Below are 72089 nucleotides of genomic sequence, written 5' to 3'. Positions count from 1 at the left end.
CTTCCTTTTGGATTTATTTATCATTCAGTCAGATTGACTGATGAAATTACATGATGCTTTTACATTGCATCATTTCTTTGCAAAGATGTATTGTCTTTTGCTTCTCTGCAATTAATCTGTACTCTAAAGAAAAGGGTTAGGTACAGTTATCCAGACACATATGGTCACTACACATTTTTAAATTTTCACCCATGCTATAAAAATCTCTAACTCATCTAGCATGCTGTTATTGTCATTTAGTCCTAATGAAAAAAAAAATTTTTTAAAGGCAGAATGAGTGGGCCTAATTATGTTCTCACTTGTATAAACTGAGTGCAAGGGAGACTAGAATTAGATTCAAGATGTTATTTTTTTCCAGAAAGACAGAGTGAATAATCTTACAAATTTCATTGACAGTTGCTCTTTCAGTTGGCATTTTCATTACAAAAAACTAATTTTTTTATCCACTCCCAAGGAGTTACCTAAACATATGTGCTACAGATTGTGTTTCAAAACTCTACTCCTTTGACTGAATCACACAATATTTAATGTCATTAATTATGAGCTTTTCTATGAACATTTTACATGAGTACAAAATATATTCAACTCAAAGAAAGGTAGTGGGTTATTTGTGTTATCTGGAGCTGGTTGAATAATTTGCACATCCTTTTTTTTTCACCAGCTTCTGTCTTGCTTTTACATATTGATTTTATGGCCTGTATGATTTGATGGACAGCCAGGAAATTGGTTATAAGCTATATCTTGTTAATAGTTAAGATTCATAATTTAAGCTGAATTTATAGGGATTTTCTGTACCCCAGCTAGATGGTCATAAAGCTTAGAAGCATCTTTTTGGTTCAAGAACTCAGTTTCAGCAATTCAGAAACCGCAGCCTGAGGCTATTTTCAGTATTTGCTTAAAATTCATATCTGTTTCTGCCAATGAACACTAAGATCCAAAGGAACTGAAACACAGCTGATTTAGACTTGTATCAACATTTAAATATATTTATGGAAATTTGCTCAGGTTTTATGCAGTACAAAGTGATCCATCTGACATATACCTGAGTCCTGTCAAGCAGAAACAGACCCAGCAAGACATATTAAGACCACACAGTGACTAAACATCCAGGAACAGCTTGCTTTTTTCTTACATGACTAATGGGCATTGAGATGTGTGCTACCCATCAAGTATTAACTTGGGGAAACAGTGAAGAGCTTCAAATGTTTTTGTACAGAAAAAACAGAGAGGAGAAGACACTTAAGAATAGAACAAAAATGGTGAGCTATGTCCTCAGACTTGAAAGGAAATCTTGGATAAAACTGTGTATAAAGGGATGAGAGTTTGGAGATGGTTGATAAATAACAAGCAGAGGAAGAAAGCCCATTCTGCATACAACTGCTTACCCATCAGTCATGCACCAGGAAAGTTGGTTTGAGTCCAGTTCTCAGTTCAAAACCTTTCTCAGTACCGCTCTCTTCTTCATCCCACTCCACGGATCTTCTCTTGCTAGGTAGTAGCATTCCTGACCTGTGCTGACTTGTGTACATATATTGTAGATATGTCCTATTAGCTCCTGTCAAATGATATTTTGCTTACTTTCCTTTCTTTTCTATTTCAGCTGTGGGGTTGACTGTTTATGCAACTATTTTCATAGGGCTATGGTAGGTGAAGACACTGAGCTAGCACTCATACCAGGTCAAGCACCAGAGAAGCTGTAAGAGGTGCTAGCAGGAATTAGAGTTGGACACAGCCTTCATCTCAGTTTGGAGGCATAGTCAGGGCTGAGCATGGTTTGCAAAAGTGGACAAAAGGCTGAAGGATAACAGGGTTAAATCTTTGCCGACTCTTCCTGACCAGTACATTACCCACCCTAAGAGCAGCTATTACACAAGAGCTAATTATCTAAACATGGTTTAGCAGCACCCTTATATTAGACCTTTCCAGACACACAGACACAGCACACTCACCTGAGAGACAGAGCAATTTGTTAGGAGCTTGCCCATATCAGAGGGACGAGCATTCAATTAGTGAGGGGGTGTATTTCTCCTCTTTGTGCAGTGGCGTCACTCCACAAGCCAGTGTAAAGAGCATCAGGGGTGAGGGCACTACAAACTCATCCGCATTTTGACAATCCCTGATGCTGTTTGGGGTGCCATTCCCTAAAAGAAGTAAGAAAAAAAAAAAAAGTTACTCTGATCATCAGAACTTTTTCACCTCTGTACCGCCAAGGTCTAACTACAACACACAAGTTATGTGGGTTGTATGAAAGATGCACCATATTCAAAGCGTCCATCATTTCCTTCTACTTTGAATACAAATGGCACTGACTGTCTGAGTAAGAAACCTGCAGTAGGTGAAAACACTTTGTCAGTGCTTTGTGGGAGAGCTGAGCCCCTCTCCTTTGGCACAAGAATTCCCAAACACCTAACAAACAATAGCTCACCTGCTGTCATGGGGAAGAGGTGCAAATCCCAAATGGAATTGCTGGAAGCAGCTGTGGTACTCCACTTGTTTTAAATACAATTTATATGAGCATGTAGAAAGGTAAGGACACAGCATAAGCATGGGATTGAAGGTGGAAGAGAACAACTCTTACCCAAATAAGCTTGGCAGTCATGTGGAGGGAGCAAGGACCACAAGAACGAAACAGCTGAGCTATGAAATGGTGTATGCTTCTCCTGAGTTTCAGGTGAAAAACCAGAGACAGGAACAACATATAAAAGACATTGGAACACAACTTCAGGGCTTGGGAGAATCTGGAGCCACTCATTACATCAGCTGGGCCCATACCTACCATACAACATCCATCTAGTTGGAAAATCTAACAGTTTCTATTATTGTGCTAGTTAGGGTAAATTGGGATAACAGGGAAGCCATTACCACTCAGCACATGGTAGTTATCTGAATATTTATGCAGATATCTCTGGTTTCATTGTTTGTCCTGAGCCCTTCATTAATTAGGCTGTTGCTACATTGGTACAAATGATTCAGATCATTTAGTGTGAAAGTAACTATGATTAGTCTCCATCTGACAACATGGAAGAAGTAAAAATATTAACCTGCCATGATCCTAAGATGACTCCAACTGAAGTGGAGGTTTGTTCCTGAGAGCAAAATGAAGCTACTCATTCAGAAATACACTTCGGTGTGCACCTTGCTAGCACCATGCTCTCCTCTCTCATTGACTTCAGTAGGATTCAGACTGCAGCTTATGTGTTTAACTGAGACATCTATCTTTAAAACCTTTTTTTTAAGACCTTAGTTACATGTGAAAGTTGCACTGGTTTGACCTAGGATATGAATTTAATTGATTTAGGTAAATCAGTGCAAACTCTTGTGGGAATATATTAATTTAAGTGTAAAAGAGCAGCTATTAGTTTGTCTTAAATTATCTTAGCTTTAAATTAAATTAGAAGTGGTATTAATCTACTTACCTAATTATTTAACCAAATTCTAATAATGTTGATTTAAAAACTGACTGAAGTTAAACCAGTGCACTTTTCCTGTAGACACAAGACTTTTGACCTTGTTGCTTGAATTATGCAGTCCTCATTCTTGATTAAATTGATTCTGTAGTCATTTCGTAGAGTGAGTGGGGAGAGAAAATTCCCTTGAGTCCCTTAACAATAAAAACTAGTTACTTTTGGTTGACCTATGAAATAGATGTCTTCTTGTGTACTTCTAAAAACATGTTTGCAGTCTGCTCCAGGGATATGCATGTACATATGTTCTTTTAACTGCCAGAGATGCTGTAAAAAACATCAGAGTTTAGGAAATGACAGAATGAGTGGGTGGCAAGAAAGGATCACATAATCCTCCAACAGTCTTCTGGGCAGACACTAATTTCAGGATGTGAATAGCAGCTGTGTCTTTTCACTGCTTATAGTGCATCAAAATTCTTACAAACTTTCAGACTGGGACAGCATGACTGAGAATCTGAAGGGGCTTTAATGCAGGCTCAGGATAGCAACCTCCTTAATGCCTCTTTGCCCTCCTCCTCCCCACCTCAAGCCTTTAAGTAAAGGAATGGTTGAAGAAGTTTCATGCTTCATCTAATTGCCTTTACATCACAATTTTTATAATGATGAAACCAGATTATCTCCTTTGACCATACTGCAAACATATCTTTCAGAGGATACTTGATAATACCTCTCTTATTCCTCAAAACAAAAGGATCTAGATTTTACTGCTAAAGGACCTGGTCTTTTCCTGGGTGCTGACACTGATCAGTACAGAAGCTGTAGCACGTATGTTATACACATTTAGCCAAGTAAAGGGCCAACACTGAAAGTATTTATGAAATTTTCAAGGAGGAGAGAAGCAGTCAGCCCTCCTGAGTATAAATGATCCACAATGTCATATAGTTAAGACTCATCAACATCCAAGGTAGCTGCACACAGGAGAGTACAAGAGGAGGACAGCCAACTAGGGTAGGGATGGCAGTAATGTCACTGATCCTTACACTGCCTGCCTTGCTGCTTTGTTTTGGCATGTATGAAAGGGAAAAAAATCCTAAATCCTATGGCAGGCCTGCCTCAGCAGCACTCATCATAGCAGATTTCTTTGAGTTCAGTAAATATATAGAGAATTACTACATATGCCAAGGTACATGACATTCTTGTAACATTTGCTCAGTCTCTGATGGTCCCTTGCCTTCAAAAAATAAACCTGCTGCCTTACCTGGAGTGCCACAGTGTTCATGTCTTAAATGTCCAGTTAAGAAACCAAAGGAATATGAACAGAGCCCCAGACACGATGGAAATTCAAACCAAAAAAAATTTCCAATCAAGGTGCAATTGGGATTGTACTAGTTCAGGTCTCTAATGCCAATTGTATTAATTGGGAGATTAAGATCCAAGATACTAAATACTGATATGATTCAATTACGCATGGTATAATAGGATGCCATTCAGTCTCTAGGCTATTTTGTTCCCTCCCCATGGGGTTGTCTTGTCTGTTTAGATCATAAATTCTCTGGGACTTGAGCTTGCTACTGCTCCACTGAGCATCTAGCACAATAGTGGTCCTTTCACAGCTGGCCCCTTGGCAATCCAACAGGACTACACTTACTATTACTATTGTTCAGTGGGAATTTTTCCATTAACTTTAACTGGAATTAGATAAGGCTTATAAACCCTTTGAAATACATTACTCATAACATTGAAGTAGAGCTGTGCTTCAGTATATTGTTTCATGGAATGTCAAAGGTCGGAAGCAGGAACAATCCCAGACATTGTTTCAGTTTCGAACTTTTGACATTCTGCAAAACAATCTTTTGGACTGCTTTTCTCAGACTTTCACAACCATCTTCTGACAGAAGATACATGTGAAATTAGGCTGATGCCTCATTTTATTTCAGTCAAGATTTGCCGGCAAGCAAGTATAAGTGGTACACAGAGAATACGTTGGGCTTAGGTCTTCTTTGCCTTTGCACTATTATTGCTTGTGATGACATTTCTTATTGTTACATGTGCTTTGCATATGCTTCATTTGATATAACAAAAGCTAAATGTAAAACCAAGTATGTTTCAGTAGTTCTGAATGCCTAAATATTGTCAAAGGTGGAACAACTCCAGGCATGTGCAACAACAGGCAACTGCACATGTAAAATCTGTGTGCTTTTATACCAAGGATTTGCATACAATTGCAATGTAAAGGTATACCAGCTAATAACATTTAATTGCCATGTACACTATGAGTTATCAACCATACACTTACAATTTTATACAGAAGTGAGGCCATGTCCCCAGTACATTTGACCTCAGCCACACAAGCCCAAATAGATATCAGAAAACTTATTCCAGGTATGATTTTGTATGACTAATCTCAAGTCTAGAAACAGTTGTACTAGGCACCATATAAACCACAAATCAAATTGAAATACTTGCAGTAAAATATTTTTATTGAAATATGGTCTTTTCTCAGCATAAAATCTTCTTATGCAATATTATTATTTGGATGGATATTTTCTTTTTGTAACTGATTTTAAATTAAGATTTTTACCAAAGTGTTTTTCAAGAAAAATTTAAACAAATTCCATCTGTTCATATTACATTTTCTTACCAAAACAAAGCAGTGTTAAACTTAAAGACTATTCAAATTATCTCAGAAGGAGTTTGGACACATTTCTTCATGTAAATATTGACAGAAATCTTGTGAAATTTGGCTCACAATTGAACCAAGAGCAATCAAAGCAGTGTGTAAAATTTTCATTATTACACTTTTTGCATTATTTGCTTCAGAACTGAAAAGGACAGTCCATACTGTTTTCAGTCTGACAAAAATGGGAGAAAAACATTACCATGATTGCTTGAAAACTGGACAAACAAGGCATGCAGAATTTCAGGCCTAGTAAACAGCAGCCTGTCTGTCACCAAAACTCCAGAACACAACCTGGAGTGATGGCAATTCACCACTGCAGGATCTTGAGCTGCAGGAGCATACTGGGCTCTAATTCAGATGTTAAGAGACTTAGGAAATGGAGAACAAAAGGACCATTTTATCTTCCAAAGTCACTGTACTTATAACCCAGCTCTTGCAGATTAATAACAGATTACTCCATAAACAGGACTACTTGCTTCACTAAGAAAACAGAATATAAGATACTAGTCAACCAAAGAAAATAGCTCAGAATATAATGTAAATAAGCTAATTCTGAATTATTATTACTGGGTCACAGTGATTATTGGTCGTTAAACATTTTCAGATATTTTGCTTTCTTATAACTTGTAACATTTTGGTTGTAATGTTCTTTAGGAGATGAAAGACTAAGCTAATATTAAACCAAGATTTTTTAGTATATCTAAAGGTGAAAGAAAACTCCCAAAGTGTTTACCAAACAGGTACTCACCATGAGCTAGGAAATTGGTGGTTCAAATGTCATGGGGAAATAACATGTCAGTGCAAGTTCTTTAGTGATCAATAAAGTATTCTGCATTCAGGCTTCACAGAAAGGTTTCTGAGAACCTTCTCAGACTCCCCTAGGGAGTCAAATAGTCCTTTGACGTATTCGTTGACACCTACTGGGGTAGTTGTCTTTCTAGTTTTGCTATAAAACAGCAATTTGCCACCTCATTATCAGTGTGATTGATGAGAACACCATCTGAAAATCTGTCACATGATGATTGTTGGTTTGACTCCTTCTCTAGATTGATCTCTTTAAAGACATACACTGATGTGCATGACAAAATGTTTTCTGTGGAAAGATGTCAATGACAGGTTTTTTGAAAGAAACTGCAGTTTCTGCAAAAGCAATTGATTCTTCCCTCCCTCCTCCCCATCCCTCTAACTCTCTCTTTTTTCCTCTTCTCTTTGATATTTGTGTTTAAAAAGTAGGACATTAGACAGCATTTGCTTTTAATGGCATTCCAGAGCTGGCTCACTCCACTGGCAAATGTGGTGGCTTTGGCACTAGTGTGTGTGAGACATTTGTAGATCTCTGAATAAAAAGTGCTCTGTAAATCAGAGATATTATCAGTGCACAAATACTAACCCTTACTAAGAGCCCCCTAAACACTACATCACTGCAGTGATTTTGAAAGTTTTCCTAATTTCTCCCTTTCTAGCTACTTGTTGCAGTTTCATCCTCTTTCTGTCACACTTTTATAGCTCTTGTTTGTATAATAGATGAACATCCCACATTTTTGGTTGTTCCTTTTATCCTTTCCAATTAGCTCCACTTTGTAGGGGTTGTCTGTCCTGTTACAGGGAGGTGAGGCTGCACCGTGGTGGGAAGCCAAGCAAGGTTTCCTCTCATTAGCCTAAAGGAAACACACAAGGTAAAATCCCCTATTGCAGTGTCTCCCCAGCTGCTGCGACTGGCAGCGGCTCTGTGAAGTGTGGCTGGACACACATTACTGCCCAATGAAGTGCTGTCCCCATCTGCCATGAAACCGTGGCAGATTTCTACCTAAGCTTCATTTAAGAAAGCATTTCTAATGATAACATTAAGATATGAAACAGCAGGCCATCTTTGTACTCTAGGAACAAGCTGGAGTTCATACTGAAAGCCAAACACAGATTGCAACCGCAGTCTTTTGATGTCGTAGGCTCACTGACAGGCACTGGCACTGGGCTCCAGTTGCATGCACAGTGGCAGCCCATGATTTGGGGGCACTTGAATAGCACTTCCCTGTACTCCCTTGCTGCTGGCGTGAAGGCAAAGAGCATGGGCTAGGGACTGGGCTCTGTGCTCTTCTCCCGATCCAGGTTCTGCCAGGTAATTCAGGTATAGCAAATATTTTATCTCCTGGCTACAATCAAGGGTTCTCTCATGCGCTGGTGTTCACGCAAGTTCCTCAGTCTCATTTAAGACTGGACTGAGACTTTAGATACACAGAGAACCTGAGTAATAATCTAAGAACAAAAAATATTTTGGCCAATCTGAATTTGGAAGCATTTTTCTTTAAGGTTTGTAAAGTATAAACTCATTAACAATACCTCATTTTTTGTTTTTCTGTGTTTTTACTTCTGAAAACATTCTTCCTCTTCTCTCCATCCATTGGCAGATTTCCTTCTTTTCTCTTCTTCACTTTCATTCTGCTACAACCTTTCCAATAGAGAATATCACCATATCATTCACTGACATAAAATTGGCAACTACAACTAAGGTAAATAAAAATTGAATGCAGATGTTAGACTTGAAACCACAGTTGCTCCAGGACCCAGAACATCACCTTAAAATACAAAATCTGGTTTATTATTTTCTTCCTATATACTACAGAATATCCCAGAAAACTGAGATCATTATATAAATCTGCTTCAGCCTATTTTTCATCAAACAGACTTTTGCCTATTTGAGTAGTATACAATTTTTTATTGACTACTGTTTGGGAAAAAGATGCCAATCTGTAAGATATTCAGGGATCTGATCCCTAATGAACAGTGGATGTATTCTAATCCACTGTCCTGAAATGACACTTACACAAACATATCCAACTGTTTATATAAAGATTTGGAGGTAAAGATCATCTTAAAGATCTTTAAAATACATTTTAATTACTGTAGAAAATCAATCTTTTAAAGGATATTTGATGAAGTATTTGAGAGCTTTGTCCTTCAGCATAATTAAAAAATAACAAATTTGCTAGATATTGTTCTTTGCAGAAAAAAGTACTACTTCTCACACCTCCTGCCTCTGCATTTTTCAAATATTAAATAAGGTTCACTGGGGATAGAAGCATTGCAAGACCTACTGTATTCACTAAAATGCTAACTGCTCTGAAGTTGAAACAACTCTGTGTAACACATCCCAATAGCACTACACCGCAGTGCGGTTCTGGGAAAGGGGACTGGTTTAGGTAATTGATGTTTTAGTGGGAATTCAAAGAATCAGACTGCAGTGGGGATTTGGAATTTAGTTAAAGCCTTAAGGAAGACGCCTTGGATAATGAATATGAATAAAGATCCAAGCAATGACCCTCAGCTGACGTTTGTTGCTGTGGTCTCACTGATTTCCACAGAGCTATGACAGTTTACTCAAGTTAACAATGTGGTCCTATGCCATATAGTAAGGCTGACAATGTTGGTAAAGTGAGCACTTGCTACCCCACAGGGGGATTTTTGCTTGTTCTGCATCAGACCAGAGAGCAGAATCCCAGTAACGTGGGCACCCAGGTGCTCCTCTCCTTGGAGGTTGTGTGGGAGGCAGGACTCAACTTTCCTGGGGTGCCACTGGGGCTGAGGGTGGCTGAGAGGGGGAGGGAGGGAGGGAGGGAAAGGATGTGGGAGAAAAGAGAGGTCGGGGAGGGGGGACCCTCGCACAATGTGGCATGACTTCAGGCAATTAAAAGGAAAACGAATGAAATATCTGGCTGAATGCCAGTGAGCTTTTTTTTTTGTTGTTTTTCCCCCTTCTTCGCTGCCAGTAGTCCATGAAAATGGGAAGGTATGTGAGGAATTCCCCACTTTATATTCCAACTCGCATCTATTGTATTTTAGCTCTGCCAGAGCAACACTGTTATTCTCCCATGCAGCCTGGGAAGAGTCAGGCATCTTGTCCGACAAGACTGATGACAGGGCTGAGGCTGACTGAGCAGCAGCCGGGTTTATCAATGCAAACTGAAGGAATCTGCTGATCAGATAGGGAAACAAGAGCTCTGACTTCTGCAGTGAACCACCTTTTGGGGAGATCTCTTTTGTTGCCTCTCTTTGATCTATAGGAAAATAAACAGCCTTTGCTCGCTCATTCTGCTTGCAACAGTAGGAGGCCAGTGATAGCAGATCGATATTGTTGTATGTTAGAAAGCACTCGGAGTTGTTCTACTTTGACTATACTCTTTGAGTCTCATAAAAACCAATTCTTTGGTTTTTGATGTACAGCAAAATCCTCTCCCTGTTGAAGCTAGTGGCAAAAATCCTACAAATGATGGCAGAGACTGGAATTCAATTATAGAGCACTTCCTAATTATATCCAAATATGAAATATACTAATTACCTGAGTCTAGCAAACACCCTTGTGAGGTAGACTAATATTAGTAGCATACACTTGCCAAAAATCATCACTCTGCCAAGCTGGAAAATAAAATGAGAGTCCTCATCATAACAGAGAACTCTACAGAGGCACCAGACCTGCTCTTTGCAGGTGGCCTCCCTGCACTGGGGGAGAGACAGAGTCCTGCAGCAGGTTGCCTCGCAGCAGCCACCAGCATTACCTGCCTCCTTCCTTGAGGCACTGTGAGGGTCCCTGCGCAGCACTGCACCTTGCCGCAGCCCCGTGCTGAGTGGGAGCTGCTGTCCCAGTGCCCAGCGTTACAGCCCACCCGGCTCTGCAGCCCTCAGACTGGCACACAAAGAATCCAGCATGACTTGGAGTGAAAAGATAATGTGTTAAATATAAATACATTTATCCAACAGTTTATAAGCTGCTGTTTGTGTTTTTACTGATATGGTACTTATTTTCCTCTTAAGAGTTTCATACTTGCAACATTTCAAGTAATAGTGGTGATCATAATATTCATTGCCAATGCAGGATGTCCTTTTTATTTTGAGAACATAAAAGACTGCATATTTTTTTTCCCTGTCTTTTAAAGTTTAAGGGTATTTTAACCCAGTGAGTTTTATAATAGGATATGGACATTGTTAAAACCTTCCTTAAAAAATATATTGAATATTTATGCTTTTTATGTGTTAAGAAAAAACACAAACCATTCTTGATTTCCAAATTATTTTTGTAAAAGTGAAGTGTGTTTGAATAAGCACCCAAACCTTGAAAATTGGAATTCTGTACTCAGGAAGTGAGACCTGGTGAAAATATCTTTGAAACTTAGCAAATATTTTTGAATCTTACCAATGGTAGTAAACACAGAGGCTGATCTCACTGCAGATTTGTCTTTTTTTTTTTTTTAATCAAAAGGTTTTTAATATATCAGGGGAAACATGCTGACTAAAGTACAAACTGCAAGAGTATAAATAGTATGCCTAAAATTGCACTGTCTGAATTTGAAAGCATGATGTCCACAATTACATTCCGCCCATTTGTTCTAAAAATATGACAAAAATAAGTTTTTCAGAAAAATAGGCTCCTTCATCTGCAGAACCCTTAGTTGAAAAATAGTAAAAATTTGTGAAATTTAAATTTTTCTTTTCCCCTCAATTTTTTTTAGAATTCTCATTTCTCCTATTTTTTTCTGACCAGCTCTACTAAAATAATAGCAGCTCTCTCCCTCTCTCTGTGTACATTCAAACATACATGCATGTAAATCCTCTTCATAATTTTGTAGCAATTCTGTTAAAACCAAAAGACTTTTGTACTGAAAAGTATGAAGAGGGTGTCCATACACTATATTCCAGTGGATTTCTTGGTTGTCATATGAATACCTTCTTATAGGTTCTCATGCAGCTTGACATAAGGATATAGGGCTTCTTGAACAGATCCATGATTTAATGATTAGCAGCTGCAGCAGAAGGGATTTCTGGCCTAGTTTTGCTTCTATGCATTCAGGGAGACACTGCAAACTTGTTTTATATCACATTACATAGCAACAGAATACAGAAAACCCAAGCACTTCTCTATACGAGCGTGATCAGTTGAGAGGCAATAAGAATTAGAATTAATAACAAGGAAATAACAACTAACAAGGAATGACAACACTGCATATAGTGATGATGCCCTTAAATCATGCATCAAATTCGATTCGAGGCACATAAATGATTTATCTCGTTAATGTAATTGAGCGCAGACTTTCCACTTCTCCAGTTCCCTTTCACGAAGGGCTCCTTGCTCAGAGAACGTTGTCCCATCTCATTTGTCTATGTCTGCAGATGAGGAAATTCACAACTTGTGCTGTTACTTCAAATAGCAATACCTCTGACAGCCCCAGAGCAGAACAGCCCAGGGCCAGATTCCCCTCAGCTTACTTTGGTGCAACATCTGTGTCAGTAGAGATATTGATTGTACTGATATACCAGAAAGGATCGTCTCAAGTTATTGGATTTATCTGGCTTTTGAGACAGGTAAAGAAGGGGTCATCTAGATGAAGATTCTGGTACTCAAAGAACTGAAATATATGCTTACAGTCCAATAGTTGCCTCATACAAATGTTCTCTAAAGACGGAAGTTGCAGCTAATGGTGCTTGCCACAGGGTCTTGACCTTCTCTTTTTTCAGAGCATACCATAAATTTTGTCTGCCCTGGTACTTTAGGCTTCCTTTCTGTGAAAGTAGAGTAGGATTGGGAAAAATGGGCCAGTTCATGTCCAGGTGTCACCCCGACCGGGAGCAACGAAGCAGCCATGATTTGCAGCCAAGCACAGGGACTCAGGTCCAGAAATACAGACATGGCCAAAGCACCCTGGAGGCATGAAAGACTTTCCTCTATTTCCAGAACTGGACTGTAGAAAAGTGTTGATTTATGGGCAGAATATGAGGTTCAATTCACCTTGCTTCACTGGTTTACAGTATACGCTTGTACCTCTGAATCTCTTTCTTACAAGGACTAGAGGAAAACAGATATTTCTGCGTTGGCATTCCTCTTACAACTTAAATTACCAACTTCAGAATTAGATTTAATCTCAAACTCCACTTATTTCTCTCCAATACCTCCAAGGAGAATAAAGATAACTCTGAAGTAGAAGCCTTCACTGCAGCACATTAAGTTGGGAGACAAGAGTCCACGTACAGCATTGGAATGTATTAGTTACCCCACTTTGTCCCAAGTTTATCACGGATGCAACCTATGACTGAAGTCTAAAGAAATGGATTAATTAATTTTGGTTTTGTATCATCAGAAATTATGACAATGACAGAACTTAGCCCTTGAGCTAAGCATTTTTTTTTTCTATATGGAAACATTTAAAAGAAAAAATAAATAATAAAGTGTATACTTCCAAATGTTTTTGTTTGGGGCAATTTTTTTCCCTACTGATGGCATCTTAAGCTGATAAGTTAGCTGACAATTATGAGTCTAATAAATATGTGATTGTAATGGAATATCTTTTTCTTTGCTAACAATACTTAGCCTGAACTAATATCTCTGTACAATTTAATCTATATATCTACATGTGCTATCATCTTCTTGGACTTTTGGACTTTGGCATGTTAATTAGCAGACACAGAAATGTTATCCCAGTTGTTGGGAGTTGTCTGGCACATCTGCTTATCAGCTGGTCCTGTTCTTGAGAAGTTCTTATTGTAAACTTTTGCTGATTCCTTATTTTACATGAAAAAAAAAAAAAAAAGATGCATACCAGTGACTGAATTATTCAACTCATTATAAAAATAAATTCCTATCAATGATAAAAATAAAAGATAACTGCTAACATTGAATTACTAACTAGTCAGTTAAAAACATGAAAAGGGAATAAGGTAAAGAGGAAGAAGAAGCAGAACTTGGAGGCATCATCTTCTAAGATCTGAGCCAATAGGCAGGAATCTATACATCCACAAACCAAAGTAAGAGATCTGCAACCTCGTTTCAAAATTTGAATGACCAACTCCTTCAGCTTCATGAAAAAATATGTCCAAGGGCAGAGATTTCAAAACATCTCTAGGCAACCTGGACAAATATTTGACCACCCTCACATTAAAAAAAGTATTCCTAGAGACAGGAGACTCTGGATTAAATGGTCTGATGATCTGAGGTGTTGAGTATGAATTCTGCAAGACAATCTTGACAGTCATCCATCACAGGAGGGAAGACTGAAAAAAATTTCAAAATCTTTATCTGCCTTTTATTACAATGCAAATGGAAATATAAATCACCTTAAATTCACTGTTTGATATGACCAGCATTTTTACTATTTAAGCAACACAAGCAGTACCTTTTATTTTTCTTTTCTCTTTTTTCTTTTCTTCTCTGAGAGTAAGCATACATCACAGTGTCTTTAGGCCTAGCCTTTGACATTCATATTTGTGTTTGCTATTTTTGGAAAAGTTTGCAAGTCCTCTATGTATGAATAAAGAGATAAGAGCAGAACACAAGTAAAAGCAGAGATAGAATGCATCTTAAAAGGAAAGACCATTACAAAATGTGAGGAGAAAAGAATGAGAAAGTCTCCTGTCTTGCCCTACAGTTAAGAAAAATGTTGTGATGTTGGATTTAAATGGGATGAATAGAGTCATTATACCAAATGATGACATTGGGCACTGGCCCAACAGAATCTTAACATTCTTTCTGACATTCCCAAAATAGACTTTGTCTAATTATAATGTTGTTTATGTCAATTTTTAACATCAAATATTTTTGGAATGTTGCTCTATCTCCAAAGAAAGCTCTAAGCATGTAAATCATAATTTTCAGCCATTATATTAAAGTTAAGAACAAACTCAAATGTTGGGGTAATTGTTAAAAGGCTTTTTGGCTTATTACTGTATGTAAACTGGTGACAGTAACAGTTCATCAGCAACTTTCTGTTTTCAACTCTCACTTTCAGTTTCTAGTGTGCCTAAGGGTTTAATTATACAAGATGCTAAAAGCCCTGATTCTTACATCCTTTTCAGACTCAAGTATGTTGCAAGCAAAGATATGGCCTGAAATCATCAATGTCACATTTGAGCTGCACTAATCTGGGATGCAGGGCTAATAAAAGCAGAGATGATTTGGCAGGGTGTGCTTACTGTGTGCATACATACACTATCTTTTCATAGTGACAATTTCCCATGGCAGTGCTGATATAATTCACACAAATACAGCCTGCAGGGTACTGGAGATTCAATGGCTTCTGATTCAGGCAAGTACATCTGATTCTACATGTTAAAATTTGCCTGTGTGCCATATGTCATGTGAATTAGATTTCATTTTAACAGAGCTAAATACCAGATTAATCTAAAATGTGTCAGTTCACAGAGTGTTAACAGGTCATCTTGAAATACTGCAAGAAGATGTACAGCAACAGTCCCTTTGAACACTAGTGGAGTATCCACACAGACACATACACACACTTATATTTATTTATTTAAATGTTTATTTTTATTTGTAACTATACATATTTATATAAAAAAAAAAGAATCTCCCAGAATCCACTGTTTTTGAAAGCTGAGTCATAGTGGATCACACATGCACAGATGCAGAATTGCAGGAAACAGTACTGTGTAAGTGTATGGAAATTATTATGGAAGAAATGGTTTGGTTCTCAAGCATACAAAAAGTCTTCCTCAGCTGGATATATGAAACCATTTAAATGAGGATGCCTTCTCTGTATTTTCTCCTGAACCTCTAACCCACTGAGTAGCAGTGGTGAATAACAATTCCTTCAATAGCAGGCATCAAAGTATGAATTACACATTGCTATTCTATTGGTGAGATTAATTTATCAAAGGTTTAAAAGCTTTCAGAAGGTGTAAAAAAAAAAAGGACAAGCCCACAACAAAGACATGTCTAGATTACTTTCTTAAAGGCAATTTACAAAACAAGAAAAGATTATGGACCAGTTGAGGATTGGGGTTATCAAATCTACCTTAAAATGGCAGGTTAAAAAACCAGTTTTGTTAAAGAACCATAGTGGATGTCTGATTTGATAAGCATGTTCAAAAGAATATTTATTTTTAAAGATGTAACAGATTATTGATGAAAAAGAAGAGATTTGCCTTCAATTTCAAATTGAGACCAGTCAAATTACAGATTGTATAAGTAAAGCAAAAGGCATTTGCAAAATCTTATACCTGTATCTTTGAAAATAAACCCAACAGGTGCAGACTTCTGTTTACAGCAAACAGGCACTTTAATATTAGCTTCTAAAAGTTAGGCCTGGGATGCTTGGATTTGGATTACCAGATCTTCACTTCTGTGTTTTCATTCAATGGGATTATATAGATTGAATCTCAGCTTGGTTTTGAGAATAATTTCCAGGGTTAAGTAGCTGAATACAAACAGCAATGCACTGCAAAAGTCCCACACCTTCACTAACAAAATTTACTGGTCAGAATGTACCAGTGGAAAGGGGACACTTGCTATTCTTTTTTCTAAAAATTATAATTGTAAGGAAATACAGTTCTACAATTCCACCAAATGTGTATTCAAGGTGGAAATATGTTCATTTTGTATTTGATATGCTCTTAAAAGATCAGTAATCCATATTTATACATCATAAATCATGTAAGATTTCTGTACATTTATGCTTATGTGAATCTATTTTGACTCTTTGGAGCTTTATGCATATTATACTGCAATTTGGGTTGGATTTCTGGATTTTGGGTCCTCAACCTGTCAGACTTGGGTTGGATACTGAAAACCTCAGGATAAAACCTGATTCAATGTATTACACCCACCAGCAGGAAGTCAGGATTTGCTCTGAATTCAGAGCATGTTGTAAACTTTGACAAGGAACTTTTTGGACTAGGACTGTGAAAGTTAATAGACTGGCTGGATCACAAACCTATGCAAAGCACGGAACATGTGCTGGATGGTATCACAACATTATCAAGTGTTCTTCTAAACATTCTTCCTGGTTTTGTGTTAATAGCTGCCTCTGCACTATGAGGTTCTGACAGCCTTATTGATTGCATCTCATACCTAGTCAAACTGATGATCAAAACAGTTAGAAAAGATCTGATGGAAAGTTAATTCTAAAAAGATAGAACTGACTTTAGGTTAAACAACATGCAACACGCCTATCACCTCCAGGTCATATTCTAGGGATTTTTTTCTGTCCAGTGATAGTTAACAAATTATCTAGGTGTACTTTCAGAGCTACGTCTGCACTTTTTTTTTTTTTTCCAATTTTCCTCCTTAGCTTTATTAGACTAATAGTTGTACATGCTAAAAAACCCATAAGTGTTAACATTTAATCAGAAACATCAAGAACTAGCACTTTTTCCTCTTGTCTCCAGGAAAAATACATTGATTTTTTCAACTGATTCCTAACCTTGCCATTTTTCCTGGTACTACCAGAGGAATATTGCTTCTCCCCCTCCCTCTTACTTCAAGTTAGAATGACTAAGAATTAAACTTGTGAGTGCTAAATAATGCTGAACTAAGACAGTTTACATCTAGGTTACAGGACTCAAAATACTTTTTTTTTCTGTTCTGCCCTTTGTTTAGCCTCTTTGATTTATTAACGGAGGCTTCTTTTTGATCTGGCTTTACCTTGTCAGTCCTTCATGTCCCACCCATGGACTTTTTATTTCTTTTTCATCCAGTGATGCTGGCAAAGAACTCTTAAAAAAAAGACAGAGGGAGGGATTTGCGATTGTCATATAAAACCTGTGTTACTCAGTTTTCAATATCTCATTGAACTTCTCACAGCTTTGATATTTTAAGTAGGTATCACAACAAAGGGAAAAGAAGTGACTGGAAAGGTAATGCAGTGTATTAGGCCTGTTAATGGCCCTGAAAGTCCCAAGAAAACTTGCTGAAAGAAGGATCCTTTCCCATGAGTACTATTTAATTTCTCTGAGAGGGTTTTCCTGGTGAATTAAAACTCTAAAGTGCACATTTAAGCAGTGCAACTACTATCGTAGTCTGTGCTATGTGCACAGTGACATTCACTTTTATTTTAAAAATTCTTTTGTTAAGAAGTCTATAGTAGACAAATTTCTGGGGAATCTGTTTCTTCTTTTGCTCTGCTGCTAACATACTTGGGAAAGAGAAAACTGGAATGTAGACCCAAGTTTTTCCCACAAGGACAGAGAAAGATAAAAAAACTGATAAGAATATTGTATTAAATAATTCCTCTTAGAAGTTGTAAGTAATGACTCTGCTCCAACACTTCAAATTATTAAGTGTGACAGTACAAAGCAGATTAAACATGTATTTAGAAGAATTTAACAGAGCAACATACAGGAGTCTAACAAGCAGAAGGAGTCAGCTGGCTTTGACATTGTCATCTGGAATCATGGGAGACCCCAAGTCTGATCTATCTTCTGCCATGTTTCTTTGTATAATATAGGCAAATCAATTAGTATCTTAGTTACCTGTCCATAACATGGTTGATATCATCCTGGATTCCCTTGAAAACAGCCAGAAGGTCCTGAGTATTACAGACACAAAAAGCCTTCCCCCGCCCATGCTTTGCCTAGAGGTGAGGCTGGCACTAGCAGGGATGCAAATGCTGCACCTTTGCCCCGGTCTGCACCAGGACAGCTTCTTGTCGCACAGTCATCTTGTGTGAGCCTCCTTCCTGGCCCAGCCTGGGAGGGATCAGTTCAGCCAGATAGCTGTGCTGTGTTACAACACCTTGGCTCTGAGGTGGAGTTTGGCTTGTCTGGCTCAGCAGCAAGTTTCAGGCCGGAGACTGTATCTTGATGGGTTTGGGAGGGGAAGCCAAGGCTCATTATTACTGTCCTCTCCAGGTGCCGCATTGTATTAACAGGTTTACATCTCTACCATGTCTCATTCACTCTTTTCCCCAAAAGTGATGAGGTTCCTCCTTTCCCATCAGCAAACTGGGCAAACACCTCCATTATTTGCAGAGTGGATTGAGCCAGCTGTTGCTATCCAAACCAGAAAAGTTACCGGTACTTTAGTGGATGTTTCCATCTCTGCTTTTAATATGATCTTTAATGTAATGTAACCTTTAATCATAATCTACAATCTTGAATCTGTTTTGTCTGTTGGACTGTCTGATCAACTATCACCATTAATTAGTGGTAGCCTCTCAAAATCATTCTTTTATAGCAAGAGGGCAATATGGGCTCTGTGATATGATCAGAATTGCTCCCATGCCTGGTTCACTGTGGAGACATGGTACTATAGATGAAAAGGTGGTATATCCTGTCAGTACAAGGGAGTTTGGGGAGTCTCTGAGAATGGCAAGACAGAGAGATAGTGTGGGCTCTATGGCTGTGTGCTGGTACATGCAAAAGACTGTAGACAGAATGCTCCAAAAAGATAGCTGGTCACATGTGGGAAATGGGACAGGCATTCCTGTGTTTTCACACCCTGCCTCCAGCAAGGAGGGGTAGAGTGGGCCTCAGGGAAAGCTCACAAAGAGTAGTGATGCAAGAAGCCTTGTCGCAGTCACTGGGAAGCTGTGGCTAAGTGTGCTATTGATTTATGCTGCAAAAATTTGCAGTTAGTTTTAATATTACTTTATTTTGTACGACTTTCAACTGCAGCCCAAATACTTTGTGGCTGTGACACTTAGCTAAATTAACTGGTCACACAGGCTCCCTTAAAAACTAACCCCTTTAGTATCAGGTCACTAATACAAAACATTGGACTCGATGGACAAAATTTTCATATTACACCTGCCATCTTTCAAAGCAAGCCACAGAAAGGAAAACATCTCACAGTATATCTAAAGAAACATCAGCTGCAGTTTTAAACCTCCTATAAGCATCTTCCTGTGGCCACAGTACACAGTATGGAGCAAGAACATGTTCTTGAAACTCCTCTTAAGACTTTGCTAATCATTAGGTCTTCCAAGTAATGGAGTCAAAGCTTTTCTTCAATGAGCCTTCTAAAATCAGTAGCAGACTTTTCAAACAAATGCTCCAAAGCTTATGATGTTAATTGAAAGCTCTTGTTGAGCTTATGCAGTCAGATTCCACATATACAGGGTTTCTTCTGATAGATTTATGATTCAAAAGACTGTCTACATTATAAAGGCGTTTGGACCCCTCTTTCATTTTCAAGAAAACTATCTTGCCTCCCATTTCTCTTCATCTGATTTTGACATGGGAGGTTCAGTTAAAAAGTATTTTCCTGATCTAAATGTTCACATGGCCTAGAAACAAGATGCTACTCTTGCCTTTCCTACGACAAGGGGATGGTGCATCCAGGCCCAAAAGTCAGAATTAGTTGAGTGGCTCCTATGCTATGTGCAAGAAAGGGAATTATCATGACCAGCATGGAGCAGCCACTGAAATTTCTGTAAAGAGCATTGCTGGAAATAGTACTTCTATGAATCTTTTCAGTGCTGGATTTCTTCAGAAAAATAAACAGAAATAACCAATTTCAGGTTCACCCATAATCAGTAAATTATCTAGGCAATGCAGTAAAAATGTGGAGCCCTGTGGAATATTTTTCTGTTACACCATCTTTGGACTCTGTCAGCAATAACCACAATACACAGAGACACTGAACAACTTCAAATGTTTTGATCCCATTGGAATCAGTGGGAATGGAAATTTTAGAAAAGGGCCACTTTCTTGCAGGATCAGGCCTTAAACCACACAATCCAAACTGTTCTGATGTTTGCACATCTGAAATAATAAAGACTTTATATGACACCAACCCTACTTTATTGAATGGCGACAGTCACTTTCTTAATTATTTTCAATTTCTGGTCCCCTATTCAACAGCACAATAATGGTTGGACTGAACTGCAGAGCAATTTATACATTACATTTACAACATTAGTGGTTATTGACTCAAGAATGTAAATTAAACTGTTATACATAGATTAAACTTGCAGAATCTAGTTTCTAGAAATGAAAGAAAGGTGGCATTGCCCCTTCCAACATAGAAAAAACCAACAAACTTAATTTCATGACAGAATTCTATTATATTCTGGACAAATTTAGTTTAGAACATCCATAGAAGAATATAGAAGGAAAAATCTTGATCCAGAATGCAGTTTTACATCTAAATAATTTGGTCCATTTAACTACCACTGAACAGGAGAGTTTTGTAGAACTGAGCTTTAAATTGTAGCAACCAAAACCAGAAAAATACAAGATTCATTTTGACAAAGAATAAGGGCAAAATGGATCAGCTATTGATCATCCTCGAACTGTGGGTTGGCTTTCCCCACTGTGGCCAACTCGCATCTCCCTTTGTGTGATTGGCTTTTGAAATTACATGTTTCCACAATTGCTTAAATCTCTTTATTTCATGATCTCTCACATTAAAGATCCTTCAAATGTGACCTACACATTGAGTTGTTTCAATTAGAGATGACCCTTGCTTTAACTTTTCAAAAATTGCTTGTTTCTTGAGGCCAGGCTACAGAATGGGGCATAATAGAGGGTTTCCAGTGGTAACTGGAGAGCGGAGCCCTGCAAAGGCCCGAGCCCCAGCTCGGTGCTGTGTGAGCCGCGGCCCTGCGGCACCTGGCTGCGCTCGGTGTGACAAACAGCCCTGCCATTATTCATCCATGGAAATGGTATGCTAAAACACAATGCCCTGAAAAACTAACTGCAACAAAGCCCTCAAAGTAAGGCAACTTCATTTCCCTGTGCCTATCAGCTAATGCTTGAGATAGAAACTAACGACTGATTTCTCAGGTAATGCCACAAGGAGAAACAGGCTTTTTTTCTGTTTGAAAAGAGGTTTTCTGGCAGTAGCAATGACTAGAATAATTTTTGTATTTTTCTACTATTTTTCTAACTGATCCTTTCATTTGAAAATACCAATGCCGAGTCATATCATCAAATCTGATAAATTAAGAGTTTATTATTAAACTTTACTTTAACCTGAGTTAATATTTCTGTAGGTTTCATTTTCTGTTGCATGTTGTGATTCTTCTAGGTCTTATCTACTACCTATAGGAGGACTGGTAACATCTTTGAAGTCACTCTCCTCAATAAAATTTAAAACAAACAAACAAACAAACAAACAAAAAAAAAAAAAAAAAACCAAACAAAAACCCCAACAGTACTGGAAACCTCAGAAGTTACTGTTCTAATGGCTGCAGTTTAAGTATTAGAATCTGAAACAAACTCCTGACAGAAAAGATCAGTTGGGAAGTTTTTTATTTATTTTAACAACTCAGCTCCTCCACTCAGATATGCTGTAAAGCACAAGAAGTTAATTTCTGGCACAGACTCTAACAAAGACTAAGAAGCCACAGCAGAACTCTACAAGATTTTTGATGGCATTATGCTTTTCAATAATGTTGGTCCGGATTTTTCCAGGTCTTTTTTTTTTCCTGTTGATAAAGAGGAACCAGAGTATCAGTTGTCAGTGAAAAAATGAAACAATTTAATCTTTGCACTTTTTTTTTTAAAATTAAAAAATTTCCAAGAAAGCATTAAGCTTTTGTAAATGCAGAAACATTTTGTCTTCCATGCAATTTTTCTTTTTAAAAAAAGAATATCTGCTTCTGGTGGATGAAAATTATTTTATCATTCTTTATAACAGTCACAGTCCCACTTTCATTTTTTTGATTTTTGTTTTTTAACGATCACATATATTTTGTATTGCACTTGAAGAAGGTGCAATGCAGTTTATGTAAATGATAGCTGCCAGATAGGAAAATTTGTTTTGTGCAATATGGCAGTCTTTGGATAAAGGTCCACGTCAAAGCTTTGTCCTTCTATTTTGGAATCTCTGTTGACTTCCTGATACAGATCCTCATCATACTTTACAGTAATGAGTAAATACTAAAAAAATAAAGCAAATAAGTGATTATGAAGTATTACTTTTAGAAATTATGCTCCTATGACAATTTTCAGTTTTTCTATGGCAGATCCCTGTCCTTGTATATACTCATTATTCCCATGTTTCATGAAAACTGCATTTGCAAGTTACTAATAAAACATCCACCAAGAATACTCAGTATTTGTAATTTCACTCTTAAATATTGACTGGATACATGTGTTAAATAGTACGTTTTCTTGTCCTTATTAGGAGATTTTTTTGGGGGGGGTGGGTATACCTGTTACACCTAGAAATTATTTATGGTTCGTTGTTTGAAACTCAAGGATCTGGCAATATTTAATTATAATTTGCTGCTCTGCTAGATACACCTGTTTTGTTCAAATGCAGCTATGGATAGTAAATTCTAAATCTACCAAATTAAACTCAGCTAGGAAATAAATATTTGTAGATTTTTTTAACATTACCTTCAAGAATATTTTAAGAATTTTTCCAAGTTGTATCTGAAATAGTCAACAAGGATACATTTTACTGCCTGGTCTCCTAAATACCAAGGGGCACACTCATGTTCCCGATTCAAGACAAACAGGTCTGTATTAAGAACTGAATTTAACAGGGAATCACATTTGCATGTATAGGCAAGAGTCCTGTGGCCATCTTAACCTGGGAATAATAGAAGAGGGCAATTGTGAATGGTTTAGCAGGTCCTTGAGGACCTCTCTCCGGTTACAGGTTGTAACAGAAGATTTATTTTGCTGCCCCTGTTAGTGAGTTGATCTAGTCTGCCTTACACAATTGTTTATTCCCAAATAAGATATTTCAATCCTGTGGTCTTCAGAGTGCCCATTGCAAGCGCTAATTAGTGATCGTTTAAAGTACTTAGGTAATGTTAACTCCAGCACACAAGAGATGCTCTTGAGTCTGACCCCTGCTCATTCCATTTCTTTTTGGAGCTTTGAAGACAATTGATTTTTGAAGACTGCAGCCTTCCCTTAAAATCAGGAACTAAAAGATTGGGGACCTAATCTTGATTCAACCATTCATGCCATCTTTAAAGACGTTTACTTTTTTCCCTCTGGATGTCAATTAATAGATTTTAAAGTCAGTGAATTAACCCAATGTGAAAGAGTTTAGAGCACAATTGCATGTGGGCAGAAAATGCTAATTATAAGTAATCAGGCAAAAAAAAAAAAACAAAACCAAAACCCAACCAAGGAGTGCACCTTAAATAGCTGATGGGAACAGGCTAAAAAAAAAAAAAAAAAAAAAAAAAAGACAGGGAATTTTTAAAGCTAGTTTGAAAGTAGTATGTAGAGTTACATAGAGAAGAACACCAGTCAAAACAACAGATATGAAAGGTAACTTAGAACTGACTTTTGCACACACTGGGTCAAACACAAGCTGTAGTTTCCCTTCATGAGAAAAAAACACCCTGTGAAATAGTTCAAGGTATACTGGATGAAAAAAATGTCTGAGTTGTCCATAAAGATAACTGGAGACCAGTACGGTAAAGGAACTTCTCACTGGCATCTTTTGGCAACATCTCCTTGCAGTGGGTGCAGTAATATTCACAGTTGTTGTACAAACATCTTTACAGAATTTTAGTTATTATCTCTAACTGTACCTGCACCAGTGAAGCTGTGTTTGGGTTAACAACAGTGGTGTGACCCCATATACCATCAGCAGCATTTTTATTAAGTCTAATTCTTCTCAGAGCTAGTTTCGATGATCTGGTCCAGACATACTTCAAGACAAGGAACCCCATGAAATTTCCTGAAAAATGACCGTGCTCCAAACTTACTGATTTTCATTACAATTTCCTGTTAAAAATTATGCAATTTAGGATTAATTGCTGGACAGCTATTGGGACAAAATTATGCCTTACACAAATAGGAAAGGAGCCTCAAAGATTTTCTTGAAGACTGAGCTCTGGTTAGAAGATACTGAGCATCTCCAAAAAAAGGGTGGTCATGAAATGCCCTTGAGGTAGACCTGCAAGACCAAATGGGAAGAGATCCTTTTTGAAGAAAAGCACCGGATCCTGCTTGGGAATGGTGGAGCCTCCCATCATTTGTCTAACTCTCAGTTTTTGACAGTGGCTTTAGCACTGCAGCCATGAGTAGAGTACACTTTCTGACAGCTCCTCCCAAAGATCTCTGTGTCAGAAGGTGTGCCATAGTCCAGATTTCTGAAAGATACTTGAAATTTGAAGTTAAGAAGCAAATAGAGGTGAAAATACAAAAAGCCTGTCCAGTTTCAAGTTAGAGAAGTGATTTTCCAAATCAAAGAAACCATGCAGTACGATCACAGGACGTTGTTCAACTCTTTCACCATGACTAGGCCATTTTCATATACTGAACTGAAGGAAATTCTGATGGGAATGTGTCATACATAGAAAACACAGACCAACAACTTCTTCCAACCCATCAAAACTGGATGATATTGAGACTCTGCTCTCATGCTTTGGGGGCAGGGATTTCTGAATATGAAATTGTTTTACTTCATTGTCAAGAAGTAAAACAATTTGTTAATAGTATTTTTACCTCAATTATCAGTATATTTCAATATTAGTAGGACACCAGCATAATGAACCAAAGTTCAAATTTAGTAATAATTTCATTTTAACATTTATAACAAGCTCTTAAACAGCTTCTTTCCTTTTAATTTCAGAGAATATATACTATTAAAAAAAGGACTCTCTCCTTGTGAAGGAATTAGCAGAGTAACACTTGAAAGAAAAACTTATACATCCTAAATCAAATAAATATGCAGGGGTATTCTGACATTAATAAAACAATCACTGTTGTTTGTATTGGTTAAGCATGGCAGGAAAATAGAAGCTTTCAACTTTTAGCTCCAAAATGTAATTTAAGTATTTCTTTTGTGCAGCATGCCACTGTTTCATTAATATGTATGTTTGACAGCAGGTTTGAATGCACTTTCTTCTTTTCATCACTGGTGTAGCTTTGTTTTCTCCAAAGGTCTATACTTCTTCTTTCAGTCATTTTAAATAGAAGAGAGGGATGTGTTAAATTTCCTTTCTCTGAGTACTAAATGTTTTGTCAGTGCATTCTAGACTAAAATAAAGGTGGTGAGGTATTTTGATAGAAAGGAGACTATTGGGTAAACAGGGATGCTACTGTAGAAAGAGGGCAGAAGGCTGGCACTCAGTAATAGTTGGGAGCAGATAAATGGTAAACAGCTGAAATACACCTATGTTCCTGCTAATCTGAGTTCATCAAAGGTGATAGAGAGTTTTGCCTTTAAAATAATAGACAAAACCTGACTCAATGGGAGCAGGACCAGCCTAGTATCTGCACTGCAACAAACCTAGCAAACGACTGGATACCTCTAATATCACAGAGTCAAATACACAGATCTTGGTAAGTCATTACCAAGCATGAAATTACTTTAAAATTGCTACATAATGCCTTTTCTAAACTTTATGTGATGAGGAACTGTAAAAAAAAAAAAAAAAATTAAAATTACCGAGTTTAAACTGGGAAAGAAACTCACCTATGGCTAAGTTTGTATATTGGAAAGGATTCAGATAGCCCATTAAATACTCCAATGGTTATTTACAATAGGATTAATTTCATTCACATCAGAGAATACCTATTATGTTTCTTTAGTTTATGCTTAAGCAGCTGTCCAATTAAAAGGAATCGATCTTCTACAAAGCTTGTATCTGAACATAGCACTGCCCACTGTGCAATAACTCCTTTGTATTTGAGATCTAATATGCCATGCAGCTATGATCCACAGAGGGGTTTTGGGGTTTTTTTTAATCCTCCAATTCTTTAAGAAATTATCTTATCACTCCACCATAATCGAGCATTCCTTCTTGGTTCTACAGGTCAGTGAAAGGGTTAAAAATTCTCTATCTCTATCTTGATCTTTGCTGAAATGGTGTATGGGAATGAAATGGTTGCCAATTTGTTTGCCATGCATTCTGACTGTACGGGAGTTCTTTTTTGCCTGACAGGCAGGTAAGATCAAAGTGGTGCAGGACAAAAGGGGCTCAGCAGTGATTTGTCAGGGGACGAAAGGCAGTCCTGTCTGGGAAAGTGGCTGTAGCCCAGAACGAGCCTTCAGATCACTAACACACTAAAGAAATCATGGCATGAGAAAAAGTACAGCAAAAAAGGTTCAAAGGTCAGTTTTATTTGGTTTGGATTATTGGTGCCTCCTTTTAAACCGAAGAGCAAGAAGGGGAAAAAAGAACAGGCTAATAACCTTTGTTATTGTCTAGGAAAAAAACTCTTTTGTACACATTGCTTGGGGATTGTCTGTAATTAAAATGCTGTTGTTAGACCCAGGACCTGATCCTGCAAAGTTTTACTCGTGTGAGTAATTCTCCATTGCATGAATAGTCCTGTGCGGTTGCTCACGTGAATAAAGATTACTTTAATGAAAAAGAGTTTGCAAGTTCAGGCTTTACATTTAGTTAAGGGTTGCAGGTGTGTCTGTGTGTGTTTGTGTCTGTGTGGCTGCTTAGAAGTGGGTGTCCTTCTTTCTAAGCAGAGATTAGGTTTTAATGAGTGACCTGAAGAAAAATATATACTTGAAAATTCAAAACTCAAGTCAAAAGCAAACAAACAAATCTCTATAACTGTTCGCATTTCCCTCCATAAAATTTGGGTGACTCTGAAACTCACTGTTCTCTTTTAATCCAGATGTATGTCTGACAGTTACTTCACTGATTTATGTCAGAGGAGCTCTGTGAATCTCCATCTGCTGCAGATAACTTGAAGCAATTATTATCTTTCAAATGATATTGAGCAAAGAATGTCTTGGTTTAAGTTATAAAAAGATAGTATTATTCCATAACTGGTGGAGGATGATGGTGATGTCGGTTGTGTCCAGCTCATTTGGGAAATGGCAATCTTCTTTAGTGGAGGAGGGGGCCGCTGCACAGCTGGAGGAGAGGACACTTGCTGTGACACACACCCTGCCAACAGGCAGCAGAGAAGAGAGCAGGGAAAGGCGTGGGCTGATCAACCCTCCTTTTCTCAGAATAGCCAAATAATTGAGTCTGAGGTGGTAACACAGAATGAGAGTAGGTGCAAGCTGTGCAGGGCATCATTTTCACCCTCCTACATGACAGAAGGCAAAGGCAACCAGTGAGCAAAGGAGGCTATTCCTTTTGTACTTGCTTTTTCTCTTACCCAGGAATGAGCGTATTTTGGACAGTTAATGGCTAATCTAGATTGGGTTGGATAGTAGACTGAAATTGACATGTACATTTTCAGTTCCACGAGGGGAAATGGTACAACAGGTGAATAAGTCTCTAAACTTTTCCTGCTTGACACTGGAATTTCTTCCAGTGCAGAGTAGGGAAAGAGCCAAATGGTCAGAGTCAAAAGAAAAGGGAATTTTTGTGATCAGGTGCAATATTTTGCAAGCATTTGTTATCCCTGGATCAGCTGTGCATAAAAGCCATGGTGGAGAGGGTGGGGAAGTAGAAGTGGAACTGTGCTTCTTTTAGCAATATCCAAATTATCTGAAGACGTATCTCTGAAAAGTATTCCAGAGTTCCTCTATTGAGGTGTGATAGAGAGGCCAGTTTTTAGGGAACAACATTACACTTTGATGTAGCTGGAGCACAACTTCAGGTAACATCCTTCATATATGAATAAACAAGATGCTTCTGAGACAAAGAGGTAATGGTGCCCTGGACCTCACATAAGGGCTCTAACTTCATGTTAGAATTCACCCATGTTCATAACCTTGAGACCAGAGTCTTACAGCTTCCTGGGCTATCAAACTGTTCTGGGATCATTCTTTACAATGTGTGTCTGACTTCCTTTCAAGTCCTGCAGCTCTGGGAACTGAAGAGAATCTATTGAAAAAAAATCCAGCAGTAGTTTGGAAGTATATGTCTGCTAAAGACCTGAAGACAGAAAAAGGAGAGGTTGTGAGTAGCATTGCACTCTCTTGGGAACATGTCCTGTTGAGAAATTCTGCAAAGGCTGGTGCTTCTTGGAGGATCTGCTTATGGTGGATAATTTCAAAATATTTCAGTAAGATTCTCTGCTTTCCTGAAAAAGTTTCATGCCCTTCTGTTGCAGAAATTCCTGATGCATCTTGGCTTTCTGTGGTTAATTATTAAAATCAGAGGACAAGTGTATTTCAGAGAAGAAAACAAACCTGACAGTTTCCAGAGGCCCATGGGGGTTCCAGTAGTATTATGCAGATTGTCCTGCAGTTTTGGATTGTGAAATGATCCTAGTTAGATCCTCATTGTAGTCTTAAAGTAAGAGCCATCAACCCAGAAAAGGAGGAATTGGACTGAAGTAGATTCATCTGAAACAGAGGCTGATTTTCTCCACTTTGCAGGTTGCATCTGTGATCAAGTTAGAGTCTTGGAGGCCTCTGAGCCAAAACCAAAATCAGAAATGGCTGAAGGAATTGATTTAGACTCAATTTCCTGTGCACGGTTTGTGAGAGAAGATACGGGAACCTCTGGAAATTTTTACTTTTATTTTTTGAGATAGATTATTAAGGCAAATAACTGGATTGCCTAGGAGAGTTTGATGGCAGCAAAGAATACCCTTTGGAGAAAGCAGTTCTCAGACATCAAGATATAAATAGGTACTTACCCAGCCTTCTGTAATTCACTAAAGAACCAATTCTGCAAAATACATCAATATGTTTAAAATGAGCCAAAGGAAAAATTCCACCTAAAAAGGCTTCAATAAAGATATCTAAGATGTCATATCTATGGGATGCAACTCACCTATGCTGGGAGTATTTAGATATGATGAAAAAAAAGAATCACCTGTGCTTACTAGTCAGGCATCCCAACTAGAGGAGAGAGAAGACTGGATTTAATTTCCCAGTGAGAAAAATCTCTGGAAGAAAAGGATGAAGTGGGGTGAAATATGGCAATAAGGGTTAGAGACTGATAAAACAATATTGGCCATTAGACCCTAGTTCCACTATTCTGAGTTTATAAGCTTATGTTACTTAACTTCTAAGGAAAGGGAGACAGATGCCAAAGTAGTAATGAGAAAAATATTCATTACAGATTCACCCGTGACTTTCAGCATATGTAGAATTTGGCTGTGGATGTTGGTGATACCAAGATTCCCCATACCTGATGCTTACACGACCACTTCTGTGCAGCCGTTAGCCCAGACACCACCGAAATCTGGTATCTAAGCAGTGGTATCCAAGACTGAGTTACAGCATTCAGCATTGCTGCAGTTGTGCAGTGTAAAGATCAGGAAGGAAGATGGCCCTGACCTCTTTTATTGATCACAATATATCCCTTTGCCATCAAAAAGCTCTCTCCAGTGGGAAAATATTTTATTTGGGCTATTAATTGCTCATTTAAACCAGAGGCTGCAAGTAGTGTGGAGGGGATTCTGTGACTTTGTGACACCAGCTGTGTCACATGCAGTCCTCAGTCCACTTCTGTGTTGTCACCAATCACAAATTATGTCTACACCTTCCTTCTAAGATTCTTCAGGAACATCTTTTATTTCTTTTGGTTAACATGTTGCTAATTTGGGTCATCACTTCTATGAAATTTTTCCAAGGACAGAAGAAGGAGTAGAAGTCTGTCTCAGATTAGAAAGTGCACTAAGATAACATACTATTAAATTATTAAACCTCCCTCTTTATGTTACAGGTGAAAAATATACCTTCAGATCTAGCAGCTCTTACAGCCTTACCCACTTGTCAAATTGGGTTGAAACGGGAGACCCAAATTGTCTTGATCTATTCAATACTTTCTTAGATGCACTGTCTTAGATATAGGATGTCTAGAGCATGCTACTAATCACTTGATTAATAGCCTAAGTAATGAAACTACTATGAAAAAGAATTTCTTAAAGGCTGCAGAAAAGAAGAATGCCAGGGGAACTGAGGCCACATCTGCTACATGGAGTGACCAGTGCCAGGACAGGACCCAGGTGCCGGAGCACGCTGACTTGCAGGAGAGCAGGTGGCAAAGGGGAGAGGGCAGACAGGAGTGAGGCAGCAGGGGCTGCAGGAGAGGCCAGCAAAGAGGGTTTGATACCCAGACATCAAGCACCCCAGGGAGGGATGCTGAAGTGTTATGCAAAAGGGAACTCGGTGTGGTAGCATCTCAAATGGCAGCTGTACTGCTAGGCCCAGCTACTTCTCAGGAAAAATATTGCACGCTTTACCTTGAAATGTCGATGTTAAAGTGCTCATATAAAAAGTCCAAATTTCCTAAAGGCAGACAGAGGGATGTAGCAGTAAAAAGAGATTAATTCCTCCTCCTTGTTCACACTGCTGGTCAGGAGGATCTAAGTAATAGGATGTCTGCTTCCATAAAATAGGAAAACAAGGAAAGGTCATACATGTCTTTTCTCAGCAGCAAATTTCCTCCGGGGAGTTCCAAATCTAGCAAGAGAGACCTGCAGCCCTTCCCGAGAGATGGAGTCTGTGGGAAGGGTCTATATCTAAACAGTATCAAGTGGAGGTCACTTTTCTGCTAGCTTGAGTAAGCCACAGAGTCTGGTTTCCCATTCTCCTCAACTGCAGACCTCCTGAGTGACCACAGCAGAGACCTGGAGGGGAGCAAAATAACCCTGACTCCAGCCCAGGCCTCTCAGGACTCCTCAGGACTGCTCCAGGTGACCCCTGTGTTCTGAGTGCCTCCTACCTGCCTAACACAGATGGGATAGAGATGTTGCAGCCAGTGTCTGAAATTCTGTGACCAAAGAGGCCGTAGTGACGTTGGGTCTAGAGATAAACTGATGTATTTACAACTGTACTTAGGACTCTCTGGTGTTACCTACTGCTCTATTTTATTTTCCATCCAGGCCCTGATAGATAGATGAGGGGAGTACCAGAGGGAAAGATCCTTTTAATTTGTTCCTTCTTCGCACTACACATTTTCCTCTCACCTTTACTGTGTGGGATGTCAATGTGTGTTTGTGCACACGTGTGTGTGAGGAATACAAATTGGATCGTTCCTCTATGCACTGGTGACAAATGCCAGGTACTTCCATCTCTTCCCTGGAGTCAAAAGAAGGAATTCCACTGAAATTCATCTAGGGTACTAATTTTAATTTGTGTTTCTGTTTAGATTTGAAAACTGCATAATCTTTCCTCACATGTACTTCTCTGTCTAGTTGGCCCTCTTTCTTATCCCTTGGTCTAGGTGGAACTTCAAAATATTTTGCATTATGACCACCTTAGGACAATGTATAATCATGAATGGGATTTCCTGGGAAAACCCCAGCCATATGATGTAAACCTTGATCTGAAGTAGTTGTCCCTAAAACCAGAAAAGTTATTAATCTTCAGTTTGGAGTGGATAATTCCTGGCACTAGATTTTTTCTTCCAGGGACATATGTTCATGCACGTGGCATGTCCCTAAGGCAGGTACTTTCAGTTTTAATCCCTGATGCTTGGGCAGCCCCATGCACAGACCTAGGCCTGACCCCTATGCCTGTCATCTGATTTTGCAAAGTGTTGATCCAACCACGGCTTGGAGAAAGAGAGATCTTTTATCTTCAGGTAACCCAATCCCAAAGATTTGCAGGGCTGAGTGAGATCATAACAAGCCTCTGATTGTGAGAGAAACTGGGGGATGAATTCTAAAAGTAGTAAGAGATTTATGTGAATAGCAGGTCCTTCGGGCACGAAGAACAATTACATCATGGATATGGGCCAGATGCTTCTCTCAGGTACACCACACTTCTCTGTAAATCTAAATAAATGTTTTGAAGACAATTTCAAAACACATACTGAGTGACCAAAAGAGGAGCAAAGCTTTTTTCCAAGAGCTCAGGTTATTAAGTGATAAATGAGATATCAAAGGTGTGAAGCAGGTATGCAAATCTGGGTCCCAAGTTATCAATAAATTACATTTGTATTGTTTTTACATTCCCTTTCTCCTCAACATCCCCATATCCATTGTGTTTAGTTATTTTCATGGCTGCAGTTTACAGTTCTGTATTGGTCTGAATATCCCTATTGTAGCACGGTTTGAGCCTGCCACAAATCTTTACAAGCCACGTGACCGTCATCTAAACTTCACTGTCGCACATATTTTGGTAGTGTAACATTTCTTCTACTGTTTCTTTTGTTTCTTGTATTGAAAAGGAGTAAGCAACACAGGGAAGAAAAAGACATAAAAATTTTGTTTAATGTTGCTGCATTCATTGTTTTGAATATTTTAATTCAGTAAACCATTAAGAGATTATCTAAGAACAAGGGAAAATAATTTTTCTAGTAACAAGATTGGGCCTGATCCAAATTCACTGGTGTTAAAGAAAAGGCTCTTAGTAAATTCCATGGACTCTGAATGAAGGATTAATCCCTCGATCCTCAGCCAAAGAAACTCTTGCCAGCTTTGGTAGAAATTTCTTGGAGTAAGGAATTTAGGCATTTGCATCTTGATATTAATATTAATAACAATAACAATAATAATAATAACAACAACAACAAATTAACATATACATATACCAGATAAGTTAGCAGATCTCAGTGATCTCAGTAAATCACACATGATTTTAACCTAAATACAGAAGTTTTAAAACTTTAAATTAATTTATTGTTTGAAGTGCAATATAACAGTAGCTCACATAATAGGTATAGAATGAACAAAATCATTCTAAATGTCAAGATCTCATATTGTTTGTCCATAAGCCATAAAAAATTACTGGAAACATGAAAAACATTTAATAGGGGTGGATAAAGGGAGAAATGTTGATATGTCTGTTATGTGCTTAACATTTCCTCTGGAGAATTATTTCTATTTTCATTTGAAATTTTCTAAATCTTATTTTCTCCATCTGAAAAAAGCAGCCTGAACCTCGGAAGCTATGAATTTACTCCCCGGAACTTTCCTCCTCCACTCTCCCTTCATCCTGCTTTCTGGGAGTTATTAGTGTACAATACAATAAACAGTATTGCCTACACATATAGAATAGGGTAATGTGATGCTGTGTGGTCTGGAAAGTCATTTAAACAAGATTATATTGTTCACAGGGTGCAGAATAGCCCCACTAGGAAACCACAAAGAAAACAAAATATAGCTGAATAAAATCAATTGAATTTTATAACCCCTTCCCAATATCAGCAGGTGTGAGCGAACTGCATCGGGCAGGCCAGTTATGTTCAGAAAATGACATTAGCACATTGCAAACAAACACCTAATAATCACCCGGGCTGTGTTTTCTTTGAGACCTTCCCACGGTCCACATTGGAGCTAGGATGGAGTTTTAATTGGAGAAGGAAGGCGATTTTTTTCCTGCTGGGGGCTCCACCCACTGCCTCGGTATTTATTGCTCTACAAATTGTAACTTCCTTCTCGTTAGAGTAACGGGCCGGTTGTAAATCAGCGCCGGGGGCCGCAGGAGCGAGGGGCAGGCGCGGTGGCTGCAGTTGGATCGCGTAGTAAAATCAGATCCTGATCCACAGCAGCATTAAAGACGAATCGTTGCAAAATGTGTGTGTGTAAAATTTATTACAGGTTACAGTTAGTCTTTTTAAGGGGGGGAGGCTTTGAAAACTTTGCCTTTTTTTTTTTTTTTTTCTCTCACTGCTTACTTTTATAGAATACTTCAATAGAAATATGCGTTGTTTTATCACAAAGATCTTAGACGTACATATCCGAAAATACGGTCCTTCTCCGAGGGTAATCAATTAAGAATACAAGTGCTTTGTGTGCTTACAGCATGCACACTGTAAGGGTAAAAACATCTGTCTCAAATAGTCACTTTTACTCAGTGCCTTGCCAGGGGAAATGCTGGTTTGGAGGCTTAACTGAAAGAAGGCTTTAAAATATCCCGTTAGCAAGATCAGGCATCAAGAATAATAGATACCTAACACGTTCCATTCAAAATCACACATTTCTAAGCAAATTAATAGATAATTATCTGTTGTAATTCTAATTAATGTAATTGTAATACGGTCTAGAGCCTATTCTCCCCTCCACATTAAGTAACAGACCCAAACTGCTCTCTGATTATTACTTTGGGGCTACAAGGAGCTTTGGGGCATAATTAAAAATATTTCCAGAAAGAATCGGTAGACCACATCTGACGTCCCACCCCCTGTTAGAATTGGACCACATCAAAGGGACCCTTTTTGTTTTCAAAAATGGTCACCAGACAACTTAAAATATACAAGAGTGGGCTTATGTTTTATTGTATAGATGTCTGACTAGAGCAAAACGACTTAAGGTTGCTTGCTATTCAGTGTTGTACCAAGTGAGACAAGGTAGCTACAGCCTTTTGATATTTCCGTGGAGGTCGCATTCATTTCATTTGAAAGGGAACCATTAATGATAGACCTCTAAGTGTTCCCCTCCCTAATAAGTAAGAATACACATCGCTTGGGAAGCCTGGCTGTGTCAGATGCCCAGGGCGGAAAGATTTGTAGATGATGGTGCTAATTATGAAAATGTGATCAAGATGGAAGCAATTTGAGCAGAAGTCATTAACGTGTTACTCTTCCACCCACTAGTCTTTTGGGTTTATTATTGCGGTGGGGGGCGGGAGGAGGATCTTGCGGGATTATTTTTTTCAGAGCACTAATGAAAAATGTCCTGCAAGTCTAAAACTGCAAAATGTCAGCCGCACATGTACAGGGCGATGCATTAGGCTCGGTACGAGCCCTGAGATTTACTCGGAGGAGATCACTATAATTACAGAAAGTAATTACGTTTTATCTCCTTCTCACGGTGCCGGTGAAAGCATCTTTCAGGAAACCCAGGGCATGTTAAGAGTTATTTTTCTTCTATCACTTTTGTCTTGTAGCTCGTCAGAGGCTGCAAGTCCGTGGCACCCGATTTGGGGTGCATCCCCAGAGGAAGGGTTTTCAGAGGGTCCGTGTTTTAGGAGGGACTGAAGGATTTGCCCCTCAAGCAACGATCCCCTCCCCCCCGCCCCGCATACACTCCAAGATTGGGGTCCTGCATGCTTATGTCTTCATATTTTTTACGTGGACACGGTGCTTTAATTACTTTAATTTCCAATGGTTCACTTTTAGTAAATATACTGGAACTACATGACTGCCTGGAAGTGGCATTGCAGAAGAACACCAATAAAGAATTAATTGTACAAACATTTATCATCCCCAGATCAAACTCTCCTTGTGAGGCTAAGGCTTAACTTGTGGAGAAGAAAAGGGGGAGGAAGGGGTGGTAATGGCGGAGGGGTGCTTGTGGGTTTTTTATGTGTTTCCTTTTATTCCAGACGACTATATAATGAAAAGCCTTTTAGCCCTGGAGAACTACTAAATATTAAGCGCAGCTTAAAATAGGAAGTAGCTTTAGAGATCGTTTCGTCCTTCTGCCATTCCTTTTAGGAAAAGGTCGTATCCTTTCCCTTATTTTCCCACTAGTAAAAGCTTCCTTCCTTTAAAGATATTTAACGTGTAAAAAAATCGTCTTGCTGTACATAGGAATGTCTTTTAAAAATATTTTATAGACCTCTTCTTGTTCACCGATTCTGGGGGAAAAAATAATACATTGATCAAGGTCAAACGCTTGAATTCTGACGTGACTCACTTCAAAGGTGTATTTGTGTGCCCTTCGAGCACATTAATACTAATTATCTCTCAAACACTTCCCCAAAACTCCTACTGCCTGTTTCAGATGCAAATCTAATTAACGAGCTGCCTTTGAGTAGCACACAGGGACAGCGTAATTCACGGAGCTGTTGAACCTTTTGCCGCCTTTTATATTTATTTATAGGTAGCTCCATCATATTTTGAAAGCGTAGGCAGTTGTGTGAAGCTACATGGTAGCGAGTGCAGATCTGCTATAGCTAATGAGCCTTACCAGGCACCAGAGTTAAGAAAAAGGATTAGCTCCAATTTCTTGAAAATGCATTCAGGGACGCGTATCATAACACTCACCGGGCCCTACTCTGTCTAAGTTAATTTAGAAATTACTAAATCTTGAAAGACCTAGCTAAATAATGCGTATTATTTGTAACCGTGAACTGATTGATTTAGTAATAACTGTTTGCTTTCGACACCGGTGACGAAGGTGGGGGGGAGGCTGAAGCAGCCTTGCTGCCGGAGCGAAAGCCATTCAAAAGTGCTCGCCACCTTCCAGCCTCCCAAGAAAACAGGGCCCGCACCCCCTTTCTTACGCCTCTGCGCTGAACACGCGCACTTTCATAAGCCACTTCCCGGAGATGTTTGCTTCGAGCATCAGCCCCCCCAATCCCTCCCCCCCTCTCCCGGCTGCCGCGGGCTGAGCTGGGGGTGGTGGTACCCGGCGGAGGGTCCGCGGCTGCACCGCGCCTCTCCGCGGGGCGGGCGGCGGCCGCAGCCGGCCCCCCATGCGGGGGTGTGCGGGTGTGCGGCGTGGCGCGGCGAGATGCTGTGTAATTTTATCCACGCTGCACTCTGGGAGTTCACACGAGACTGATACCTTTTGCCTCCTCTGCTTTGTATCAATTGGTCGCAGATCAGGCTATTGTTGCAGGAAGCTGCTTTTATTTCTATGCTCCGTCGATCAACTATTTTCCCCACAGTCTCTTGCTGAAATTCAGCGGGTGTCTTTCTCCCTCTCTCTCTCCTTCTGCCTCTCTGTCTCTCATGCATGCCGTCTGTCTATCTGGAAACCCAAGGAGAAGGCTGATCACGGCAGCTCCATCTAATACAAACAGCTGGGACTCTTCGGTGGCCTTTGCTGATGTCTATTGATTTAAGTAAATCTGAGACAGATAAAAGGGCCAGATCGAGGCTGATAAAAACTTGCCAATGCTTCACGGCTCGAAACAGTGTGTGCTCTGCAACTTTGGAGTGCTTCTAGCAAGACGACTTTAATGGGACCCCTGGTGTCATTCGCTCCAAGCCTCGATCTCCCCAGCAGACTAAGCGCTGCGGCCATCATGCCACAATGGTTATAATTTGGATCTTGTTCCTGAGTTTGTTGCAGGAGCCGTGGTCCCCAGGGCGGGCCACGGGGGTGCCCGGGGCCGCCGAAGCCTCCCCGAGAGCCCCCCGGCCGCGCCGGGATGCGGGGGGCCGCGGCGGCGTCTACGAGCACCTCGGGGGAGCGCCCAGGCGCAGGAAACTCTACTGTGCCACCAAATACCATCTTCAGATCCACCCCAACGGCAAGATCAACGGCACCCTAGAGAAAAACAGCGTCTTCAGTGAGTACCGGACACACCTTTCCCCATCTCGCTTCCCCTGGTCCGGGCTGTGTGTGTGTGTGGGGGGGGGGGGGGGGGGGGGGTGAATCTCTCGGCCGGACCAATTACCTCCTCCAGCATCAACGGGCCGGCGACGGCGGTGCTGGGCCGGGGGCGAAGCCGCTCCCGCCTCTCCTCCTGCCCGGGGCTCCTCGGCAGGGACCGGGGGCACCCCCGGCTGCCGGAGCTCTCGCCCCCTCCCCTCGTCGGGTTCGGCGTTTCGGGAGCCGGCCCCGCTGGACCCCGCAATTCCCTTTCCGCGCCCTCGCACCCTCCGGCTCCCGCTCCTTCCCCGGGGGCTGGCGGGCTTGACGGGGCAGTCCCCTCTGCCCCTGGCCCGGGACTGCCGAGCGGGACCTGTGAGGTGTGGATACCCAGCCGGCGGCGAAGGGGGGCTCAGTCCACCCAGGACAGAACGGGACCCCCCAGATCCGTAATTCCTCCTCCCCGATGGGGACCGGGAACCTGCCCTGCGCAGCCCGCCCGACCTGTCACTTGCCCTCGTTCCGCCGGGGGCTTCCCACGCCAGCTCTGCCCCAGCCCGGGCCGTGGGCACAGACTCTCAGTGCCCTCCTCGACGGGCTGCAGGCTGCCCTTGCCTCCCTTGTCCCTCCCCAGCTTGTCTCCCGCGGGGGGCTTGAGCTTCCACGGGCTAAATCACATCTGTCCCCTTTGACATGTGCCGGGAATCAGAGGTAATTAAGATGAAACGGGATATGTCGGGAGTGAGGGGGTTTGTGCGAGGGCGGCAGAAGGGAGGAGAGCGGGGATCAGCGTTGCCGGCTGTCCCGGGGGGGAGCCCCGGGCGCCCCCGCACCCAGCCCGGCCTCCGCCCAGGCCCCACCACCCCAGGAAGTGTAAATCCCGGCTGGTGATGGCACACAAAGATAGGGAGACCTCGGGGATCTGTCTGAAGTCCATAAAGGAAAACCACTATTTCCTAGAGGAAAACCCCCTTGTTATCAAAGCCTGGAGGAGGCAGCGAATCAGCAGCGAATTGGTGCCTGATTCAAAACAGCTGTACCAAATCCACCCAACCCTCTCAGACATGGCCAGGCCAGCAATCCAGCTCTACAAAGGGGACAGGCCCCTGGCTTTGCTTTACCATTGCCAAAAGGCAGCAATAGGTTTGGCTTCAGGGGTCACCTCTTGCCTCCAAACACTCATAGAAAGTACTGAGCCATTGGGCCACGACTGGACAACTGAGAGCAGGGTTTGAGTGAGCCAGCTAGAGAGCCCTGAACGTACAACTCCTCCTGAGCCACTTGTGCCTCCATCAGCATCATGCCACCTCTGGCTGGACATGGACATTTTGGCAGGTATTGTGCCAGCCTTGCCTGTGACACTCTTCTTGTGTTTGAGACCCCATCTTTGATGGCCTGAAAATCTCCTCCCTTTTAATTTGGCTCAGACAGTCATATTGTCCTTGTCTGGAGGGCTACACTGACCTCTTAAATGACAAGTTCCTTTCATGATTATATACATGGCTCTAAAATGCAGCCGACCCACTTTGCTTTACCCTCTGGAGACCTCAGCAAAGGCTTTGTCCTGAAATGGACAGCTTTGTGACTGGTTTCAATGAGTCAAGAGCTCTCGTGTTCCTAAGCATTAAAGAGGATTTAAACTTTTTTTATATACATATAGGATTAAGTGAACCTCTAGTTCAGTGTCAGATCTTTTTCATTTTTGAAAGAGTTCAATCTCAATCAGTCACCTAGGGATTTACTGTCAAGCTTGTCTCAAATAATTCCTGCAATATCATTGGTTTATATTGTTTAAAATAATAGTCTTGTCTCATTCACATGATTGCACTATGATTTTGGTGTGAGCTAGTGATAGCTGTGAATTCATACTCTTCAGGTAAGCAGTCATTCAAAAGTATCTCAGAAAATTACACATGATGGTGAGCAACAACATATCTCATAATTGTTTCTGTTTCTAGGTATTCTTGAAATAACTGCTGTTGATGTTGGAATCGTTGCCATCAAGGGCTTGTTCTCTGGCAGGTACCTGGCCATGAACAAAAGGGGCAGGCTTTATGCATCAGTAAGTTTTACTTAAGACTGGCATGTGTAATTTCCTACGGGGAGAAGAGGTCCAGCGGGGAGTACTGATTTCTTATAAATAAAGTTTTATAGAGAAAAGAGTAATGTTATAACATATTTATGTCTGGAGTTGTTACAGACAACCTATTGGTATATTTTTAAAAGTGGAAATAAGCTGTGTTCTTACTTTCTTATTGCATGCATAGGCAAAGGCAGAAGAATGTGTTTGGCATGGGTATTTCATATGGCCAAAGTTATGGGCTGAATGTCCATCTCTATTCAAAATTATCCATATTTATATTTGATGTGGATGTTGGACATTGGCATAGGATATACATCTCAGACAAAGAGCATCCAGAAGCAGATGAGCATCTCTGTTAAAGTAGTCTGCTGATGGGAGTTTCTTTGAACAGAGAATTTGGTTGGGCAGTGAAAGAATGTACAGGTACTAAAGGCAGAGCTATAATAAGGAAAGGAAGTATGAGAAGGTACAAGAAGATAAAAGTGAAAATAAACACCTTATTGTACTCCTTTGACCTCATTTTTTTGTCCTGATCTTTGAGGTAAAATCGGGGCTCTACTGATATCAGTGGGAGTCTTTCCTTTTCAGCTCAGCCAATATTTCTCCTCAGTGAATAAAATACTTTAGCTTAGACTTCTTCACATTCAGGGACATACTAAGGCGTAATTGTCAACATGTATACTATACACATTATCTACCTACTTGAATTTCTTCCATTGTCTTTGATTACATCCCTAGCAATCTTGTGATCTCTTACTGTGTAACAGCCATACTGTGCAGTTTCTCCAGCAATCCAGTGGTATGGAAACAGATTTGAAGAGAGTAAAGTATGGCTATGTGAAATTTGCTTCCTCCAACTAGTCATTATACATAATTCAGTTGGTTTGAACAGCATAATATAACTTCAAGCAATATGAGCTTTTTCATGTGAATTCAGCTGAGGTAACACAATCAACTCAGTCACCTCCCTGGTTTAATGTGTTTTACTCCACCTTTTCAAGAGTGTTCTAATAGTGTTTCCGACCCAGCTTCTGTAATGTGTCTCGTGATACACACTGATTAAAGGGCCAGTGTCTAAAAATGATGGGGTTTTGCTGGTGCAGAGAAGGAGATGACAAACAGTTTTGGCAAAGCAAAATGCAGCTGAAGTGGAATAAGGTCATACTAGCTCTGCTGTGCCAGGGCTAAGGCTGGCCACTCCAATGCTTCCAGTTAATATTCTGGTTAAAATGGACATATTTTTCAATGGAACTCCTCCATTAGCTCAGGGCCAGGATCTGTCCCAAAGTAATTAATGGGAAGGATGAATTTTCAAGTTCTTTCTCATCTTTCCCTCTTTCTTGTTCAAAATAGTTATTCCTCCAGATTAATTAAATTGATTTAAAATAAGACTAAGCAAATTCTGAGCAAAAAACTCCTCTTCTAGAGTGGAGAAAAGCCTGGAGTAGGATAGCCCAGAGAATCCTTTTCTCCTGGACTTCCCTTTCTAGTTTGAGGAACATCAGACCACCTTGAAGTTTGTTCAGCTGTCACATGCCAAGGAATATTCATCCATGAAAGGTTTCTGTACAACTAGAAAAGGTAATTTTTGCTGTTCCATCTCAAATTTGAGAGAGATTGTTTCAGACTTGTGCTTCAGAGCTGGAGGGATAACCCAGGAAAGACTATTCCACTCCAGCTTTTTTCACAGAAGCAGCAAGGGGTGAGGGCTCAGCTTAGGAGAAATTTCCTGGCTTTGCCTAGAAAAAAACAGACGAAGGACTTTACTGATATTACTGTTCCAGGAACCTGTGCAAGGCCCCTGTTTCAAATAAGACTGACTTCTTTGGGGATAATTATACAGGGAGCATTTTATGAAACAGTATTTGAATCACTCTATTATCCCTTGGTTTACAAATCAGAATGAATATGTTGAGTCTGCAGCATTCCTGTGTCCTTAGCAGATTGTGATAACACTCTAGGTTTATCCTCTGTGATAAACCCTCTGCAACCAGAATGGAGGCAGACAGCAGGACAAATCTACCTACATATGGTAGTTGCGTGGGCTCCAGCACCACAGCATATGAAAACCTTGTCCTTGCAAGGAAGAGCACTTCCGTTTTACAGCTGTGAAGCTGAGACATGTGGAGTCTTTTAAAATCTTATTAAATGCCTATCAGCATTTCTGGTGAGTGAACAGCATTAAAAACATGTTGTTAATGTAGCCTATGGCTTTTCTGGCCCCAGTCTGGCTACCTGTGCCCTTTTCATGTCCTTCAGAGAGGTGATACAAAATAAAAAACCTCTGTAAAGACTACAGTAATAGTTCCCCTCTGCCTCTGTGCCCAACATACGTTAGATACAGAAGTCTCAATCACACAGGTACGGCAATGATTCTGTAGTTAAGAAAATATGTACAGTGTGGGAGGTCCTGGTTCTACTGCTTCCACCGAGGAGGAAGTAGTTCCTTGTGCAAGGATTTTGCAGTTTTCACTCAGTTGAGGACCAAATGAAAAGGCGCAGATTTTGATAGATCATGTAAAATGTGAGCACTGAGGATGGGTGTGTATTCTGCCTCACAGTTTGTGATAAAGGAGCAGCCGAGTGTTTTGGAGGAACACACTGGTGGACAGGGTGTACTTTAATTTTGTTATGCTGAAGCAAACAAAGAAGCTTCGTAAAGATGTTGTTTACTGCTCAAATATCCATAACAAACTGGATATAACAGACTGCAGGTGTATCTAACTACTAATACACCAATGAAAGAGACACTTTTTACATTAAACCATACGTTTTTCTCTTTTTAATAGATGTCAAAGGTTGATAAGCAGCAACTAAATAATTTGTCCTGTTCACAGGTGTATTTAGATCCATAAGCACAAAAAAATTAAATTTACCGCTGAACAATCAGAAAAGCTATTAATTTCTATTTACATACAATTTTTTGTTGTGAAATTGTTTTCTGGCCTCTTTCTGTCTCTGATCTAAGGAGTATGCTCACACTGCTGACAGGCAGCACCTTGTTGCACAGCAGATCATGCTCAGCACTTCTCTTCTGTTCACCTTTTGTAGCACCAGTCTGAGTTTTTCTTACCACAAGTGTTGCTACCCTTATCCTAAAATTGCGTGGAGTCTTGCTTAAGACTTTAGTCCAATCTTACTGAGATAGAAGAGAGCTATTACCCATATAGTCTTTCTTGAACTTTGTGGTTTGCTTTACAGGAAAATTATAACACAGAATGTGAGTTTGTGGAGAGGATCCATGAGTTGGGTTATAACACCTACGCATCCCGTCTCTACCGGACTGTACCCAACAGAGCTGGCACCAAGCGCAAAGCCAGTGCAGAGAGACTCTGGTATGTCTCAATCAATGGGAAAGGACGACCCAGAAGGGGCTTTAAAACTCGCAGGACACAGAAATCATCTCTCTTTCTGCCTAGAGTATTGGATAACAAAGACCATGAAATGGTCCGACTGTTTCACACAAATGTGAAATATCGAGAGAGTCTCCTGAAGACCCCAAGCAAGAACCAGCGAAGAAGGAGAGGACGCTGATGGGGGTGGTATGGGGGCTGGAACTGATTGAGAGTCTTCAAAACACTACTAAAAAAACTAACAGATGTGATTGTATGACAGGCATTAACACGGACATTTTTTATACACTGTGTAATATAATTGAAAGTCACTTCCCTTACTTTTAGCTATTGTAGAATTATTATCTGTGGTAAAAGAGATGTGAGATAAACTAAGGCACATTCAAATGTAAATTAGTTGGATGTAATAATTTTGTGAATGACTTTCACATTTTCTGTTCTAAAAATAATAATTTTCATTACTAGTATTTTCATTCTAATTTCACATAGGCTATTACCTCAGTGACTGTCCTCCCAGAGCATATTTTACACTTACCAATTTTGTGTCCACAGAGAAGGTATAGCACTTTCATGGCTCTTTTGGCAGTTCCTCATAAAAGGCTATATTCCTATTTTTATGGAATACAGGAGTTAGAAAACTGGTTTATTTTTTAACTTACATATATTTATTTTTATTTTATGATCAGCCAGTATCAATTATATTTTTTCCAAGACTGTCCAAGAAAAGTAAATTTGTAAACTACTTCAAATATTTCAACAGTCCTACACATTACTAGATTATTCTTGAATTTGTTTAATTAAAAGCCCAAGACACATGACCTTGTCATTCAAATAAATGAATGTTGATAAAATAGCATTTTCATCAGGCAAGCTTTAGAAATATATACCTGTTTACTAACTAATGAATCATCTCCTTAAATAGGACCCAAATATGATGTGAAAGCTGAATTTGTGATGTGGATTGAACTTGCAATATAGGAAAATTCAGCACTGGGGATGAAAATCTTTATCAGGTACTTCTGTTTAGCTAAATTTTCTACAGGAAGCCTTAGTTATAGGTTAAATATGTTTTAACTGTTTTGGGGGAAAAAAAACCAGTCACTTTGAGCATACAAATACTGTAGTGACTTGCTAATTTAAGGTGGCTGTTATGTTCTGATTTTCCTTTCTTGTCAAATGCTTGTTATTTCCACAGGGTAGTCCTAAACTGAAAGCTGCAAATCCAGGATGGGGGTTAACAATCTTGAGTTTTGATTCAATCCATATAAAAGTATGTTTCTATAAATTTTTCTACTCTGATTCTGAAAATTAATTTTTACAAAGTTGAGGGGAGTTCGCATCACAAGTTTAATTATGAACAAGGGGTTAGGCTTTAAAAATTTCTCTTGACGTCTAGGAGATGATGGAGTAGTACAATGATTTAGATGTGCTTGACAAGCACAAATAATGATCATTTCATTGAGATTTGGCCTTGTGCTCTTCACTTCCTAGAATTAGACCCTGATACAACACAGCTGGAGAAAAGAGAGACTGCACAGAAATAAACATTTAATCTGAATTTAACAAAAGATTTCTAAGTTAAATATGACATTACATAGAAACATACAGGTGCCAATCCCATTCCTGGTCACCTTGACGCAAAGGTCTTCTTGTAGTCTACCTACTGAATAACAATATGATAATTTAAAACTAGGTGGTGAAAACTGTCTATCATTAAGGTGTGAATTCTGAGAGAAAAGTAAAATGAGTCCATAGAATGAGTTTACTAAGCCTAGTAGTTACAGGTTTATCACTGCTTACATCCCTATAAAGGTAAAAACAGAAAGATGTCTTTATACCAAAAAGAATGTTTCATTCCTTCCACCTTTGAATCTTTTCTGTATTATTCTAACAAAGAAGGAAACTATGTTTGAATAAGAAAGTCAAAATTCTTTGATCTCTGCTTTTCTTTATACTGAAATAATGTAAAAATACACTTACATGATGTACATTAAATAATGCAATGCGGTGCACACATAATAGACCTAGGTTTAAAAAAAGGTACAGAAAACCATGAGCCATGTTTTTGCTTTTACAAAATAACTGAAAGTAGTGATGGGATCTTTACAGAAGTAATCAGGCAGTATCATGTCAGGAGCTTGAAAAAGCTGAGCAAAGAAACACGGAGACTAAAAAAAAACCAACCAAACAAACAAACAGAAGAATTCAGATTTTCTGTTTTGTTTACTCTCCTGTGAAGCCCATAAGGTCCAAACTACTGCAGAATTCAAGGTGTCTTTTGAAAGTTAGTTGTATCAGTGAAGAAAATGAAGTTTTGCATCCTGGGCATGAGGGGTGTTTTGGGGACATGTTGACTATGCCAGCTACCCTGTCTCAGCTCTATATTTCCCTTCAGGCTACTGGTGGGGGCTGAACAATTTGTCTGGGTAGGAAAGAGAGGAGGTAGGGAGTCCTCACAGCTCTCAAGCTTCAAGAACAAAATGCAAGGGAAGAAAAGTGTCAGTAAGCCCAACTGGCAGGGAAAGATCATCTACAGCTGAAAATGAAAACAGCCAGTTTTCCCCATGACTAATTTCTGGTCATATTTATTTTGGCCTCTTTCAGATCTAATTCACCTCAACTTGTTAGAAAAACAATATCCATTCTCAGCTTTCTCTCCCCTAAAAATTGTTGTTGTAATGCTAATGACTAATGACTGCATTAAGTATTTTTGATACAGTCCCGATTGTCTAAGAAAGTGGACAAACTCTTGTTTCCCATGACACAAAGATGGCATCTTCACACCAGCTCCAAGTCCATTTTCTATCAAACAGTCAGTTTTCACTCTGTTTTTCTCAAGGGCAAACGCTTGTGCTGACTGTATCCCTTGTTTTTCTGTCTCTGTTTTCATCAAATTTTCCTCTCATTCTGTTCTCCTAATTCTCTCTTACAGCTGGTCAAACTACCTGCCCTAATGCAACAGCAGGTAATTGCTATAGGTGATATATTACTAATAATTGCTATAGGTGATATAGGAATATCACTAATTGCAAAAAACCTACTTACTCCTGTCTTTGTTTTGAGGTATACTGCATGGTTGTTGTAGGAGTATTGTTTTAACCACCTTCCCGTAGGAAATTGCCATGAAGTTTAGCTTAACACATGAACTATATCCTTATTTCGGTTTCAGTTTTCATCCCAACAAAGTCTAAAATACTAAGACTGAAAAAAAAAAAAAAAGAGGGGGAGACAAAAGAAAAAAATATTAACTGATTGGATGCAATGGCATTTTAACTACTGTAGGTAAGTGATGATTTTCACGTCAACCTAAAACAATTTTAGTGACATTCTTAGAATTTTTCTTTGCTCAGTCTCATTGCCGCAATTCAAAGGAGATGGCTTTGGGATTCATCTTTTTTTTTTATCTTTTAAGAAATATTAATGTTCTTGTTGAAATACTTTTCATTACAGACATTCATTACTTAATATTCTTTTAGCAACCTTGAATTCCACAGTTCCCAGATATTGACAGGCTGAAATGCTATTCATGATAATTATCCCAGTTGTATCCCGTATCCCATTTTATTTATTTGGACCACAACCTTATGGGATAACTTACAAGAGGCAGTAGATTTGAGTTACTGTTACTTTCTCCTTAGGATTATGAAGTCATGATGTGTCTGGTCTTTCAAAAGTTTCTTGAGTGATTTTATACCTTTCCATTGTACAGGCTATTATCAGGGGTTTTTTTGTTTTGTTTTGTTTTGTTTTGTTTTGTTTTGTTTTGTTTTGTTTTGTTTTGTGTTGTTGTTGTTGTTGTTGTTGTTTTTTGGGTTTTTTTTGAGGAAGATGTAAACTTTACCCATTTTGGAGTGTAGAGTTTCTGCAAACTTCACATACTCCAGGACTTCCCTGTCATCCTTAAATTCATCACAAAACAGAGATCATAGAAAGGGCCATTCAGGGAAGCCAGACCTAGTAAAGAACTTATCTGCTGCAGCCTTTTGATTATATACTAGGTGAATTTTCAAATGTTTTGTGGTTCAGAGTTAATTCCAGGGCCACCGTCAGTGTTCTGTGGTTACATGTGCATTAACACGTAGTGCAGACCCACAGCAACAGATCTGCAGAGGAAAACCTTTGGTGCCAAGTACCCAGTGTCCACACTACTCACATTTTGGGAGTGGGTGGGAGGGTTACTTTGGATAACTTCCAGTCTGGCTCTATGGATTGGAAACCCTCTGGCAGGTGAAGCACTCTGAGATGGTCTTTGGGTTGAGTGTCACCAAGAAGGAATCTACTTCATGCACTCAGCAAATGTTGACATAACTCCAACTAGCAGGAGACCATGCTCAAAAGCATTCTCCTGATTTGAATCGAATGCCGGTGTAGAGGCACACTGTGTGAGATCCACCTATTCACACCCTGTAACTGTTTTATTTTGGGGCAGAAACCAGCTCCTGAGACCATGACTTCAACTTTATCCATTCTGGGTGGCAAGTTAGTTACCAGAGCACAGAACTATTGTTGTTCTCATCCTGGAGCCAGGAGAAGATGGTCACTGTGTATTAATTGCCTATTCACGGGCAACCTGCTCTAGGTGGCCCTGTTTGAGGAGAGGGGATGGACTAGATGCTTTCCAGAGGCCCCATACAACCTCAGCCTTTCTGTGATTCAGTTATTAGTTGTAGTTAATTCAAACTGATTATAAGCTTGCCCTCACCTTTGGATAGTTAGATTCATGCTGTGCATTTCAGAGTCTAGTTCTCTACCCTAAACCCTCAGATTTCTCTCCATTCACAAACTTCACCTGAAACCAAGTGTGTTGTTCAGTTTTGGACCAGTTATTCTCTAGTCCATTTTAACAGTCTGGTGTACTATCTGTTTTTTCCCTTAAAATCACTTATTGCACATTCAGTATAGTCATTCAGTTGCCAGATACAAACAAAAGTAGAGCAGCTGGTGTACATACTTCCAAAAGCTATGTTTTCAGTTTGCTGTTCTGCATCAGCTCTTTCCTAAACACCAAAAGGTACATTCTCTTAATCTCCTTAATCTCCTTCCCATCACAGAAGTCTTTCTCTTGGTGCCATTTCTAGCACTGTATAGACTAATTTCTTTCCAGTTTTGCACCTTTTAAAAAATAATTCTTGTTCTGTAGAAATTGTACAAATTATACAAATAATTGTTACTCTCCCAGTCCTTCATACATTATTTGAACTCGACTTGAATGTCACTATCTTTCATGGGCATGAGGCAGAGAATACAGTGCATCAGTGGGTTTTGGCAGACAGTTTTCATTCACTTGCTTCCAGACAGAAGACATGCAGCCTGATCCATGACTTCTTGATATGTATCTGGAGCAGATTTTAATTTTTTTTTTAATACTTGCTTTAGTCCATCAATAGCTCTTACATTCCAAGATATTCAAAATTTCATGTAAAATATTCTCGTCTTTGGTGATTATGTCAGTAATTATGTGATTGTTCACAAAAAAAACAACAGTTGTGCACGAAACATTAATAGCTGCCCCATGTCGAATAACTAAGTTGCAAAGTATGAAATTTTTTCACAGTTTACTCACATATTTTTCCCCATTTTCTCAGCATAGATTTCCCCTCTCTTTGAGGGTCATTACTCTGCCATCCTGAGATTATATTTTAGTAATTTTTTTATATTTCTGACTGTTTCACCACTTGCTATAGGTCTGATATTCGCTTCTACAAATCCTGCCACTGTTACCCATTTGCTTCAGTAAGAATAGCAGTGCACCTCATTTGTATTTGGAAACTGTTTCACACTTACACCCTCAGAATTTAGAAGAGAGACTGGTGACATTTCTCAAGGTAATCTTATTTAATTACAAAAAATGTATAAAATCTGTTTTCCTCAGTCACAACAAGCATGAAATAATGCTAGAGGGGATTTTTTGTTCATACTTTTTAATAGCAGCACCTAGCCCCAAACCCCTTCTGTTTCGAGTCCTTTTGTGAGCTCCTGGATTTCCTGTTTTACTTCCTCATGTTTCCTCTTTCTTCTCTGCTTTTCTTTGCAGATGTACAACCCTCTGCAAAACAATAGGCAAAGAAATCCTTTTGACCACACGTGCCTTTGCTTTGGGTAGTTGCATGGACCCAGTTTTGGAATAGGGCTGGTATTAGTTCAACTATTCAGTCGACAAAGCTTAACTGTTTCTTATAATTGTCTGAATCGAGGATGTGGTTACTCCCCCAGCTTTCAGAAGGTTTAGTCCCATCCAGAACAGTTCAGGCTGAAAAAAATCAAGACAACAAAGCTGTTATAACACATTGGTATTCATCATCATATGTTTGATTCGCAGCTTCATCAGTAAATATGAGCTCAGAGAAGCAGGCAAATATATATATTTAAAGTTGTAGCCAGGCAAGGCAATATATGAGACATCACAAAACAATGCCATTGAAAAGTCTCTTTGAGTTACATAGAAAATCCCCCCTAAGCACCCTGCAACCACTGTGCACTGACATCCGGAATCTCCTTCTCAGACCTAAACAATAGACTCAGTAAATAAAGCTGTTAACGATGACAATGAAAACTTTGAATTTCAGTGTTTATTTGTATTTGACATAAAGCATTAAATTCTTCATATTTATATGTACATGTATTGCATTATTTATATGGGATTTTCCTCAGAAAAATGTATGATCAATTACATTAAAAATGAGGAATCCCTTCTCTGACCTCAAAAACTGAGGGAACGCAATAAAAGAGAGTGGTTTATAACATACCTCTCTGAAAACATATTAAGACAAATTAACCCAAACCTTCCTAAGTTTAGTCATCATGAAATTACTGAATGTCATATACATACAGCAAGTACAATTACATCTTTGAGCCCAAAGCAAACAAGATTCTACATATTTTTATACTCTTGGAACTGAAATATTTCAAACTGAATTACCAGTAATGTGCTGAAAGCCTTGTAAAAAGAGGCATTCAATTAGGACAACCATTTATGCATTATTTATGTGCAGAATTGTTTTCTAAGAACCAAACGTTTGCAAGGAGATCAGCATGCCACTCTGTCAAAAAGATCTTGATAGGAGCTGCTGTGATCTGTCTTATCAAAACAATAATCTGTGCACAGAAGGACCTTACTGACAGTTCTTCTTTTTCTCCTTTTGGAATGCAAACTATTTTTATTGGTAATAAATATAGCATCTTTCTACTGGTCACAAAAAAAGTGTCTTATACCACCAGTAAAATACACCAACAAAGCAAACAAGTGAAACAACAGATGTTGGGATGAAATGCATTAACTCCCACTACTTCAAATGCATCTTGTTAGAATATGCTTCATGATAGCAATCATTTATCATTTGCATAATGTAAGCTATACCTGATAAGATTTACGAACGACCTAACAACAAGCTCTTCAGACAGAGCAAGATTGCTCTTGCTCTTGCTCCTCTTGAGCAAGAGACAGATGCTGGGGTTTGGGCTTCAAGCTTTACCACAGTGGCACAAGCACAAGACACAGGTGAGAATGTCCATGTGGTGGTCTGGGGTAAAACAGGGTCCATCTTCATAATTTACTTTGTTTTCATTACTCTAGGATACAAGCACTCATGACCCTCCTGTGTCACAACATGGAATAGGGTTGCAATCACCTCCAGTCTTGCCAGTCTCTATTTTCTCTGTTGGGAGGTAAGGCACAGGGGAGGGATGCTAACATGTCTAAAATAGGAGATTGCAGAGTGTCTGCTGATGAATCAGATCCTGACAGATATTACTGCATCTTCTAGATCTTAAGAAGTGGATGTGATATTTCTTCTATCACCCCTTGGCTGCTTCTGGTGTTCTTAGCATGTCATCACAGCTGTATAAATCTTTGGGGACTGAAGGACTATTATTTTTCCTTTGTTCTGGTAATGGCATTTTAAAAACTGATCATGAATTCCTAGCTGTTGCTATAGACATTTTTCCAAACACTTGGTTTGTCCACAGAAAATCTTAGATGTAAATGTAGAGATGTGCAATGTGAAGAAAGTTCACTCCTTTGTGTTTGTTTTTCACATTCTTTATTTGCTGGTGTATAGGCTAAGGTGTCACCTGTAATGGGAAATGGATGTTCTCACCCACGTCTGTGTCATGGTCACAACCCAGAGAGACAGACTGACCCAGGGATGGAAACATTTGCAGCTGCAGATGTTGATTTACACATTCTGTGGCCATTAAGATGAGAGCAACAAGAAGTGATCAGCTTCTAAAATATAAAAAAGAGATCTGAAAACATTACATGGATAAAAGCAGACACATAAGTAACTTGGTGTAAAAAATTTTACTTTAATTTGACATATTTTTCTCTAATTTGAGGCCAAATTTAATTCTTGTCTATATTCAGGGAAGCTGTTGGGCAGAATATACACCAAAGAATTCACTCTGTCGGAACAAATCTGTATCATGAAGTTCAGCTTTTCAGCTATAATTGCTTGGTTCGACTCCAGCACAGGCCAGTTGCCACTACAGGTGGTGGAACTTACCCTGTTACTCTCAGGGGACTTGAATCTTTTTCCACTTGATGTTACAATACTGTGAAAGTTTGAACAAGATTTGGGAGTACTCTGAGCCTTTCATAAATGTGTGCAGTAAACAGGTGAGAGGCATATTTGAATAAAATGTTTATTTGTAAGTGAAAGGCGCTTTGCTTTTTGGATGTACTGTTCCTCAGATGAGAGCACAGCCCATAACCATGGTATTGGGAAGGTTTATTTCAGTGGCATGAATTAGCAAAGCAGAAGGAGAAAGAGAGAATGTATAAATCCCTAGGGAAATTTGGGAAACTTGTACCCCTGTGAGAACTAAAGAACATAATAAAACTGAATAGCTTGGATAAGGTAGCAGTTCTTCAGTTCATGTATCTGCTTCCTCTTCTATTAAAGAAGTTTTGTGTTCTTCCTGGACTTTCAGTGGTAAAATGCTTTGCATAGGGAGAAAATGTATTGAACTGATTGATTTCTTTTCTTTTTTTTTTTTTTTTTTTTTTTTTTTTTAAGCTATCTTAAACAGTGCCTTTGAAGTTTGCAGCGGTGCTCAAGTTCAAATGTCTCCTGTTTCCTTTCAGAAGGTTTGAAGGATTTAGGAAGGTGAACAAGCAGATCTATAATTAAAGAACAGTTGATGTTAACTGTCCTCCTTTGTTAGCATTCTCGGGCCACCTCCAAATTTAGATGGTTAAAGAGAACTGTCCCGTTTTAGTTCTACAATAGTTTAGATGCCACTGTTGCATAGCAGGAGAGAAGCCTTTCTGAAATCCAGGGTATATCCTCTTTCTGACCACAAAAACAAGCTCATGGGCTTCACTTTACATATTAAAGAAAATGCTACGCTTTCCTACAGTAACAATCCTAAACACTAGTATCTTTATTGCAGTCTGAAATGTCTGGATTTGAGGAACAGTGATTTGTCTATGAGGAAAATTTAGAGACATCCTGATGTTAATGCCAAAGTCAGTATGAAGCACAGGGCAGAGGGGCTGGCTGCAGAGCACCTGAAGGACCCAGCCCCGGTGAGATGTATAGCTCTACTGACTTGGAAGTATCTCTGGCACCAGCGGTTTGGTTTTGCAAATTTTTATCCTGGAGCAAAGGAAAATAGTTCTGATGCTAGTGTAAAAATATCATAGGATCTCACACTAAGACCTTTTTGAATGGAATGCCTTTTACATTTGGAAATAACCTTTTTTTGGAAGTACTTCATGTAAGTTTGATTATACTGTCTGATAATATATGTGATGATCAGCCACAAAAGATAATTTGTTTTAAATCAATTTTTATCTTTTGAAATTATTCCTTATTTGGATTTTGGAGGGAGAAATGGGTTTATTCATAAAGTATGACCAGAATTCAGTGTCTTTAGATACTTCATTAAAGAGGGCTCCCCAGAAAATTGACAGTAGATCAAAGCTAGTCTGAAAGAAGTCTGCTGGCAGTCTCTGAGATAGTGGCACTAGAAGGTAGGTGACACACATTACTCGGCACAGCATAGTTATTGTATAATTGTACATGCTTGGTTTACAGTGCAGACATTGGAGTCTCACAGGCATGTGTTGCTCAGACCATGAAACCAACTGAAAATTATTCTTAAATCCTTAGACATTTTTTCATGGCAACATGGGTCTAAAACTACAGCAGCAGAAACTGAGTTTATTTGTGGCCCATAGTCTGTCTGCTCCTAGGATCTGTTAGCCATATTCAGTAGTGCATATGGAAAGAAAACCCTCAGGATCGGATTAACCCTTTCTTTCTTCAGTCCTGAATGAAGAGCACATTGTGTTTCCAGTGTTTTACTGCAAATTAATTAAAAAATAGCTAGGAAATTGAGGTTCTCTAAAATCTTCCCAGAGAGGGACCAGGATTGTAAAACAAAGCACTTCAGAATTGAATTTTTGGTTTTCTTTTTTTTTAAAAAAAACACCCTAAATTTCCTGACCTGAAATTTCCTGACCTAAATGGAACAGGGTGATCCCACATATTTTTTGCCTTTTCTTAGAGAACTCAACCTAATATTAAGTTTCCCCTTATCTCTGCATTGCACAGATCAAATTCACTCTCTTGTTTATATCATCCCTTTCTGCTGTCTACTTCTCTAAGTATTTTACCAGCTTTAGTAAAAACTTGCACCTAAGCCTTCTCCCATGCAACTTCCTTTCCCATGGGCCCATATTTTTCCCTCTGTTCAATACTTCTGTATATGTTTTCAGAGAAGGCAATCCTTTCTTTACTTTTTCTCTCCTCTGCTCTACATAGATAGAATATTTACATAAAAGAAGTAAGAACAACCTCCTCTCAGAAAACCTGAAAGCACACAAGCAGCCTGGTGATCCAAGCCCAGAATGGTCTCAGAGAAGCCCAACTGCTCTTCAGAAAGAGCATACTGAGCAAGAAGAAAGCCCCAGGTGCTCCAGCACACCTCTCAGAGTTTGGGGTGGGGGCCATAGGTTCATGACTTCCCTACATCTGTGCCCAAGAAAGGCAGCTGCTGACCATACTCTGGCCAGAGTCAACTCCTTGCTTGTTAATCCCAATGAAAGATGTGAATACCTTTGCTTAAGGTGTCTGCTCAAAGGGCTGCAGTAAGCTCCACAAATCAATTGTTTCTGAACTGTGCTCTGTAGGCAAGTATAAAGCTTCAGCTGCTGGAAAGAGGGGTAACAGTGCTTGAACTCAGGGCCTAGGTTTTATTTTGTAGCTATTTAGGTTTGTGACTATGCAGAGATATTTTGGGTAGAGCAATAAGCAGTTGGAATTTTATCAGGTTTAATAGCAGGTTGAATATCTCCTGTTGGGAAGAGAAGAAGGAGCTCAACCTTACTTTCTTCTAATACTTTTCCCTAAAGGATGAGGCTGGACTCTTGACTCATAGCTCAATACAAGGTAAGATTAATTTAATACTGCTTAATACTACTTTTCGGTTTATGTTCTAGCAGATGTTGGTTTCTCTAACAAGAACAAAAACTACTAAAGCTTTTCTGATATGAAAATCTATATAAAAAGCCTCATGATTTTTACAGTGGCACTGTCTCATGACACAAGCCAAATATTCCATTCAACTTGTTTTCCACAGAAAACTTACATTTATACCAAAAAAGCTCTTATCTGCACTTCTATATTTTTGTGTAGATTTCCCATGTTATCTACAATGAAATGAAAACCTCTGAATTTATGGAACAATAAGATTCTTATAAAACAAATAAACCCTTATAAGATAATACAATTTATAAAGCCTACGTGTAAACTATTCTGGTGTTTGAATATTGGAACAAGAGTCTAATTTTGGAGAATTAGAATTAATTAATTGGAAAATTAGAATTAATTTTGAGAATTAGAAAGGTAGGCGAGAGTTTGCTTTCTTGGTAAATTTTGGAACAACTCTATCTTACAGGCCATGTAGAAAAACATGTATGGTTAACAAAGGAATAAATATTTTTTTTTTTTAGAAAATAATAAAGTATTTGGTCAAAAAGCTGCAGAAAGACTGAAGGACACTTTGTGCTTATTTTTCATGTAACCTTGATAAAGCAGAATCAAAAAGGATACATGGACAGATCAAAATACAAAGAGAGATAAGAAAAACACTTCTACATCTCGAGCTGTTGTTGTGGTGCTGCTTCCTCCAAGAGATTGAAAAGAAGTGGGGGCAGGGGGAAAGAAGAAATAGAATCAGTTTAGAAAACTGCCCTGGAGAACCTTGCCAGGTGAGGTGAAGGCCTGTGGGTTTTTATTCTACACGCACTTGCAGGAATAAAGCACTTAATATGAGACAAACCAGATGCATATTTTCACACCAATGACACCACTGCCCGCAGATGCGATATGTCAAGTTCATTTATTTCTGAAATGTTCCTACTTTCTATTTGACTAGACTATGATGGCAAATCAGTAGTATATTTAACAGTTGTAAAACTGTGTACTCAACTTTGATGGCATATGTATATTTGTACTTGGAAACCCCATGAGAGAAGTTCACATTATGCAAGGAAACAAGAGGAGACTTGTGTGTGAGCCTGACTGGAGAGGGTTACCAATCACTTGCCCGTTGTGGCAGCTGTGGGCACAAGCCCCAAGTGCAGTCCTGCAGATGGTAGAGGGATCATGAGCTGGTACAGCTCTGCACAGGCTTCACATGTGCTGGTGGGGAAGCAAAATAAGTGAAATGCCAAGCCAGGAAACAGGCTGCTATCATCCTCACTGAGTATCATGACTTTGCAAGAGTCAGTGTAGTAGAAACTAGTATTACATTTCAGGAACTTGGCTCAACTCTCCAACCCTGTTATATTTGAGCTACTGTTCAACCTTGGTGCTAGTGAAAAGCAGCATTTTCAATTAATTCGACATTTCAGAGAGGAAGGGTGGCCAGTTTTCTTGCTCCTGCAAAGTTATAAACCTGCCCAAAGTTCCAGGAATCTTATGGCTCTGTAAGATCTCCTTCTTGCTTTCAACAAAAATATTCAAAGTTAAAGGTAGGTCTTTCCTTTTTTGAATGTTTTTGTGCAAACTTTTATATAACTTCAGTACAGTTATGAAAGGGGAAATGGTTTTGGGCCAGCTGAATTAATTGAAAATTGATTTAATGGGTCCAATTACTGAATTTGAGTTACCAAGGTTTTGAATAACTGAGATACTTTTCAATGTAAGCAATAAATACCAGGGATAGAACTGTATTATAGGAAACCGAGACTATGACTGAGCTTTGGATAATCAAGATTCTAGTTTGTATCATGTGTACTTTGGCAGCAGCTGATTCCTATAGGAATAAAAAAATAAGAACATGTGCAAACTGCAGTATGACACTACCACTGTGACCTCGTCGACAACTTCAAGGTCATCATTAGGAGAGTCTTCAGCTTTTTTTGCCTGGTTCCATGTGAGTTGTTAAGATTTATTACAATCACTGCAAGAGAACACCTGCTAAATGTCAAAAAATACCTGGGAAACATTAAGTGTTTTGCTAAGGCAAAACTATACCTTTTACACAGCTTTCAGGAATCCAGCTTGATGGAATACGGTCTAGTCTTCATTGATTTCTTTATGCTCTAGAGCAGAAACATAGCCACAAGTAACATTCAGAAACATATTTGTCTTCCAGACAAATCTACCTGTGTTTATAAGCGATCCATGCCTTGCTTCCTGGTATTCCTGATATATATCTGAATAAGGACCAGACCCTTAGCTGAAGGCAGCTGGCATTGCCTTACTGGCTTTGGTGAAGCTGTGAAGAGTCACCAGATGAGCACTTAATCAGGTGACTAAGCACTGTCTAAATGCATTATGAAAAATTAAATTTGACTTGTGAAACTTATGCTAAACAAACAACTTAACATTCAAATTTCTAGAGGGTTTTGCTAAAGTTTTCCATGTGTCTCCTTTGGCTGCATTGCAGTGTTCTTCTCCTACCTCACCATTTTATTTTCAGCTCAGCGATTCTCCCTTTTTTTTTTTTTTTTCTTTTTTTTTTTTCTTAGAGCAATGAAACTCTGTCTGCTATTCAAGACTAATATATGGCCCCTGAGTGAAGGCAAGGCTGTGATTCAAATCAAGAGTTCTGTTGACATTATAATCCTTAGGAGCACAGCTGGAGCATTTCATGAACGGTAGCAAAGACCTTCCATTGATTTACTGCCTTGGTATTCAAACAGGAGTCCATGTTCTGTGTTGTTAGCTGCAACATACAAAAAATAACTCAGTGAACTTCTAATTAAGGCATTTAGCTTCTTGCTTATCTTGTAAGAAAACATTTGTACTATATATGAGATGTTGCTGCTTTTATGGATTCTCCCCTATTTTTATAGCAGGAGGGCTTCAGGCCCTAAGAAGGTCCTGAGGGCTATAAATGGGATAAACACCAAAGTTGCTCTCTGACCCTTCCAAGCAGAAGACAAAGCAGTGTGGGATGGCAGGAATTTTCTTGCAGCTTTCCCAAGCTCTGCACCTTTTCTTTTTGTTCCAGTTTTACATAAACATTTCCTAGCCATAATCATCCCCCAGGCACAAAAAAAAAAAAAAAAAAAAAAAAAAAAAATCATCCAAGTTCTCGTGAGAGCTGCAAAGGGGATCCACAGCTCTGCTTCTGGGCAGCAGATAAAGCCTTCCCTTTCTGCAGTGCTAGTCCCCAGCCACAGTATGCATGAGAGCAATTTCGAAGCCGTGCTCTTTCTCGTCTCGCCCTTCGTTCCCAGGGAGAGAGCAACCATGCTGCCAGCCCCCACTGACCTGAAGATGAGAGTTCCCTAGATTGTTTCCAGTTTGCACTGCTAGCCCTGATGAACAAATAGCACTTACAGTATTTTTGGGGTGGTGACTCACAAGAAAGTCATGAATGCCCCCTTAAGAAGCTGTCAAAAGCCCCTTGGTAAGAAGTGTTTTGTTTTTCCTGTTTTCGTTGTCCAGGCTGCCTGTGGATATTTCCACAAGTCTCCAATGTAGTTTTCTCAATTCATTGTCCAAGCACCAAGTTGTACCCTAAAAGGCAACAGAGCAGAGAGGCACACCCTGGTGTGACACCATTCCTGTTTCTCACACCTCATAGCAATGGCCAGCACATATGGCCCCTCTACTCATTGCAGAGGGTACCAAGGTGCCAGCCAGGACCAAAGCCAGTGAAGCTCCTAAATGCCTTTCACTTGCTTATTTGCCTACTAATTTCAGCGGTACTTCGGGCAGCTAAACACCTTGGAAATTCAAGGGTTTAGGGATGAAATATTTTGGCAGATCTGGTATGAAGTGCATCAGTCATTTTTTTTTTTTTACCTTCAGAAACTTTGTTGGTCCTCTCAAAAATAACATGAAGTAGTCAGGGGTTGTTATTGCAGATACTTGTATCTCCAAGAGCTATGAAGTTTAATGACTTGATCAAGACCAAAGAAAAGCTGGTGTTGAAGTATGTTCTGGATTCAAAAAAGGGCTCAGAACAGCTGTAAGATCTGGAGTTGTGAGTGGTATTTTTGGACTGAAAGACAGCTGTGAAAAGGAAAAAATGACATATGTCCATTTTTTTTTTTTTTTTTATCTGAACAAGTGGCAGGAGACACAGTGCTTTAATAGAAGGTGTTGCTTGCTTACCTTTTTTCATCTTGAACATTTATACTCTTCAGGTGCCTTCATTGTGGTTCAAGCTGTAGTAGTGTCTGAGCTTCCAATACTCCTCTTACTGGGTCAGAGCTCTGCTAAAGCCACCCTGTGCCAGGAGGACAGTAGTCAAGACCTGCCCTGATGTCTGTTGGTACATCTAGAGCTTAGTGACACAAAGCTTGCTTACCCCTTCACAGGGCCCATCGTTGTTTTCTTTCATCTATGTTGTTAGGGCTAGGTTCTCTAAGAGGTGTATCATGGCAATTTGACAACACAATGAAATTGCTTTCCCATGAGCAAGGCTGGCTCTCAGCTCAACAGCAATATCTCCATCAAGGTGATCCCCTAAACATAAGATCCCAACACCTTCTCAAAAGTGGGCCATTAGAAACACTAAACAAGTCAAAGAAAAGTTCAAGCCAAAAACTTTTGAGCCTGGAAATCTCACAGGATGAAGCAGATCAAACCTCTCCTGAATCACTTTCAGCTTTACAGGTTAGTGAAACAGGTCTGAACGCCGTGAAATGTGCAGCCATGGGGACCAGGCTCTTATGCCAGAGTTACTTGCAAGTAGATTAACTGCTGCTTCCCAGGGTGACCCCACATCCTGGGAGAAGCTGGAAAAGTGTCTGGAGATACTGTAAGAACAAAATTCTCTGTGTTTGTGGGCTTTGGGAATAATTTTATTCCCTGATAATTTGTTATGAACTGGGTAGAGAGAGTGGCTCAGAACAGAAAGGCTGGATTGCTTTCTTCATTATTTAAGGGTGCAGTATCTGCTGAAATGGGGTTCCGATATTTTGATGAGCCTTTTGGGTACAATAAAACCAAACAGAATAATAGGTGATTTATGGCTGTTGGTTTGTTGATCTATATTTGCAGCAGAGCCATTCACTGAAAACCTCTCTCAAGAACTGTTCAGTATATTACTTTTGAAAATATTTAACTGTGATTTCTCTCACTGGTATGAAGAGGGAGAGTATCTCACTTTCAGAACAACAAAAAGCATTCTAGTTCATGCATGGTTAAAGACTAAGTGCAAGTCCTGCAGGAGTATGTAGACAAACCAGCCATGAAATATTTCTGTTATTGCTATTTCAAAAGTATTTCTTAATGTTATCAAACAAATAAAATATTCCATAATATTCTTTTCTCTTGGATCCAGATTCTAACTTAGTGAAAATCAGTGGGAAAAAAAACACCCCACTGACTTAAACAGGGCAGGATCCGACATTAGTAAAATAATGTCATGTAAAATAATGAGAGTGTAAGGTTTATGACTGCTTATTTGGTGAGGCTGGGGTTATCCAATGGGAGAAATACTACCAAAGTCCAGTGAGATATGGTTACCATACAGGAATCCCAGGAGATTCTGTTACCACACAGGAATCCCATGAGACAGTATTATCAAGAAGGAATCTGTAGTATTCAGTTCACCACAAGGCAGTAATATTAGATTTTTAGAATTAAATCCTGTGGTATCCTGTTTTATAAGAGTTGGCACAGAAAGAACAGAGGAAAATGCAATGGAAGAAAGATGTCTCACTGGAACCTGACCTGGAAGCCCTAATTGTTACACCAAATTCTAGCAGAAATAAAATGTCATGATCCTGAGATATTTTTACTAAACATGATATCAATCACTTATTAGTGAAACATTTTTATTTATTTAATTTCATTTTATTTAATTAATCAAATAGAGATTTGATCACTCAAATGCCAATGCGTGAATACCATTGTGACTGTTTTTTGATTGGCATAAATAACTTTTGGACTTTTTATTTATGATGGGTTTTACTTTTACCATCTGTCATACTACTTTTTGTGCCGTATGGCTATTTTACATCAGCACTAACCAAGGTAATGAACTGTTCAGATCAGTGTCTTACAGTGCATGTTTGTGTGATGCCTCATACAATGATGTTTGCAGCATTTCAACAATACAGAAATGTAAGAGAATTAATAAAACAGCATTTGTTTTCCTTGGCATCTTTTTTCTTGTAGTACCAGTAACACTGGCATACTTGGCAAGAATTGGTTGGATATTTGTTTCAAGAAGACCTAACCTAATTTCAGCCTTTCTCTGGAGATTGGCCACTACACCTCTAAGTTTTGAGAATCTTTTTCCAGGGGTGGAGAGTGTTCTCAGAGAGCTGCTGTCAAGCTGCCCCAAAGAGGAAACTAAGGCTCGCTGTTTCCATTTGTTCGCAACAGGTAAGTCTGAATGCTCATCTTCTTTTAAATGCAATATTTTGCCTGCTGTATCGTGGTACACTTTTATCAGTATTTAATCAGATAAACTCTGATCAAGGACAAAAGTCCCCTTAACATGAGAAGAGTTTAGTATAAAGAAACAGATCAATCCTGTGTTTAGCCTGAATAAAGGCTGAGTATGCAGTATGCATTAAATTTAGGACCTAACACCAAGTTCCATGTGTACTTTAATTCATCAACATTTCTAAATAGATTATTTCAGAGACATGTCTCTAAAGCTGTGCTTTGGAAGGTGAGTGACAGATTCAGTAGGCCAAAAACTCACATGGCCCTACACCTCCACACAGAGTCAGAAACCTTTTGGAACAGCTCATCTCTCCAAAAGCTGCTCTTATTGAAGAGGGAGGCGAGAAAACTCAGGACTTTAGGTGAGAAGCTAGAAGTGAGAGTGGAAACCTGTTGAAAAAAGCATTGGTAATCTATTTGGGGAAATTTAAAACAACAACAACTACAAAATATCAATGAACAGGGTGCCAAGCACAAGGATTGATACTGAAATCCAGTGATTTCAGAGTGCAGTGGCCCCACAGATGTCATTACTCCTTGGATCCAGCCCTCGGTGGGACACATGGACAGCTGTCCCGAAGCATCACATCCTCCTGCCTGTGCTGAGAACAGAGGTGTCACCTGTGGGACAGCGGCAGGTATTCCCAGTGCTTCCTAAAGCTGCGGAAGGACTTGTCCCTGGTATTCAGATGTGATTACAACAAATTGAAGAAAAAGAAAAGGAGGTGGCAGGAAGGAATAGAAAACTCAAGAGGCATTAGCCTGTTTGCTATGTTTGAGAATACATTTGCCTGAGTGCCTGTGAACAAGAAAGCAGGCACAGCTGAATAGTAGGCTTAAGGAAAGTCAGTTTAGCTTCAGAAGAGGGTGTACGTACACTGATCAGATCTTAACCCTAAAAGACATAATCAAACAATAGTGTGAGCATGGAAGGCATGTGAATGTGCTAAGTGGACCATTAGAAAACACAACACCTATAGTGGGGATATTAGTAACACAGAGGTACTAGGAAGATCACAAAGAAAGATTACTGGTAATGACAGATGGAAAAGTTACTGAACCCACACACTGGAGAGATGCAAATCACAGCCATAGTGCTTTTGTGATAAGAATTTCAACTCTGTAGGTAATGGCTTGGGACCATTAGTTCACATACTATGGCTTTACCCAACAGTCCTCAGATGCTAATGACTTGCAGTCCTGGTTCTATCACCCCACTGGTTCTGGGTCTTTGTGAGCACCTGGGGACTCCCCACAGACCACCAATGCACTTTTTGCTCAGTGCATGACATGTGCCTCTGTCAAGAAGGCTATGAAAATTAAGGGCAACATCATTTGTGAGTGAACCCCACAGAGAAACTCATTCTTTATGCGCATTGACCAATTTCACATGTTGTTACAGGAAAGAAAAAAAAGTCAAATGACTGTATTGACTTGGAAGAATTAACAACATTGGTACATTCAACATCAAGCTGAAAGCCAGGCCAATAGTTTATGGATCACTCTAGACTGACAACGTGCTGGGGAAATCTCCTCATCTATAAATCATTGACATTTCCCAAAGCTTGTCTCATCCTGCTTAGCTAAATGCCTTTTTCTTAATATTCTTAATGTTTTGGGTTGGAAGGGACCTTGAAGATCATCCAGTTCCAACCCTCTGCTGTGGGCAGAAATGCCTTCCGCTAGACCAGGTTGCTCAAATCCCCACTCAACTCAGCCTTGAACCCTTCCAGGGAGGGGGCAGCCACAGCTTCTCTGGGTAACCTGTGCCAGTGCCTCACCACCCTCACAGGGAAGAATTTCTTCCTTATATCTAATCTAAATCTACTCTCTTTCAGTTTAAAATCGTTACCCCTCAATCCTATCCCCACACCCCTTGATACAGAGTCCCTCTCCACCTCTCCTGTTCCCCCTTTAAGCCCTGGGAGGCCACTCAAAGGTCTCCCCGGAGCCTTCTCTTCTCCAGGCTGAACCCCCCCAACTCTATCAGCCCGGCCTCCCAGGGGACCTGCTCCAGCCCCCTGATCACCTTCGTGGCTTCCTCTGGCCCCACTTGAGCAGGTCCATGTTCTTCTGACATTGGGGACCCCAGAGCTGGACCCACCACAGTGGGGGGAGGTCTCACGAGAGTGGAGCAGAAGGGGAGAATCCCCTCCCTGGCCCTGTTGGCCACACTTCTCTTGGTGCAGCCCAGGACACTGTTGCTTCTACAAACTTTTTCTCTCATATTGCAAAGAAATCATTGTCAGCCTTCCCTTGTTTCCCCAGAGCCTTTCACAAATACTTTTTTCATTGTCAGTCTCACCAGCAGCATCTCCTATGCTTACTTCTATGAATTAGTATGCAATGTATATTTTCAAAAATTTGAGTTAGGAGCCACTTGTTTCAGTGACAGAGTGGTGTTTTTGCAGAGTGACTTGAAGTCAGGTGGAGTTGCAAAGCAGCCCACACGGCAAGTCACAAGATTGAGACTTGGAGCAGAAATCTGGTCATGAATTTGGTTTGGGATTTATTGCTCGGCAACTTGGAGCACAGATAGTCAACAGCTGGCGCTCTAGCCAAAACACACTGGCAAACAGAGAAAAATTGTCATGGCAACAACGTTACAGTGCATATTGCAATGGCACTCTGGACTACTAAAGGAATTCCTAAGTGGTACCACAGTAAAAATTATGACTAATAATAACCAGTAATAGTAACGATTGCTACTACTAATAATAGCAATAATTATATTTATACTATAACAACAGCAAGATATATTTGGCTAGTATTTGGCGATTCCAAATTGCTGTTTAAACATGTCTGGCTGATTTCTTACAAGCTCTCTGCTGAGGTATTGTAGCTCCTCCAGCAGTATAGGGTTAGTCCATGGACAAAGGCATTCTGTATATTCCCTTCTGAAGCTAATGGACATGTCTTTCCCTTATCCCTAATCATCACAGAAGCTTAAAGTATATATAGTAGTATGCAACTTTGTCATAAATGAGTATGGTGTTGGCAATGGAAGTGCTGAAGCCTCTGAAGGAGCAGGAGTAGTACCACAGCAGGGCCTTGGGTACAAACTATTGCAGCCCCAAAAGGGAGGAGCTGAAGCCACCTCACCAACATCACCAAATCATGATTCAATGTATTTGGGAGCTAACTCCACAGCCTGTGTTCATGTTGAGCTGAAAGCACCATGAAGCATGAGAATGGGTTGCAAACCATCCCTCAGGCTTGCTAAAAAAACATGTCAATTTGCTGCTGTTAAATAATAAACTATAACAGCATACAAGGTTTGTTCCTATGATTCTGAATTATAATTGCACTTGCACCAAAGCTGCTACAGGAGGGAGTTTTGGGGTAGCTTTTTATTTACACTCCATAATTTTCCTGCTGCAATTTAAACAAAATACTGTGGTGCTGATGGGGTAGAGAGACAAACTTTCTAAGCTCTGTAAAAATTTAACAGAACAACACTTCCCAGCACAATTATTCTCCCTCCTCTCCTTCATCTTCCCCGCTCCCCAGCAGTGGCCCCAGATAGTGGGAGAAAGCAGAGGAGTTTTTAGGAGGAAAAGAGATCTGACTGCAGGTGTAACACATTCCCAAAGTGCAATATGTTTGTGATGGACAATACCACTTGCCTCTTCAAATACTGATGGTGAAAACTGCCACTACCACCAAAAATAACATTCTTATTAAATCATTTTGTCAGCAGTTCAGCGGAGACTTCCAAGCAAACAAACAGGGTAGATTTGAGGTCTCCCTGGATCTCACTCCTTCTGAAACCTTCCAGTCCTCAGCCAGTGGGATTTTTACTGGGGCCACAATCCAGCACTCCACAAAAAATGTTACTGAGCCAGGATTTCCATCTACCCTCTTAACGTAAGGCAGAGTCAGCACCTACGAACACCCATCTTCCCTGGGCTCCCTCAGCTGACAGGACTTTCAGGACTGGTCTGATCTCTCCAAGGGTGGCTCTGCTTCCAGGTGGTCCTGGCACAATGTCTTGACCAGCTTCAGCTCCCCTCCTGCAGCCACTCCTCTTGTGTGGGACAAGACATGACCTGCCCCATCCTCCTCTTAAAACCAATACACAAATAGATAGGTACTGTTCATCAGGTGCTATGGTGGTGTTGGCCAATAAAGATTAAATGCAAATCACCTGACTGCAGTAATTTGTAATTACAGCATGTAGAAACACTGTTGAAAACTATCAGCTGCCTGAGCATTTTGGAAGATGTCAACAGCTTATTGTGTTTGCTGTTTGTGGTTTGATTGTAACTGCAGTCTTAGACTGATTTTTATTTTTTTTTTAGAAAAATAATAATAGCAATTATAATAATATGCAGAGTGTTGCAGACAATGGGAATGGCATTTTACAGTAAGGACTATTGTATCATCATTATGTCTCTTTGTCTTCCAATACAAGAAGCAATCATGAAGGCTATAATGCTTTTTATTTTTCTGAGATCCTGCATTTGAACTTCAGGTGACAAGTAGCCTGCTAGTATGCTGGTACAACATCTTTCAGGAATAAAAATTTACAAATTAATAAGTGGAAGGAGGGGAGAGAAGAAGATAGATTTTTTTTTTTTTTATGACAGAATCCTTTTTCAACCAAATAATGATACCCAAAATTAGTTTTTATCCATTGAAATAAATGGATATTCTGAAAACTCCAGATAATTTTATAATACCTCATTCCAGCATCATGAAGTTTCATTAAGGTGGTGAAAAATATTTGCTTCACAGTCCCAGAGCAATGCTAAATGGCCACAGATATACTGAAACAAGCCCCTCTGGTTTTGCCTTCTTCTTTACATACTGGAGTAAATTTCATACAGCTTGTCCCATATGGGTCACCAGGAGCTCTACCGTGTTCCTTTTGTGGTGGAGGGTGTGCTTCAGTGGTTATTATAAGACTGTAAGACTTTGGGGTTTGCAGGGCTTTTTCTGGCCATGTCTCTGAGTGGAATATTTTGTGACTGTATATAGCATGTGGCAAATAGCATAGCAGTGACTGCACAGCACTGTCTGAATTCCCTGGGCAGGGAGTTTTCCCTCCGTTATGTATCATTCCCATCCCACTGTCCTGATTCCAAAAGCTCATGTGTACATCCTCCATCCCCATGAATATCAATGATAATGTACATGGAGATTCATATCAAAATAATAATTCTGAAAGGGTGTGCTCTGAACATAAAAGTAGTATCTTTGGTAGGGATTGGACTTTCTGTAGGCTCAGCCTGTTTTATCCCATTATCCCAGGAAGTTACATGGAAATGAGTGACAATAATCTGGCTCACTGTCTTTCATGCAATAATTTACTCATTATTCCAGCTGGCTAGTAGCAAAGTGAATATGTTGGAGCTGTGGGATATGTTCTGCTTGCATGCGACAGCTAACCAGTTTTAGATGACCACACTATCACACTCAACGTTTGCAGGACATACATGTTCAGGAAGGAGACTTGGCTTAGTTTCAAGTGGCTTCCAATCCACTGATGGAGGGAATCATGGATTAGTCCTGGAAAATATTAAGAGTACGAAAGTCTTCATTCTATTGTTGTCTGCCTGATTTAAGACTGTTTTCTCCTCAGACAATCTTTAAAATGGTCATTTCGAGTTTACATTTAACTCATTTCGTATCTTAAAAATAAAAGAAGTCTTAAGTACCTAAGCTGATTTCCTGGGCATCTCTTCCTGCAGAGCACACTAGAAGTATGGAAACTGTCCATTCTCTTGGTCCAAATATAAACTTATTTTGAAATGGAAGAAAAATCATAAACTGAATGTTCATTGCTGAGAGCTGTGGAGACTGTGTGTCTTCAATGAACAAACAGACTTAGAGTCCAATCCTGTTCCTTCTTTCATCTGCAGGAACAAAAGAGGACACTGCGAGAAATGTACTCTTAGAACAGTATCAGGAATTGTCCAAAAGGAGGTAAGTAGTCTCTTTTTCTTTTGCCTGTTTATTTTTTAACCTGCACGTATTAGTTCCTATAATGCTGATATTACTGTAGCTCACATAGCTTTATTAGTGAAGTGAGAAAGATGGAGGGGAAACAGAGGTAATATAAAAATGGTTGACTAGAACAGTTGCTCTGGGCCTTCAATGTCAAGACGAATTAAATTATTAAGTCAAAAATCAAGCAATGCAGTATGCCATCTCTTCAGGTTTCTTGGTGTCAAGGAGATTTTTCTGGGCAAGGATCATTCATCCAAAACTTACTCTACTTATATCTTGTGTGATCCAAACTTGGAGTGAGAACTGGCTCCCACTGTAATCTATAAGGTCTGTTATTAAACTGCATAAAGAGAGTGAATAACGAATGTGCCAAAACCTAAGACAAATCTTCTAGACATGTCTGATGACAGATGGCTGATGCATCTGTTGACAAATAACCTGTTTTACACACTTCTGCAATATACTGCTTAGTTATCTGTCTGGCTTTTTAGCTTTTCTTTCCAAATGCCTTGAAGGGGAAGAAATTATATTTAACTTAGTACGTTATTGCTGTCAATACCTTCAAACAACACAGCTCCATGCTGGTTGTTCTTCAAGCTCTAGAGCTGTTATCTCTGTATACTTCATGGCTTGCAGTTTACTTTTCAAAAACTCACTCAGCAAACAGTACAGTTGTTCTAGGTGACTTCGTCAGGAGCAATGTAGTTCTGAACTGGGTACTTGTCTGAGCAAGCTGTCTGTTAAACTGTTTTTATAACTGTTATCATGGCCTTTTGTGTGCCAGAGTACAAGATGAAGTTTTTGCTGCTGTCAGTACCACTGGTGGTTATTAGGAAAGAAGAGTGTTTGGAGAGATTTCAGGATGTCTGTGTTTCAGCATGCAGCCCATAAGGTACAGAGCTTGTCTGAAATCAAAGGAGCCCAGCTGTGTCTCCCTGTGCAGGCGAGTGCTGTGGTCCTGCTGGATCCATGCAGCTGCCCTGTCCTTGGGGGTCAAAGTCAACATCGTAGGTTCTCTGCATGCTGTGCCACGCTGGAAAAGCAACTTGCCTAGACCAGGCTTCGAGAACTTCCACCACAGTAGTTCATCAACCCCAACACATCACACAGGTCTTCCACAACCTCTTGGTCTTGATTCTCCCTCTGCCACCCCAGACACACGTGAAGGCATCTCATCTGATGGCAGCATTGCTGCCCCTCACTGACACAGTGAGCAATGGGCTGGGGGTGAGGATAGCAACCCCCAGCTCATGGAATTATTCTGAGGATACAGCCACTACCTCCTCAGAGGACTCAGACCTTGCAGTGGTGAGCACTGTGAAAAGTCCAAGAGTAAATAAGGAAAAGAGACATCTGTTTGTTTCACAGTTGTGACACTAAAGGTCAGCTGGAAAAGCTGGTCTCCTACATACTCGGAGAGGTTATGAATTGTACAGCGATGTCCATATATGTTCTGACAGATTTTAAGTGGTGCTTTGCTGGGAAGTTTTGAAATTCAGCAACACACGTCATTTGCTTACAACAGCCAGTTTTCTTCACATTAGCCACTGGTAAAAAATGATTCATACAAGGGAGGCCACATGTTGAACAGACTCATGTAAACCAATTATGCTACATTCAAAGTCAGCTAAAACATTCTCACACAAAAAGTTAGCTTAAGCTACTATTTCCCACAATAATAATAATAAAAATAAGCTTAACAAACACTTACCCTGATTCTCAAAACTAATTTTCTATTATGTTTCCTTTTGCCAGTTTTGTTTGGTAGAGTTTCAAGTAATGTATCAGCAAAAGTATCTGTGCCATAATCTGACAAAAGGAAAAAACATGTGTATTTTTAGTTTTCAAGTGTTTATAATTTCAACAGGTAAAAAGAACACAAGACAAGGAAGAATAAAATAGCATATGCAGAAATGTCAGCAATGAATATGAAAGTATAAGCGTGTGAGTTTTAGCATAAGAATGAGCCTGGCTGGGAACTAAGTTTTATAAAAAAGACCTGCATTAATAACTTGAATCCTCTGAATATATTTCTCCATCTAGGTTCTTAGCAGACTTCGCTTTCAGACTTTGGTCCAAACTTCATGAGGATGAGGGCTGTGAGGCTATGACAAGACTCTGGGATATGATTGCACTCAAAAATGATCTGACTTGACTGATGATATACAGGACATTTCCATTGTTCCATCCCACTGAATCCTGCTCTTCAGTAATACAAACTCTAGTGATAATCCTGAGGCATCCTCAGATCCTCCATGTTCTCCATTCATCCCACCACCCCACAGAAAAACATCTCAGGCTCCAGGAACTGATACTAACCACAACACAAGAGAGAAAACCCACTTAAGGCTGCTAAGAATCCCTCCTTAGCTGGTTCTCATGACATTGCTCCCCAAATTTCACTTTCATGCCAGCCATACTTCACACATTCAGGTAAGCAGTGGCACCATAAAGGTGACTGCAGAAGATGCACCAGGTAGGGGACATCCTTCAGCCCTGCAGTTAAGGTCTGGGTGTTGTTTAGTCATCCCTTACCATGAATGTAACTTCCTTGAAGGGTGTTTGTTTCTGTAAGCCTGTCATCTTGTCCTGAGAATGGAGAAGAAACTAGAACAACTACAGAAAGTGGGAGAGGGGAGTGGACAACTAGAAGCATGTGCAGCAAAAAGAGCTGATAACAGAGCAAAAGACAATGGAGCAAAGAAAGCTGCTGGAAATACGGAGCAGTAGTGACATTAGGGTTGGGAAATTTTGCTGTGGGGAATGCATAGTGAAAGAAAAGCATGGAGCAAAGCTGCAGCCTGCAGAAATGTGAGAATAAGAGGGTTTTGTAGATTCTCCAGATGTGTTTCTTCACCTGAGAGCTGTTCATACATCAATCAGTGACAAGGACCAGCAGGACAAAGAAATAGCTTGCCATGACTACACCAGGTTGCTTGGCTAATGGCCTTGCGTATCCCAGCAGGTCGCTATCCCCACACCACCACCTCACACCTTTGAGGTGATGTTGCAGAAACAACAACCTTGCAGCTCAAAAGCAATAAAGAAAACAAAACAAGCACAGAAGCTGAGGAAAAGGCTGCTAAGACACAGAATGTAGTTCACAGAAAGTCAAATGTCTGTGGCTATATCTTCCAGTTGGATCTCCTTGGCACCCATCCCTGCAGCAGTGGGTGTATATGAGCACGGTCACAAGCTGGAAGTGTGAACTGCAGGATCTAAGCTGCTGAAGACCTACAGGAGCCACACAGATGGCCGCAGTCATGTCCTCTCTGATCTCTGCTTTACACGGAGGTACACAGAGATGTACAACTGCGCAGGCTCACCAGCAGCAGAGGGAGTAGCTGTTGGAAGAGTCCATACCCATCACAAGCAAAGTGATGTTTAGTCCTCTCACTGAATCAGTCCAAATACACTGCAGACAGGTTATTGGTGCCTTTGTTATCTGTCTAGTATTGTAGCTGCCTGCTGCTATACTCCACTGCCCTTTTCCAATATATAACACTACAACATCACTCAAGATAATAAGGTTTTGATCATGGCAAGACACTTGCAACAGCAAACAGCCCAGGCACACAGAGATCAAATAGACCAGCTTCAAACAGAGTAAAAAAGAAAAAAAAAAAAAAAAAAAAAGAGTGCATATGACTCGCTAGCTTGTGTGTAGGTATGTGTGTTATGCAGGCAGCAGAGGCCTGGATGGCGAAGGTCTCCCAGCGACCCCGGCCATTCGGGGCTTGGGCCCCCAGCACCGTGCTGCATTCCAGCCTGCCTCCTCTCCTGGGACCACTGCCCCTGCTCGCACAGAGAGGCAGCCAGACGTGAACGTGAGAAAGCTTTCTGAGGCAAGTCCCTTCTGCAGATCGCTGGGTAGTTGTCTTCCAAAATAATCGTAATTAAAAGGGGCGTACGCAAAGGGGGAGCTGAGTACGGGTTTGCTTTTTTACCATGTCTTCATAGCATGCAAACTGGTGAAAGGGATTTTTTCCTTACAATATACTTCTCCATGCCCCTTCTAGTCCACTCCCCATCCTTCCAGATCAAAGAGCTCAGTACAATATTTGCCTTCATCAGAAAAGCTCATGAGCAATATCTTTCAGGGTCATTTCCATCTATTTACTGAGGTTAATAAATATGTAAATTGATTTTTAAATTGTGGACCTAGACCGCTTTAGAGATATAAACACAGAGTCAAGTTTGGATGACCATTGTGCCAGTGCAATTGCAGAATAATTTCTATAAAGGTTGTAAAGGTGTTCCAGATTCTTTCTTCTTTTCCCTTTTTCTTTCAGAATACATGATATGGAGCTTGAACCTGGGTGTGGACCTGAATTCTGTGAGTCCTTTCTTCTTTTTTATACTTTAAGCCTAGAGGAATTTGGAAAGCAGAGCTGTCTGAACTGTGACATCCACATATGCTTCTTAGGGAACAGAGCCAATATAAAAATGAAGACATTTTACCTGTTTTAATATCTAAATTATTGCTGTGAAAGAGTGTGTGACACCAGACATAGCAGGAATGCAGCAGTGGAGGCATGGCACAGTATAAAGAGTCAGAATTAATTATGAGATGATCTGGAGACATCCAGCTCGTCTTCACTGCATGAAAGCTGATGGCATGTTGGAGAGCCTTGGTGGCAGTTTCACGGCTTCCATAGGGAATATGCTGTTTTAATGGTTTCTTGTGACAGTAATTTCCAACTGGAAATGTCTATGTTGCAACATAAAGACTCCGAAGATCAGCAGCTTCCACCTGTCATTTACACCTTGTGCAAACTGAAACTGCTGCAGTTCTGCTTCACTTTCATCCCTATGGTGTTTTCACAGGTACGGACAACGCAGAGGGCTTTGAAGCATCAGGACTAGTGTTTCATAGGCAGACTGTACACAAGCTCACATACGTGTGAATATATAAAATTTGAAACCAAAACCAAACCTCATAATTTCATTCTTAGCTAGAAACTTGTTGCTTTTCCTCTCAGAAAAGCCAATTTGAAGCCTTTATGGAAAGAGTGCCATTTAATTCTGTAA

At 39.8% G+C, this 72089-nt stretch overlaps 1 protein-coding gene across 1 annotated transcript; it reads left to right on the top strand.

Moving 5' to 3' along the window:
- The first annotated feature begins 37521 nt into the window (after window positions 1-37521).
- On the top strand, window positions 37522-43420 carry FGF3 (fibroblast growth factor 3). The gene is made up of 3 exons (XM_033006983.1): window positions 37522-37780; window positions 39762-39865; window positions 43088-43420. The coding sequence occupies exons 1-3, from the start codon at window positions 37522-37524 to the stop codon at window positions 43418-43420; spliced, it is 696 nt and encodes a 231-aa protein (XP_032862874.1).
- Window positions 43421-72089: the final 28669 nt, after the last annotated feature.

This window comes from Tyto alba, unplaced genomic scaffold (assembly GCF_018691265.1).
Source record: "Tyto alba isolate M040663 unplaced genomic scaffold, T.alba_DEE_v4.0 Super-Scaffold_8, whole genome shotgun sequence".
NCBI lineage: Eukaryota > Metazoa > Chordata > Aves > Strigiformes > Tytonidae > Tyto > Tyto alba.
This window is presented reverse-complemented; position numbering and strand designations above follow the sequence as displayed.

Excerpts from the sequence above, each read along its gene's own strand:
- FGF3 (XM_033006983.1), top strand. The coding sequence starts at position 37,522 with ATGGTTATAATTTGGATCTTGTTCCTGAGTTTGTTGCAGGAGCCGTGG. Across the intron at positions 37,781-39,761 it reads AGAGAAAAACAGCGTCTTCA|GTATTCTTGAAATAACTGCT; the intron begins GTGAGTACCGGA and ends TTCTGTTTCTAG. Across the intron at positions 39,866-43,087 it reads GGGGCAGGCTTTATGCATCA|GAAAATTATAACACAGAATG; the intron begins GTAAGTTTTACT and ends TTTGCTTTACAG.